General features: G+C 51.3%; 1 protein-coding gene across 1 annotated transcript; it reads left to right on the top strand.

Moving 5' to 3' along the window:
• Window positions 1–16,882: 16,882 nt before the first annotated feature.
• On the top strand, window positions 16,883–48,683 carry SLCO2B1 (solute carrier organic anion transporter family member 2B1; the record flags this gene model as incomplete). The annotated part of the gene is made up of 14 exons (XM_079549083.1): window positions 16,883–16,963; window positions 25,405–25,542; window positions 25,631–25,793; window positions 27,309–27,536; window positions 28,546–28,644; window positions 29,411–29,541; window positions 35,791–35,899; window positions 40,179–40,343; window positions 41,987–42,179; window positions 42,896–43,049; window positions 46,063–46,232; window positions 47,252–47,316; window positions 47,977–48,097; window positions 48,509–48,683. The coding sequence occupies 14 exons, from the start codon at window positions 16,883–16,885 to the stop codon at window positions 48,681–48,683; spliced, it is 1,992 nt and encodes a 663-aa protein (XP_079405209.1).
• Window positions 48,684–71,119: the final 22,436 nt, after the last annotated feature.

The raw sequence follows: 71,119 nt of genomic DNA, 5'->3' as shown, positions 1-71,119 counted from the left end.
ATCAATCAAAGATTCAATGATGCAATGAATCAATGATGAAATGATTCGTCGATTTTCTGATTCAGCGATTTGATGATTCAATGATTCTCTGATTCTCTGATTCAATGGTTTGGTGATTCCGTGATTCAATGATTCCGAGATTCCATAATTCTAGGATTCAGTGATTTAATGATTAATTCAATGATTCTATGATACAATGAGTTAACGATTCAGTGATTCCCTGATTCAGTGATTTGACGATTCAGTGATTTTCTGATTCTCAGATTCTGATTCTCTGATTTGGTGATTCAAAGATTCAATGATTCTAATATTCAATGAATCAATGATCAAATGATTTGGAGATTCTCTGATTCAATGACTCAATGAATCAATGATTCAAAGACTCAATGAGTCAATGATGCTAATATTCAATGGATCAATGATCAAATGATTTGGAGATTCTCTGATTCAAGGATTTGATGATTTGGTGGTTCAGTAACTCGATTCAATAATTCTATGATCCAGTGAATCAATGATTCTCTGATTCAAAGACTCAATGAATCAATGATTCAAGACTCAATGAATCAATGATTCTGATATTCAATGAATCAATGATTCCATGAGTCAATGATTCTCTGAATCTCAGAGTCTCAGAATCTCAGATTCTCTGATGAAGTGATTCTCTGATTCTCAGATTCTGTGACGCAGTGATTCAGTGGTTCTGTGATTCAATGATCCCACAATTGAGCGGCTCAACGACTCAACGACTCTCAAATTCTTTGCTTCTTTGATTCAGTGATTCAGTTATCCAATGATTCGTTGATTTGATGATTCACTGATCCAACAGCTCCTTGATTTAACGATGCAATGATTCTATAAATGGTTGTCCAAAACTGTTGGCTTGCCTGGGCCCCACCGATTGAAGAGGAATTGTCTCGGGCTGCATGTAAAATACATATATTCCCACACTGCACACCTCGTGCTTCATTTGTTATTAGCAGACAATACTTCATTTATCTCCACTGGTCATTTTTCCAGCAATTTTGTGTTTCACGGAATCATCGAATCGCCAAGGTTGGAAAAGACCTCCAAGATCATCCAGCCCAACCATCCGCCTATCACCAACACTTCTCACCAACCCTTGTCCCTCAACGCAACATCTGAACGTTCCTTGAACACCTCCGGGGTCGGTGACTCCACCGCCTCCCTGGGCAGCCCATTCCAGCACCCCTTTTGAGATGACAAAGCTGGGCTAACACGAGAACGCTCCCAGCCAACACCACACCTGGTTGGGGCAGCGAAACGTCGTGATTTCCAAGCTGCTTTCTCACCGAATCACAGAGCTGTTCAGCACTGTGGTCTCTCTCCGTAAACCTCAGCCTCTCCAACACGGAGCAGAGTGCAGCACAGGCTCTGCACACTCCAAGAAGTGCCTCTTGTGCAACGACAGATGCTCTCAGCTCAGTGTTAATCCCCAGCTGGGTGCTCCTTCTGCATTATTCACCATCTACTCCTTCTGCATTATTCCCATCTACAAGAAGGGACATAAGGAGGATCTGGGAAACTACAGGCCTGTCAGCCTGACCTCAGTGCCAGGGGAGGTCATGGAACAAATCCTCCTGGCAGAGATCACACGGCTCATGTGCGACGTCCACAGGATCCGGCCCAGCCAGCACGGGTTCATAAATGGCAGGTTGTGTTTGACCAACCTCATCTCCTTCTACAACTGAGTGACCAGACTGGTAGATGAGGGAAAGGCTGTTGATGTAGCTTACCTAGACTTCAGCAAAGCCTTTGACATGGTCAATCACAGTATCCTGCTGCGGAAACTGGCTGCCCATGGCTTGGGCAGTTTTACCCTCTGTTGGATGAGGAGCTGGCTGAGGGCCGTGCTCAATGATGGCGGTCAATGGAGTGAAGTCCAGCTGGAGACCTGTTTCCAGTGGTGTCTCCCAGGGGTCGGTGCTGGGCCCATCCTGTTTCATATCTTCATGGATGACTCAGATGAAGGCATCGAGGGCACCCTGAGTGAGTGTGCAGTGACACCGAGCTGGGAGGTGGGGTGGATCTGCGTGAGGGCAGGGAGGCCCTGCACAGGGATCTGGATCAGCTGATGACTGGGCCGAGGGGAACGGGATGAGGTTCAAAAAGGCCGAGTGCCGGAGGCTGCGTTGGGGCACAGCAACCCCATGCAGCACTGCAGGCTGGGGGATGAGTGGTTGGATGATTGTGAAGAGGAAAGGGAGCTGGGGGTGTTGGTTGGTGCTGGGCTGAACAGGAGCCAGCAGTGTGCCCAGGTGGCCAAGAGGGCCAGCGGCAGCCTGGCCTGCGTTAGGAATGGTGCAGCCAGCAGAGCAGGGAGCTGAGCATCCCCTGCACTCAGCTCTGCTGAGGCCGCACCTCGAGTGCTGGGTTCAGTTTTGGGCTCCTCACTGCAGCAAAGATGTTGAGGCCCTGCAGCGTGCAGAGAAGGGCAGCGAAATGGTGAGGGGTGTGGAGCACAGGGCTGCTGAGGAGCTGAGGGAGCTGGGATTGTGGAGGGTGAGAAGAGGAGCTCAGGGGAGACCTGACTGCACTCTATGACTACATGAAGGGAGGCTGTGGTGTCAAAGGGCCTGGCCTCTTCTCCCAGGCAAACAGTAGGACCCGAGGAAACAGCCAGGAGTTGTACCAGCGGAGGTTTAGGTTGGACATGAGGCAGAACTGTTTCTCTCAGTGCTCAGGCACTGCAATGGCTGCACAGGGAGGTGGTGGAGTTGCCGTCCCTGGCAGCGTTCAAGAGGCGCCTGGATGAGGAGCTGCAAGATGTGGTTTAGTAGCTTGTGGTACTGATAGCAATGGGAGGGGGGTTGGACTGGATGAGCTTGCAGGTCGTTTCCAACCTTGCGATTCTGTGATTCTATGGTTCTGTGAAGGCATTTCTCCTCTTTTGAAAGACTTCCCCAGACCGAAGGCATCGCTCGTGGCAACGCAGTCCCCAAACAGCCACAGACCGAAGTCACACCCAGGGGATGTTTCCCAAGAACAGAAATTGCACTTTTCCCCTTTCTTTGGCTCTCCTCCTCCTTTCCCTTTGCATTTCCCTCCGTGCCCTTTCCTTGCTATTGCTACGGGTGTCGAAACTGCTCCGTCACAATTTGTGCTCTGTGGCACCACTCATTCATAACGATTCCGATTTCAGTCCGACAGATGCTTGGAAATTTCCTTCTGCTGCAATAGAAGAATGTGAGGATGGATTTAATTGGCTGGTAATGGGGATTTTTCCACTGCATTGCACGGCCCTGAGATTCCTCTTTCTTGGGAAGGAAAAACCCTTGCTCAAGGGGCAGGAAAGGGACTCTTTGGGCTTTGCTTCCAATGAAAGGGGCTTGGGCCGACATCTGTGCTGCAGATGCTGACGCCTCCTTGCATCCTGTGCAGGCGTTGCAGTGGGGACAGAACACACGATGCGAGCAGCTGCAGTGAGCGATGGGGAATCGGAGCCAATAGATGGTGCTCTTCCTTCGTGCAAGCTGCCCGATGGGGCTGACCGATGGGCTCGAGGACTCCCTGCAGATTTGGATGCGTCTCGTTGCTATGCTGGGCCATTGCCTACCCTGTGGACCCCAAAGCCCCACATTGAACCCCCAAACCATCGCGTTGTATGGGCCCTGGGGGGCTTCAAGCCTGCGGGAGCAGATGGAGTTCATTTTCTCTGCTGTGTGTTATCTGCGTGGTGCAGCCCTGCCTGGAGGGTGGCTCAGGGTCGCTTGGGCAAAGATTTGCCCGTCCCTTGCTGAGCATTTAATTACTGCTTAATGGGCTTGTGCAGACACTGCCTGCTTTGAGGACATCCAGCGTCCATTGCTCCCCATTTTCCACGGCCAATCGGATCCCAGGAGGAAAGCTGCACTGCACATCTGCTGTGGGAAGCGTCCCCTTTGGGCTTTCCATCTCTTGGTTTTGGGGATGGGAAGAGAACAGGTTCCCTATTTTGGCTGAGCAGCAGCAGGAGAAGGGATGGCTGCATCCTGCAGAGCTCTGATGCTGCTGGGAGCCCGGGAAGGGGCTGGGAATTTGTTGGCTGGGATTTTCTTGGAGCGCACCAGTGCAGCAATCCCAGCTGCACGCAGATGACTTTTAGGAAGGCTGCGAGGTGCACACGCAAAAGTGCACACAGGATGATGGTGCACAACACCCACTGGTGGTGTTTTGTGGCATGCAGCACCAACAGGATCACCTCTCTGGGTCGTTCAAGCAAAGCAGTAAATCTTTTGATATCCACTGTTCAACTGGGCCGTCCTCCAGGTTTAAGCAAGGAGGAAAGATCTCCTGGGCCCACCTACCACCATCCCAACCCAGTGGGATCCAAAGGGAGAAACCCCCTTTGCAGCGTCAAACACAGAAAAATATTCCTAATAAATGTTAGGAGGGATGGAACCTTGTGCAAAGGGGAATGGAGAAAGGGGAAAAAGCAAAGCCCAGCGTGCACCAGGACCGTGCACACAGCTTGCACAGCCCCCCGTCAGCACAACACAGGGGCAGAACTCTGATGTTTGGGGTTTTTTTTTCTGGATTGCAGCTCCAAAATAAGGAAGGAAAATAAACTCCCATCAAAAGGGAGGATTGCAAAAGTTGGGGTTAACATTGCACTGAGCTGAAGCCCCACCTCTGGGCTGGGAAAGTAAAAGCACTGAATGGCTCTGGAGACTCTGCCAAAGGAAAAGTTTTGCTCCCGGGACGGGGACGTGGTGAATCCTACAACTGTGAGTGTCTGATGCTGCTTTGCTCACTGCCTTCTTTTGCACTGCTTGGTTCCATGGCTGGATATTTCCAGCAGCCAGAAAATACTAAAATCAAATAGAAGCAAAAGGCAGTGACTGCTGAGGGTCCTGTTCTGCAGGGGGGCTTTCTGCACATGCATTTCTTGCTTCCTCTCCATTCTGCTTGCTTATTTCAATCCGTTCTTTCCAACAAAGCAGCTCCACTTCTTGCAGCAAGGTTTCTTGCACCTCAAAGCCGCCGGGCTCCTTTCTATCCCAGTTTTGCTCCTTTGCTTATGGGAATGCCTCCCCTCCCCCCCCCACCATCTCAGTGGCTTTGGGGATGATGGCTCCCTGTGGGGTGGTGGCACTTGGGGATCCCAGTCCTTTGCTGCAGGGAGGAACCCCTCTGTGCACCAACACGCAATGGTTGCTGATGGTATTTGCGCTCAGGAGTGGGGAGGTGGGGGGCAAAGTGACGTGAGGGGGCAGCTCTGTGGGGATGCAGTGATGTGGTGGTTGCACAGAGCTGCATTGCTGCTGGTCGTGGGGAGCCTCCGGTGCTCTGCCTGCAGGCATAGGGTGGGTGGCGTTGGGTCCCTGCTGGATTTGGCTTTGTTGAACTGCTTTGGGGTGAAGCACGCATCTCCTTAGGTGTGCAAACGGTGGAAGTGTGGTATCCACTCCTGCAAAGCATTGGAGCAAGCCAGAACTGTCCTCCCTGCAAACTAGGGCAGATACTGCTGGTGGCAGGCTCTGTGTGGGCTCCTCTGCACTGCCACAGCTTCCTGGTGGTCATGGGGACACCCAGAGGAGCAAGGTCCCACCCCGGGGACAGAGCTGTTCTGGATGGCTCACACCCTTCTCTCTGCCCGTTTATAGGAGTTATACAACCTCTTATTTCTCTGTTTTATGGAGTTTCTCTTTGCTCAAGGGGCACATGGTGCTCTCTGCAAGGCGCACGGGTGCTGGAAGGGCACATCCCTCCTTGCTCCTTTCCCACCTGGGTATGGCCGGGGCAGCTTTCAGCTGCACAGATCCATTTGCAGCAGCTCTGTGGGCTTTCTCCAGCCATCAAATCCCAAACAAAACCTCACTGCTTCCCATTTCCTGCAGTGGAGCAGCGTGCCAGGGGTTTCCATGTTGGGTGACCCAGTGACACGACCCAAGGCATGGAGGTCCCCAGGCTGGAAGTTTGGTTGGGGGCATTGCTGGTTGGTTTGGTGGCCTTTCTGGGGGCACGTGGAGCTGGGAAATGGGTGAGATGTGTGGAGTGGGACTCCTGGGTGGGATCTGTAGACCAGGATGCTCTCAGGTCCCACAGCTTTGTGCCCAAGTCTGGCCATGCACTGCTGCTCTCAGTGCTCCAGATTCACAGTGCAATGGGAAATGGCAGCAAATCAGCCCCAGGAGAGCTGCTCAAGGCTGGGTGTGAGCAGCAGGCAGCAGGAAGGCGGCCCAGCGATGCAAACAGGGCAGAGCTGAGCTTCTCCAAGGGCCCGTCAGCATCCACATCTACGTGGCATCCCATAGCTGGGTGTGATAAGCCCCTGCAGCATCCCTTGGTGCAGCTCCAGCAGGTGATGGAGCCATCCTTTATCTGAGTTCCCATCAGGAGATGATTTCTCACCACCAGGACGAGCTGTATTGATCTGTTCCAACAGGCTTTTATTTTAATATTGTCAGATAGCTACAGAAATTTCATGACTACAGCCTTTTCACTCTCTGCTCTGCACCGACCTACAGTGCTCAGATGGGAGACGTCACAGAGGTGAAAAGCATCAGAAGGGATATTTTTTCCCCCTCTGTGCCCATGGGTTGAGCCTAATAGTGGCTCCCATCTGCTTTGCCATCCCCAAAAATGCATCTATCCTAAACCGGTGTGATTTGGTTGGGGTGCGACCTGCTCTCCTTGCTTTCCACTTCTCTGTTTTCTCTTGCCTTTCTGCCTTCATGCGCACCACGGTTGGAGCCTGATTGCTAAATGTCAACTGGAGATCATGGCTGGGGAGGATCATGACCCATCTCAGGACCTCAGAATGTTAGTTTTGAGAAAGAAAAGGAGACAACAGTGTTATGATGCTGCAGAGCAGTGAGCAGCAGAGGGAATTGCAGGCTGGAAACCTGATCTGAGTGCTGCAATCCTCCAGGAGAAATCAGGATGGGGTTGCTTTGGGATGCAGCTCCTGCTGGGGGCTTCCAGATAAAAAACATTTCCTCCTTCACTGGGCTTTGCTGAAGCATCTGAATTGTGCAGGAGATGCTCCCACACCTTCTTCCCAAGGGAGTTCAAAAACCCAGCAGCAAAAAGGAAAGAAGCAACACCTCTGAGGATGAAGGCTTTCTGCATCCATCCAACAGTGGAAGATGGGTGCTGAGTGGTGGCATGAACGACCTCCCCCTGCTGCAGTGGGTTGCCAGGAGCAGCACTGCCCCATATGTGGTGGTCCACAGTCACGAATGACCCAAAGGGAGATGGGCTTGGGTTGAAAAATTGCTGAGCACTGGAAGCAGCCAGACGGGGATGTGGTTCTAGGTTGGAAAAGGCCTTTGAGGTGGCCAAATCCAACCATCAGCCTGTCACCAAGCCTTGTCCCTCAGTGCCACATCCACACAGCTCTTAAATCCTCCAGGGATGGGTGCTCCATCACCTTCCCAGGCTGCTCATCCACTGCTTGGCTGCCTTCTCTGTGATGAAATTCTTCCTAAGATCCAATCCAAACCTCCCCTAGTGGGGTCGGTGGGCATGGTGGGGATGGGTTGGGGTTGGACTTGGGGATCTTCAATGCCTTTTCCAACCTTAATGAGTCTACGATTGTAGGAGTGGGCATGGTGGGGATGGGTTGGGGTTGGACTTGGGAATCTTCAAGGCCTTTTCCAACCTTAATTTTGTGATTCTAATCTCTGGGTCAAAGAACACAGACTGGACTCATTGCAAAGCCCGCCACTGACGTTGGCTGATCTAGCACTAGCAATACTGCCAGCCTGGGTAACAGGCCGTACCCAAAATACTTGTTTTTTTCCCCCAGTCTGGCTCCAGCACCCATTGCTGCACAGAGCTGTGGCTGCCCTTTGTTATCAGCCTCTCCGGCTCCTTGTCCCATCGTTGCCCCTTAGGGACACCATCTTTTCTATCCGCTGTGTTTCCTCCTGGTATTTATAACCACCTCCACTCAGCATCTCTTTTGCTGGCTGGGGACATTTTGCACTTCTCCTCAGCTCCTCTTTCAGTTCCCTGTTCTTTGTAGCAGCATTTCCTCACACCTTCCCTCTGATCCATCCCTTTGGCATTGCTTAACCCTGAGCAGCTCTTACTGCAGTCTCCCAGAGAGCTGCGACTGCATCCATGGAAAATGGGAACCATTTGGAGGGTCGATTTCTGAGGATGGATGCCACTCCGTCATGTCTGTTCAGCACAGGGACTGTCCTGATGTGACTTTGAGGTTGTGGTTACCACCACCACCATCCTCAGGAGCAGGAGAGGTGGAGCTACGTGGGCCAAGGTGGACTGGCCCACAAGAGGAGAAAGCACTGGAGAGCAAAGGGAAGGAAATGCAGAGGCTGCAGAAGGAGCAGGGTGAGATGGGATTTCCTATCTCAGAAAAGACATCAGCAATGAGGCTGGGAATTGGGCAATCACAGCCATCCCTCACAGGGGTCACTTCCAAAGGCACTGCAGCCGTCAGGTTGGGTCAGAAACCATCAGAGTTGGGTCAGAACCCATCAGATTGGGTCAGGACCCATCAGAGTTGGGTCAGAACCCATCAGAGTTGGGTCAGGACCCATCAGATTGGGTCAGGACCCATCAGAGTTGGGTCAGAACCCATCAGATTGCATCAGAACCCATCAGATTGGGTCAGGACCCATCAGGTTGGGTCAGAACCCATCAGATTGCGTCAGAACCCATCAGATTGCGTCAGAACCCATCAGATTGGGTCAGGACCCATCAAGTTGGGTCAGAAACCATCAGATTTGGGTCAGGACCCATCAGAGTTGGGTCAGAACCCATCAGATTGGGTCAGGACCCATCAGGTTGGGTCACGACACATCAGATTTGGGTCAGAACCCATCAGGTTGGGTCAGGACCCATCAGGTTGAGTCAGAACCCATCAGATTGCGTCAGGACCCATCAGGTTGGGTCACGACACATCAGATTTGGGTCAGGAATCCAACAGGGTTGGGTCAGGATCCATCATGTTGAGTTAGGACCCACGAGAGTTGGCTCAGAACTCACCAGGTTTGGGTTAGAACACACCAGGATTGGATCAGGACCTCTGCAGCCCCCATGCTCTTGCTGCTTCCCATCTCAGGACCTGCTCTGTGCAAAGCAATCCCTTGCTCAGTCTCCCTGCAGCTCGTGCCCTTGCAGCTGTGTGAATCCTGCAATCGTTGTGCTGGCAGTTTCCTGAGCAGGAGTGCAGTTCAGCTCAAGGACACACAAGGGATCAGCCACAGAATCACAGAATCACAGAATCACCCGGGTTGGAAGGGACCTCAAGGATCATGTAGTTCCAACCCCCCTGCCTAGCAGGGCCACCAAACATACACATTTAGATCAGGTTGCCCAGGACCCCGTCCAACCTGGCCTTGAACACGTCCAAGGACGGGGCATCCACAACCTCCCTGGGCAGCCCGTTCCAGGGCCTAACCACTCTCCTCGTAAAGAACTTCCCCCTAACATCCAACCTAAATCTTCCCTCCTTCAACTTGGATCCATTTCCCCTAGTCCTGCTATTGTCAGCCCTTATGAAGAGTTTACTCCCCTCCTGGGTGTAGGTTCCCTTCAGGTATTGATAGGCTGCAATGAGGTCGCCCCGCAGCCTTCTCTTCTCCAGGCTGAACAAGCCCAACTCCCTCAGCCTGTCCTCATAGGGGAGGTGCTCTAGCCCCCTGATCATCTTAGTCGCCCTCCTCTGGACCCTTTCCAAAATCTCCATGTCTTTCTTGTACTGAGGGCTCCACACCTGGACACAGTACTCCAGATGGGGCCTCACAAGAGCCGAGTAGAGAGGGACAATCACTTCCCTGTCCCTGCTGACCACCCCTCTCCTGATGGAGCCCAGGATCCCATTTGCCTTTCGAGCTGCCAGAGCGCACTGCTGGCTCATGTTGAGTCTCTCGTCCATCAGGACCCCCAGGTCCTTCTCTGCCGAGCTGCTCTCAAGGACCACTCCTCCCAGCTTGTACGGGTGCCTGGGGTTCTTCCGGCCCAAATGCAAAACCTTGCACTTTGCCGTGTTGAACCTCATTAGGTTCACCCGAGCCCAGCTTTCCAGCCTGTCGAGGTCCCTCTGAATGGCATCCCTTCCTTCCACCGTATCAACCGCACCACTCAGCTTGGTGTCGTCAGCAAACTTGCTGAGGGTGCACTCAATTCCCTCATCGATGTCATTGATAAAGATGTTAAAGAGCACCGGTCCCAAGACAGACCCTTGGGGGACACCACTTGTTACCGGCCTCCACCTGGACATAGAGCCATTGACCATCACCCTCTGTCTGCGGCCTTTCAACCAATTGCTTATCCATCGGGTCGTCCACCCATCAAATCCACTTCCCTCCAATTTGGAGATGAGGATGTGGTGGGGGACCATGTCAAAGGCCTTGCTCAGGTCCAGGAAAATGACATCGGTCGCCTTCCCTTCGTCCACCAATGCCGTCACTCCATCATAGAAGGCCACAAGATTAGTTAGGCATGACCTTCCTTTGGTGAAGCCGTGCTGGCTGTCTCGGATCACATGCTCATTCTTTATGTGATCGAGCATGTTGTCCAGGAGGATCTGTTCCATGATTTTCCCAGGCACGGAGGTGAGACTCACCGGCCTGTAGTTCCCCGGGTCCTCCCTGCTCCCCTTCTTGTATATGGGAGTGACGTGACCCTTCCTCCAGTCGTCCGGGACCTCACCTGACAGCCACGACTTCTCAAATATGATGGAGAGCGGCTCGGCAACCACCTCAGCCAGCTCCTTCAGGACCCTGGGATGCACGCCATCCGGCCCCATAGACTTATATTCATTCAGTCTAAGGAGGCACTGTCGGACTTGCTCTGCCCTTACAGTGGGGAGGGATTTACCTCCTTGGTCCCCACATAGAGGTTTGGGGATGCAGGGCTCAGGGACGTGAAAAAGACTAGAATCCTGGCCACCAGTGAAGACCGAGGTGAAGAATTCATTCAGCACCTCAGCTTTTTCTTCATCTGTTGAAGCCAGTTCTCCTTTTAAATTTACCAAAGTAGGTACACCCGTTTTGGCCTGTCTCTTCTGGCCAATGTACCTGTAGAAGGTTTTCTTATTGTTTTTCACATCCCTTGCCAAGTTCAGTTCTGCCTGCGCCTTGGCTTCCCTGATCCCACGTCTGCAAGTCCGGACAGCATCCCTGTACTCTTCCCAGGTGACACAGCCTTGTTTCCAGAGCTTGTACACCCCTTTCTTCGCCCTCAGTTCTCTCAGCAGGTCCTTGCTGAGCCATGCCGGTTTCCTACCTCGCCTGCCCACTTTCTTATTCAGAGGAATGAAGACCTCTTGTGCTTCCAGGAGGGCATCCTTGAAGAGCAGCCAGCTCTCCTCAACATCTTTGTCTTTGAGGGCGGCGCGCCAGGGGATCTTGGCCAGCAATCCATTGAGTAGCTTGAAGTCTGCTCTTCTAAAGTTCAGCGTCCTGATCCTGCTCTTTGCCAGGCCCACATCGCTTGAGATCACAAACTCAACCAAGGCGTGGTCGCTGGAGCCCAGGCAGCCTCCAACTTTGACACCTTTGATGATCTCCTCAGCGTTTGTGAGCAGCAGGTCCAGCAACGCTTCACCTCTGGTCGGTCTGTCCAATACCTGAACCAGAAAGCTATCGTCAATGGATTCCAAGAGCTTTCTGGAGCTCTTGCAGCTCGCCGTGTGGTTTTCCCAGCAGATGTCCGGATGGTTGAAGTCCCCCACCAGGACAAGAGCCCGTGAGCCAGACATCTCACGCATCTGGAGCAAGAAAGCCTCGTCAACAGCCTCCCCCTGATCAGGTGGCCTGTAGTATACCCCTAACACCAGCTGACCTGTATTAGTCCCATCTCTAATCCTAACCCACAGGCTCTCAACCTGTTCCTGACTGTTTCTCGTAGGGAGCTCCTCACAGTTTATCCAATCTCTGACATAGAGAGCAACTCCCCCACCCCTCCTACCTCGCCTATCTCTCCTAAAGAGTCTATAGCCATCGATCGCAGTATCCCAATTGTGGGAGTCATCCCACCATGTTTCTGTGATAGCAACAAGGTCATAACTTTCCGAGTGCATCACAGTTTCCAGTTCCTCCTGCTTGTTACTCAGGCTGCGTGCATTGGTATAAAGGCACTTCAGCCGGGCTATCCGTCTCACCACCTTTATAAGGGATCTAGGATCCCCTAGAACAGCAGCATCCCCAGCATCCCCCTGCCCTACTCCTTCCCTGTGCACTCTGCCGTCATTGCTCATGGAGTTTGGTACAAGCCCTCGAATGACCCGTTCACCCCCAGTAGCCCCTATTTTGTCCCCTTCCCCCTTCGTTCCTAGTTTAAAGACCTGTCAATGAGTCCCGCTAATTCTTCAGCTAATATCCTCTTACCCCTCAGGGACAGGCTGCATGCATCAGCAGCCATCATGCCAGGTGCAGTGTAAATTGCCCCATGGTCAAAAAAGCCGAAATTCTTGTGTCTGCACCAGCTTTTTAGCCATCTATTTAAGAGTTGGGTGTTTTGGATCCTCCCTGTACCTTTCCCTGACACCACGGGCATAGAAGAAAAGACCACCTGCACCCCAGCACCTTCAAGCATTCGCCCCATTCCCCTGAAGTCTTTCTTGATAGACCTCAGGCTTTCCTTATCAACTTCCTCGCCGCCAGCCTGAATTATTAAAATACACATGGGCTGCATCTCTGCACGTTGAGTTGTGTCCCATAAGGTTTTAGGCAGCACGTTGAATAATCTTGTTTTCTGATTTGCTGCTGCAAATCATCATCTTTGCTGACTGCAAACATGGTTCAACGTCCACGGTGGAGGTGAATGGGTGGACAGATCTGCCATATTTTGAGGTGGCATTGCTGCAGTGAGGACTTCAGGGCTGCTGTGGGATAAAGCTTTCCAGTGGGACATCTCTACCATTGCTCTGGTTGCCTCTGTGCTCCGTCTCTGTTTTCCCTCCTGTGCAATAAGCCCAAACCCGGGGCAGAGGAGCTGGGGTTGGTGGGGTTCCCTCACCACCCATTGTCCCATCTCATAGGTTTCAACACCATTTTTCTCTTTCTTCTTCTGAATTTTGCACTTCTCAGCCGCAAATTTCCTTTTACTTTGCTTCTGGGTACCCTGCCATGTGTCATCCCAGTTTGAAGTGTTGCTGAGCTGGGCTGATCCCATTTTCACTTTCTTTTTTGCCTTCCGCTGTGCCATTTTCCTGACACCTCCCATTCCAAAGTCACTGAGCTGGGCTGGTCCCATTCTTTTTGCTCAATGGTGCAAGATGGAATCAGCTTTGGGGTGCTACCATCTATTGGCACTGGCACAAGCTGCCCAGGGATTGATGGAGTCGCATCCCTGAGGAGATCCAGAATCATGGAGATGTGGCACTGAGTGGTCAGGGGGCATGGTGGGGAGGGTTGGGGTCAGGTTTGGGACTCTTGGAGGTCAATGATTCCATGATCCCGTGATTCTATGACTGGGGCACGATGGAAATGGGTAGACCATTGGACCTGGTGATATCGGAGGCCTTTTGCAACTATGATGACTCTATGAGCCTAGGATTCTGTTCCTTCTGCTGTACTACAGATCATCTTCTCAGCCAGTTTCCCAATTAACACAGGGGCTCATCATCACACACAGACACTGTTCCCACTTTACCACTGCAGAGTGCAAATTACTGAGAAATCCCACAGAAAGGAGATGAATAACAGATGAATCCCCCGTGGGGATTTGCTTTGCAGTATCACATTCACTGTTATTTTCCAAAGCTGAGCCCAGTGTGTGCTTTCCCTTGTTCAGCTAGCAGGAGCCATGCTGTTTAGTAAAGACTTTGCAATGGGGTTATGTCCACAGCAGTGGTGTTAGGGAGCAGGGAGGTCAGGAATGGCAATATCTTATGGCATCTGTTGGTGTGGAAGTGTCAGATCCAGGCTCAGCATCGCAATCCCCCACCCCCAGCATCCCCAGGCTCTGCCCTACCAAAGGATGCAGTGACCCAGGCCATCAGTTTGGAGAAAATAAGACTCTGAGGACAAATCCTTTGCTTGCAGCTGGAGCAGTGTCATCTGGAGGATGCGCAGCCTCAGACCTGCCCTTTCCCTCCCTAAGTAAATGCACTGCGTGCTCCTGTCATCTGGGGGGAGGAAAGGTGAAACACTGAGCTCCAACGGAGCAGCACTGGGTGCAGGAAACACCTCTCTGGGATGCAGCAGCTCTGGGGTGCATTGGGGTTGGGATGCACGTGGCAGCACAGGAGCAGCTGCAGCACTGCTCTCTCTGGCAGCACCGCTGGCAGCACTCGTTCAGCTCACTGCATCAACGTGTTGGGTTGCGCAAACAGAACCTAATTGCTCCCGGGTTATTAATTGAGGTCACGTGTTTGTAAACAGCTCTGCATGCACAGCATCTGCCAGTGCCACCAGGAGCTGTTTGCTTTGGTGGCAGTGCTTGCAACACGCCTTGCAAAGTGCTGGTGCTGTCTCATTCCCTGCAGCTGCAAGAGCCCCCACAGGGGCAAGAGGCAGCCAAACCCCTCTGCATTTGGCCCTCTTTGCTTTCCTCTCTCCTCACCCCGATGATGGTTTGTCTCCTGGGTTTGCCATCCCCGCTGCAAGGCGGGATGGTTAATGAGGTCTTATCCCCTGAACTGCTCATTGCCCTCAGTGCTGGATCAAAGTGCTGCTTCTCTAATTGTTTTATTCTCGAATGTTACCTGTGGGTGAGCAGCACCTAAACGCAGTCGATTTCTCTCTGTAACCCTGCAGCATTTGGGGTCTCGGGAGGAGTCACACCAAGGGAATGCAGCACAGCCCACAGGACACCTGGCAGGAGGTGTGCGTGGTGGGATGGAGCCAGGCTTGGCCGTGCATCCACCCAATCGCTCCTCCAGAGCTCAGGCTTTGCTTTTTGCAGGTCCATCAGAAAGCCCCTTTGGTGGTGCGGCTCCAGCAGCCAAGTGCTTTATGGCTGTCAATAATTCATCAGGCAGGCAATACGGGATGCTGTGCTCTGCAGCCGGGCGGGTGCTTCTGCTCCTGTGCTGCCTGTGCTCTCCAGAGGTTCAGGGGGAGCTTTTGGTGGAAGCTTTAATTTATGATCAAATTTACTCTATTGATCCCGTTGTAGCAATATCTTGTCTCTGCAAATGGGGCTGAGGGCAGCGATTGCTTTTTGCAGAGGAAGCCAAGGAGCCGGTAAGTGAGCAGTCTGGGATTTACTTCTCCCATGCAATTCACTTAAGGGCTTATGAACACCACAATTAAGCCAACTCCTTCCTGAATTTACTTCAACCCATGTGTTTGTTAATCTGTTGGTGGTTACCCTACCCGCTCCTTCGCTTCTCGTCTTGGAGGAAATAGAACTGCACAAAATAATGACGCAAAGCCCTTCGCCCCATTTGCTGTGGAGCCTGAGGGCACCAAGATGGAAACGTCTATGAGGGTGTGCTGAACAATTAGCTGCAGCCTAATGGGTTTAGCAGGCCTGCAAACAATGCAGGAGCTTCCTGCTCAGGAAGTCTGGGCACTGAATAGCCAACCCTGCTAAAAACTAAACCCATCACTCACTGCAGAGAGAGGGAAGAGATGGATGAGCAGGGAAGGAGGTCAGAGGTGTAGGGAGGGGTTCCCATGGATTTCTGTTTCTTTTTGCAGTTCAGTTGAGATGGCTGTGAAGCCAGGAAGCAGGCGATGCTTCCAGGCGAAGTGCAGCCCCATCACCAAACCTTGTCCCCCAGTGCCACATCCGTATGTCCTTTAAGCCCTCCAGGGATGGGGCCTCCACCACTGCCTTGGGCATCCCCTGACCACCCTCTCCATGAGGAAATTCTTCCTGAGATCCAATCCAGACCTCCCTGGTGTGACCTGAGGCTGGAAAAATTCTACGTCGTGGAGTTTGGCCCAGGCACAGCGTGTAGATGTGGCACTGAAGGACATGGGTAGTGGGCATGGTGGGATGAGTTGGGGTTGGACTTGGGGATCTTCAAGGTGTTTTCTGGCCTCAGTGCATCTATGATTGTAGGAGTGGGCATGGTGGCGGTGGGTTGATGGTGGGATCGGATGGTCTTGGTGAACTTTTCCAACCCAACCCATTCCGTGTCTCTATGGTCTTCATAGTCCCTTCCAACCCAACCTAAACCAACATTACCCAACTCATTTTATGGTTCTTTGATATTTAAGGTCCCTTTCAACCCAACTATTCCATGCTTTTATGGTCTTTGACTTCCCTTCCAACACAACAGATTCTGTGGCTCTGTGGTGCTTAAGAACCCTTCCAACCCACACCTTTCAACCCAACCCAACCCAACCCAACCCAACCCAACCCAACCCAACCCAACCCAACCAACAAATACATTTTATGGTTCTATGATTCTTAAGGACACTTCCAACCCAATCCTTCCAACCCAACCCAACTCAACCCAACACACTCTATGGTTCTATGATTCTTAAGGGACCCTCCAACCCAATCCTTCCAACCTGACACAACCCAACACACTCTATGGTTCTATGATTCTTAAGGGACCCTCCAACCCAACCCAGCCCAACCCAACATGACTCATCCCATGACTCTATGATCCTTAAGGTCCCTTCCAACCCAACCATTCTGTGCTCCTATAATTCTACATTTTGGTACAACTGGGATTCAGGAATAACAGGATCCAGGCCCCAGCTCTCCTTCCTCAAGCAGTTCGTACTTTGTTGCATTGGAGTGAAATAACTGATAATTCTGAACCTCTCATGCAGCCCTGGGGATGAGTGTGCTTGTGTTTTGCATGCTGCTTGTTGCAGAAATGAAAAGCTAAAAGAAATTAAAACTGAGAACAATTAATATGATGATGACCGTGCGCCAGTTCCGTGGGCGTTTGCAAAGCATGACAGGATTTTGCTGTGCTGAGCAAGGCAGATTCCTACGGAGCACTTAGCTTTGTGCCACATGATTTATTTTGGCAGGAGGACAAAGCAGACCTGACAGAATGACAAGCACTGCTACAAAGAGCAGCTGCCCGGATCGGTCCCGGAAAGCACTCTGCAGGAACCCATTTCTCAGCATCAAGGTAAATGCATCCTGCTTTCCGTAACCCCTTTGGTTTTGCTGGCCTGGAGAAGCTTAGCTTCCTGCAGAAGGCACTGATAGGATTGCTGCTTATTCCTACAGAAATGTAGGCATCTAGCTGGTGTAAACCCTGCTGCTGTGTGCATTTGTTCCCAAGCAATGACTCAGGCCACCCGCCCTGCATTGGCCCCATGTGGATTCAGGTATCTCTGTGTTGGATATTTGGGCTGTCCCATGTTCCGGGGCACACAAGGAGGTTCCTCCACATCACCCCAGAAGTTCTGCTGGGCCCAGTGCAGGCAGCCAGCCCACACGGGCCATGTCAAACCCCTCTGAGGATCTCCAGAAGTCGGTGTCTGTGAGTGGTTTGCTCCGTCCTGGAGCTGAGCCATGGGAAAGCCAGGTGGAAGGTTCCCTTTCAAAGCTAGGAAGAAATGTGGGGGCCACAAGGGACCACTGGTGAAGATTCTATTGGAGAAGGCGATGCACAGCGCAGCAACGTTCAGAAGGGAAAAAGGCATAAACACCGAGATAAAGAACGTCTGCAAATTGGGCAGAAAACATTGCAAATCAGCACCAACTGCTGCCTTGCAGGAAGAAATCGAGTGCTCGGCAGGCGTCGGCTCATATTTCCATCTTTCGTTCTACAAAGCTTGGAAGTCTCGTGCTCTTTTCTCACGTGCCCACAGAGGCAGACAACCAAAGCCAAGCAGCAGCTGGGCGGCAATTTCTCCGCTCAATGGAGCGTGTCATCGAGCTTGTGAGGATCAGCCTTCAAGATGCTCTTTGAACAAAGAGAAGTTGGATGTTCTCTATCCTGACATCATCTGTCCCAATGTTATCTTTTAAAGAAAGGGAGAGGACCAATGCTGAGGCTCTCGGGTGAATAAATGGAGCACAGGATGCGAGATGCTTCCATTGGCTTAGCAGGGTTGGTGGTGACTTGGTGAGGGCAGTCATATAAAGCTTGCTCCTTCAAAGTCCTGCAGAAATGCAATGTCCTGTGAGACTCAGGGCCACCATGTGTCCTCAGTTAAAGATAATTTAATGCTACCAACAGTGTAGCTGGGAGTCAATATCAGAGTCTCACCAGGCTTTAGGGAAAAAGACCCCAGTGTTCAAGGTATAAGACTTCTCTGTTATTTTAGCAAGGAACATTTGCTTAGGCTTGTGGGGTGTTTTTTTTTTTAATAAATGTGGGTGAATTTAACCTTGTCATCCCCTGCAGGTCACTAAGTGATCTCAGAGTCACATAGGCAGTGGGTCACCAGAAATGCATGCGCTGGATGCACAGGACTGGTGCCATGCAGTCCTGGGCTTTTTTCCCCACCCTCTTTCCAGTCCCTGCAGTTCTATTTTTTCACACTCCATCATGAACATCTTTAAATATAAAACCCCATCGATTTTTCCTTGCAAAGATATTTTAAAGCGGTTCGAAACTCCAGTGATGAAAGCCACTGGTGTGCAAAGTCAGCACGGGTCTATGTGGAGAACCAACATCCGTTTTGCTGAGTGAGACGTCCACGAGGGCAGGTGCTCAGGAGGAGCTGGGGGAGCTTCAGGTTGGAGATAGGCAGCTCTCAAACTGGTGGTGTGTGCTGGAATGATACTGGGAGGTGTCTGGAGCCCACCCCAAGAAGGGCTAAAAGGGAGGGATTTGGGTGGAAACGGGGTGAGCAGGTACCCATGCTCCTCATAGAGTATTCCTCATGGTATCATAGAGCCGGATTTCTGCTCATGGAAAGATGAGAAGGGAAGAATCACAGAATGATAGAATGGCCTGGGTTGCAAAGGAGCACAGTGCTCATCCAGCTCCAACCCCCTGCTGTGTGCAGGTCGCCAACCAGCAGCCCAGGCTGCCCAGAGCCACATCCAGCCTGGCTTCGAATGCCTGCAGGGCTGGGGCATCCACAGCCTCCTTGGGCAACCTGTTCCAGGGCATAAGAAGCTCTGACTGATCCTTCATGTTTGCTGGACCAACCTCACCAAAGCCACGGCCAGGCATGACAAAGGAGAGCAACACCTCTTCCAGCTCTGTGTTCCACACTGAACGGTCAAAGGGCTTCTTTTCACCCCTATGGCACAGCTGGGCTTGCCTGTCTCCAGCTACACAACTCAGCACATGATGCTTCCCCCAAACCTTGTTCTATATTTATTTTTGGGTTTTCAAGAAGTTCTGTCACCCTGACCAGTTTCTAAATGAGCAGATGACTTCCTTACAGAAGATAACTTCAAGACCAGTGCTTGAACAGTTCTCCCAGGAACACCAAACAATTGCACAGTGCAATTTGTGCATTCGAAGTGACTGAGGAGTGCAGTTTTTATCAGCATGAATATATGGGGGGTGTGAAAGTTAATTGCTGTGTGTCCAAAGGGAACAGAGAGGCATAACTCAAGCTGTTCCCTCCTAGGGAACGTTCCGTGGGCTGATGGGCCATGAACTCATAAAGATATCTGACAGTAATTCCCACAGTGCATCAGGATGGATCACTTCTGGACAGCTAACACTGGAATAGATAATGTCAAGATAGATGATGTCAATATAGATAGCATCAGGATAGATAAAGTCAGGCCTGCTGATGCTTCCACTGAAGCCCATTGTGGCTCCAACACCCTGGCAAAGACCTGAATGCATGGACTGCCATTTTTCCATGGTGCACCTGACCCTGGATTAAGCTCTTGATGTCTTCTGCTCTGTGCCTTGCTTGAAAAGCAGAACAGAGCTGTCCTTGCCCCACACCTCTGTTGCCAGTCACTGCCAGATCAGTGCTGGAGCTTTACACCCAGTTCCATGCAACGGGCTGCAATTAAACTGGCAAACATAACAGAAGCTTTGTAAGAGTCTTCTTTCTATTCCCAAACCATTGAAAGGGAAGTTATTGGCGGTCAGCTCCCAGTCCTACATTTTGCTGCCTATCTAGACTTGGCTGCAGTTCTGTATTCCCCTGTGAGTGCACTCAGGAACACTCATACTGTGCCAACACGATGCAAGGCTTCGTAGAGAAGAAACTGCAAAGTTCCTGTGGTGTCTTTCAGAAATATAAAGAAAAAATACTGAGTTTCTCCAAGAGCCCATGATTGCAGGGAGAAGCACTGCTGAGAATTTTGCTCCCTGCTCCTCCTGTGGTAGGGAGGACAATCTGGTGCTTAATCATCTGGTGGTCTTCTATGATGGAGGGATGGCACTGGTGGACAAAGGAAGGGCAACTGGTGTCTGCCTGGACTTGTGCAAGGCCTTTGGCATAGTCCTGCACCACATCATTGTCACTAAATTGGAGAGGTACGGGTTTGAAGAGTGGACTATTGGGTGGAGAAGGAATTGGTTGCATGGTCACAGTGGTTGGAGAGGGTGGTGGTCAGTGGCTCCGTGTCCGAGTGGAGGCGGTGACAAGTGATGTCCCCCAGGGGTCTGTTTTGGGAATGGTGCACTTCGACATCTTTATCAATGATGATGATGGTGGGATCAAACCCTCAGCAGTTTGAAGATGACACCGAGCTGAGTTGTGAAGTTGACACAAAGAAGGAAGAGATGCCATCCGGAGAGGCATGGACGTGCTCAAAAAATGGGCAATCAAGAACCCAGAGGGTTCAACAAATGCTGTTGGGTAGGGGCAATCCCAGATATGAGTACAGACCAGGAGAAGAACTCCTTGAGAGGCAGAAATCCAAGAGATTCAAGAATCCAAGAGAAATCCAAGAAATCCAATCTTAGATCGGAAGGAAGCATAGAGATCATCCAGCCCCAACCCATCGTCCAGTTCCAGCCCTCTAGCAGAGATGTTCCTTACGAGATACGCTTTAGTAGCTTGTGGTAGCAATGGTGACGGGAGGATGGTTGGACTGGATGATCTTATAGATCCTTTCCAACCTTGTGATTCTATGATTCTGCGATTCCCCTTTGCTCTGGACAGATGTCCTAGCTGCAATCTGACCCCCACTGCAGACACAGTGCTGGACTTGGTGGTGGCCCAGCTCTGCGCTCAGGTCCCTGATGGGAACCCATCTTGCTCTGCCTCTCTCTCAGCTTCCAGGAGAGTGTTTGCCTTCAAGTCCTGCCTCCTTCGAGGTGTTTCCTGCAGAGGAGTCATTTGGGAGGCATCAAATGTTTACGTAAATTGCATTAAAAAGCCTCTCCCTTCCTTCCTCAGCCTACGCAACCTCCACTCGGTTGGAGTTTTCGAGTCGTTAGCACACTGCCAATTTATAAGGGGGGGGGGATGTCAGTGTGGCTTGGCCCTTAATGAGGAGGAGATGCTGAGCAGCTGCCTTTGGGGTTGCTTCTGGGAGGTCTGTGCAGCTGACAGGCATGAGGAACTCATGCTTGCAGACCCACCTCATATCCCAGTGATCTTCCTTTCCCCAACTGATGGGTTAAAAGTTGGACTTGATGATCTTAGTAATCTTCCCTGATCTTAATGACTCTATAAGTGAGCACGGTGGGGATGAGTTGGGGTTGGACTTGATGACCTCGGAGGTCTTTTCCAACCTTACTGATTCTTAATGATTCTGTGGCTCCGTGAGCCTAACGATTCTATGATTCTGCGATTCCAACTCCATCGTAGATGGTGGAGATGCTCAGCGCAGGAGGAGCTGTGGTTCCACAGGCTGATGGGGTCACTTTTGAGGATGGCCTTCGGCTGCAGGAAGGTTGCCTCTCAGCCAAATTTCATATATATTAAAATAATGGGGCTTCCTGAGCTCTTGGAACAATAAATCTGGAGGAGTCAACCTTCATTGTCACGATGCCCATCTGACCCAGGCCAGTTTATCCCACTGGTCCCAAGTCACAGTCTGAAACAACTAAATGGCACAGAAGGATGACACAGAGGCCCTGTTTCATATCCTATCTCCCTGCCCCAGCTGAGACGACTCTAAGGTATCATCTGCATCCTCACGTGTCCAGCCCTGGTGGTCTTCTGCCCCAAAGGGAAGAAGAAGACTGATAGGACCTCATTGGAGGAACCCTTGGGACCACATGGCAGACATCGTGCTGGGGCACAACTGCAATGGTGCAAACTGGGAATTGGACACCAGTAATTACCCCACTCTCTGTTTATTTGTTCACTAAGATATTCCCCAGCCTAAGGATGCCCTGCGGTCAGGGCAGTGACTCCCGGAGGAGCACAAAGAGGAGATGTGGCCTCACAGAGCTTTATTTGCAAGATTTGGCTGCCCAAGAAAAGCAAATCACCACCGTGGAGGAATGGGAAGTGAAGAAGTTCTTCCAGATTTTGCAAACAACTGAGTTTTGCTGAGATGCTTTTTTTTTTTTCCCCAAAACTTGTTGGCTTCAAATCACTGCAGAACTTGGGAAAAAAATTGGGCAGTGCTCTTCGTGTTCACTTGCTCCTTGCTTTTCAACCTTTGGTCGCTAACAGTCATTTCATAAAAGTCACGTGCTGGAGAAAAAAGGTCAAAACGTTCAATGAAAGAGCAAAGCAGTCCTTCTGCTATCAACGTCCATCTCAGGAAGCTGTGCTGAGTTTCCTTCCCTTTGCTTCTCCCAAAGGATCCCGCAGTGGTTACACCATTGCAGATCTCCTGTGGCTCCTGCTCCCTCCCTGGGTCCTTCTTCCAGTTCTGAGTTTTGTTCTCCCATGAGATTCCTTTCCATCACTGGGAAGCCCCAGGGAGATGTTTTCATCCCCAGATTCCCAGCAGATCAGGGATCTCCGGGGCTCTGGGTTGCAGTGTGCTGCCTATGTGGCATCACCCAGGGCCGGCTGCCTCTTTCCCCCTAGAATAGGAAGCTGAGGCCTGGGGACCGTTCCCATTCTGGGTGAAACCCCCTCATTTTGGTGGAAACCTTCTTGGTTTTTTTGAACCCTTAGGGTTTTTTTTGGTGAAAAAACTCTTATTTTCAGTAAAGCCCCCCTTCTTTGGTTGAAACCCTATTGTTTTGATTGAACCCCCCTTTTTTGACTGAACCCCCCTTGCTTTCGTTAAACTCCCTTGTTTTTGGGGAAGCTCTCTCGTTTGGGTTGAAATCCCCCCTTTTATTGACTGACACCTCTTGTTTTGGTCGAACCCCCTTTATTTTTGGTGAAACCCCCTTGTTCTGGTTGAAACCCCCATGTTTGGGTTTAAACTCCCTTTGTTTTGTGAAATCCCCTTCTGTTGTTTTTTGAACCACTTCCCTCCCCCCCCCCCCCCCCCCTTTCTGTTGAAATTCCTTTCACTTTGGTTGAAATCCCATTGTTTCTTTGGTGAAACTGCCTTGCTGGTTTTTTTGTTTTTTGTTTTTTGAAACCCCTTTGTTTGGGTTGAAATCTTCCCTTTTTTTTTTTTTTTGGCTGAAATCCCCACGTTTTTGTGAAACCTCGTTGCTTTTGTTGAACTCCCCTTTCTTTCTTTGTTGAATTTGGTTCTTTTCCGTTTGATTTACTTTGATTTGTTCTTTTTTTTTTTGGTGAAACCTCCGTCGTTTTGGTTTTGGTTTTGAACCCTCCTTGCTTTGCCTGAAAGCCCCTTGTTTGGGTTGAAACCCCCTCGTTTTTGTCATAACCCCACTGTTTCTGGCTAAACCCCAATGTTTTTCCTGAACCCCTCCCTTGTCTTTGGTGAAGCCCCCTTGTTGTGTGTGCTTGGGGCACTTGGTAGGATGACTGCTGGCTATTTTTGCCATGACGTTAGCACCAGAGAATGCCCCCAGCCTGCTTCCATTGCTTCCATTGCAATCACAGACCTCACCGCTGGGACAGAACCAAACCCCAAATCCAGCGAGCTGGATTGAAGGAGATGGGAATGCGTGGTGTCACATCCCAGGCATCGAGGGCCAGGGATCACAACCTGTGCTCCAAGAAGTGGGAAGGGATGGGGAAGGGGCGAGGGGTTTGTGAACACCTGGATATCCCTGCAGAACGAGACGCAGGGCAGCAGGGATGCCTGTCTCTCCAGCAGATCCAATGGCCACCAGCCTGCTCCTCTTTTCCTGCTGGATAAATAACCAGCAGGTGGTTGAGCCAGAAGCACTGGGGTCTTTGTCCAGAGCTGCAACCCAGCCACGTGGAGTACTGTGCAGGCATCTCCCTTTTCTGTGCTTTATTCTGCCCATCCTATCTGGCTGGCATTCTGCTGTGCAGGATGACGACACGTGGCTGAAGGTTGTGGCACCCACACCCTGGTGCTCCTTAGGGTGCTGAGGTGGTCTGAACTCCTTTGGAGACTGGGAAAGGACGTGGTGAGCCATGTGGCAGCAGGGTAAAAGATTGGCCATCACCTCCCTCCCTTTACTGAGTGCCAGAGATGTGGTGAAGGGAGACTCCATCCCTCCTGGGATGGTTTGATGAAGGAGAAATGCTTCTGTGCGAGGAGCAGGAGGATGGAGGCTGCCCTCAGGCATGAGTTTATTGGGGCAGCTGTGCACACACCACAGATCCATCCCAAACTTGGGAGGAGATGGGCTCAGGGCTTTGTTCTGGGATGCTGGCAGTCTTTGACAAGTTTTCCTTCTGGAAATGAAGAAGAGCCATCCCGCTTTGCAACAGAAGGTAACACCCTTTGCATCCAAATCTTAGCAAGAGCTAAAAATGAACAAAAAAACGAGAACTGAATTCCCCTCCCTGACCTCCTCCTGACTTTCTCGAGAGGAGCTGCTCATTGCCATGTTTGGAAGGGCTCATTCCCATCCTGGATCTCCTGCCAGCACCGGGGCGGCTGCTGGGGTCAGGCTGGCTGGGCTGGGTATAGGAGGACTGCACAACTCCTGCTGTAGACCTCAGGTCAAGGCCAACACAAGTGAGCAGCAGCCCAGGTGAAAGGATTTGTTGATCCAAAGCCATTTATCTGCTGAAGAAATGCACCCTCCTTACGAGCATTCACCCTCTGGTAATTTTGAGCAGAGATCTACTTGATGGTGGCGACTGAACTTCAGAAAACCACTGCTGGCAGGAGCAGAGAGAATATTCCATTGAGCCATTAGGGCTGGAGAAACCTCTCAGATCCCCACACCCAAACCCAAAGCACCCCCACCGTGCCCAATGACCACATCCCTCATTGCCACAGCCCCATGGTTCCTGAACACCCCACCACCTCCCTGGGCAGCTGTGCCAATGCTCAACCACTCTTTGGGGAACCAATTTCTCCTAATATCCACCCTGAACCTCCCCTGGTGCAACTGAAGGCCATGTCCTCTTGTCCTGTCGCTGTTACCTGAGAAGAGGCTGACTCCCACCTCACCACAACCTCCTTTCAAGAGCACAGTGAGGTCTCCCCTGAGCCTCCTCCTCTCCAAACTAAACCATCCCAGTTCCCTCATCTGCTCTCCATAAGATTTGCAAGGTTGGAGACGAGGTTGGTCGAGCAGGACTTGCCTTTTATGATCCCACATTGGCTAGTTTGTGTTCCACGACCGTGCCTTAGTGCAGGAGTTGCACAAACGCTTTTGTTGCAGTGTTGCAGCTCACAGTGACGGTGCTTGATGCTCTCGTTTTGTGTCGGCAGTTCTTTGTGTTCTGCCACGGGCTGCTGCAGCTCTCCCAGCTCCTGGTCTCCAGCTACTTGAAGAGCTCCATCTCAACCATCGAGAAACGCTACGGCCTCTCCAGCAAGACATCAGGGCTGCTCGCGTCCTTCAACGAGGTGAGCCCTGCTCACTTCTCCCATCCACGCTCCTCCCACGCTCCTCTGCTAGCATTTCTGAGGCTTCTTGCTTTGTGTCCTGCTGCAGGTGGGGAACACGCTGCTGATTGTCTTCATGAGCTACTTTGGGAGCCGCGTGCACCGGCCCCGCTTCATCGGCTGCGGTGCCATCCTGGTTTCCTTGGCTGGGTTCCTCATGTCCCTCCCTCACTTCATCACAGGACCCTATGAGTACGACCAGTCCGTTGCCAGTAGGTACTCTAGGAACTTATTTTATGCCTTTTGGGATAGAGGAAGGAAATGATCTTCTCTTGAGGCATCAGCAGCTGCAAGATGAGTTTTAATGAGCGAATTAAACCATCTCGGTGCCCAATGGCAACAGCTGCCTGGGGGGAGGCAGAGCCAGGAGACAGCTTGTATGCTGGAGCCAGAGGGAAGGGCATGAGGTGGGCATGAAGTTTGGTTCCCCTTGTCCCATGCTGCAGCCAGGCAGCAGGAAGGCCTTCTCCAGACATCAGGACTCTCATCTTCCATGAATTGCACCAAGCTGACCTCACCCATAGCACAGAAGCCATCTCTTCCATCAGCTGCTCCAAGCTGACCCACATCAGCTGTTCCTTTACTTTCATTTTCCTGAGATAAGGCACGCTGTGTACATTGACCCCTGAAGGTTTTTACGGGAAGGAAATTGGAGCTGTGGGAAGGAGCGAGGGTGGCAGAGGAGGTGAAATGTCATCTGCAGTGGGTGAGCAGCAGCTTCACGCCCATCTCCTGCTTGCGGGGCATCTCCCTTACTGCCCATGTGCAGCTGAGACATCTGAGAGGGATTCCTTGGGGTTTGGACCCTGTCTAAAAGTCAACATCTTGTGAGAAACGGGCATGTATATATCTGTCACTCATGGAGAACAGGGTCAGGGTGGAATCGGGAGCTTCTTCCTGAAAGAAGGCGAAGGGGTGAGAAGAAAAGAAGGGAGAATACTTCTCTCTTGTGACACCGTTCCCAGAGAGGTGGTGGATGCCCCAACCCTGCAGACACGCAGGGTCAGGGGACAGGGCTCTGGGCACTGATGGAGCTGTGGGTGTCCCCATGCATTGCAGAGGAGTGGGACCAGGTGACCTTCATGGGTCCCTTCCAAATCAAACCATTCTATGACTCTATGAAGTTCTGCCACAAAGCTCCAGCAAATCCTATAGGAGCCTCCAGTGAGTGCTTTTTCTCTGGATCATCAGAGAGCAGCTGGTTTGCTCAGCTATGGGCACTGAAGGAAGATGGAATAGGTGAATCATTCACGGCTGCACACAGGGATTGGGTGTAAATGGTGGTTGGATAACAATTAACCACTCATTCTGGAGTGGGTAGTACAGGTGGCTCTGTGTTGAGCACTTGGATTTGCAGGTGATTTGGGGTGTAATGATAAACATCCTGTTATGAACGCCTCCCCTACAGTCTTATTCAGGCTGCCCAAGGAGGCTGTGGATGCCCCATCCCTGCAGGCATTCAAGGCCAGGCTGGATGTGGCTCTGGGCAGCCTGGGCTGCTGGTTGGTGACCTGCACACAGCAGGGGGTTGGAGCTGGATGAGCGCTGTGCTCCTTTGCAACCCAGGCCATTCTATCATTCTATGATATGATTATATTTCTGTTTTTCCTGCTCACTGCAGGGAGATTGGAAGTAGATGATCGTTAAGGTCCCTTCCAACCCAAATCACTCTTGCCGCTCTCTTCTTTTCTCCTGACCAACCCTCAGACCCTCTCTTTTCCCCACAGGCGTGTTCAGCAACACCACTGACCTGTGCCAACCCGAAGGCATGGGCTCCTCGGGGAACCTCAGTGACTCCATCTGTGCCCCCCACACCGCCAGGGAGAACCACGAGGTTCTCCTCGTCATGTTCATCGCCCAGGTGCTGCTGGGCATCGGCGGTGTCCCCATCCAACCCTTTGGGATCTCCTACATCGACGACTTTGCCAGCGAGAGGAACTCCCCTCTCTACTTAGGTAAGGCTGGGGCGGTGGTGGAAAGAGGGGAAAACGGAATTAATCCTCTGTAGCAAGAACAGACGGACCAGGTGTGCTGGAAAATGTGATTTAGGGGAGCAATCGGGATTGCTTTTAGGTGTGGGGAAAATGATAAGAGGCTGAAACAGCAGGAACAACCATCTAGAGGGTGGGCAATAATCCTTCAGTGCAACGAGTGGGGGCAGATGCATGAGAGAGATGTCTCACGGTGGTGGGATGGATGTGATGGTCCACGCAGGTCCTCCAAGCCCTTTGGCATCTATTGTCTGTATTTTGAGCTGGATGGGCCTGCAAGGATGGCTCAAAAACAGGTCACTGCTGTCTGGAAGTGCCCTACAAAATGGATAAGCCATTTCTAGAGACAGCCAAGGTCAGGATGGATGGGGATCTGAGCAGTGCTGGAGCTGTGGGTATCCCTGTGCGCTGTGGGGAGTGGGACCAGATGGCCTTTAAGGTTCCCTTCCAACTCAAACCATTCCGTGGTTCTAAATTTTGCTCCAGACCTTTGGAGCTCATTTAAAAGAATGGGAGCGGGACTTTCAGCATGTTTATAGTTTGCATCAGCAATTCACATCGAAGGGTTTGCTGATAACTGTTATCACCTTCACCCTGCAAAGGGCGGGCAGTAAACTGGCAATGGAAATTAACACACATGGCATAATGACATCAAAAATCCCTTGAACAACTTGGCTTTATCTAAATTTATGATGTCAAAGGGCACATCTGGCTCCCTGGGGAATTTCAACTTGCTGAGGAGGCTGGAGAAAAGTAGCAAGGAAACATCTGAGTTTTGCAAAACCTTTCCTGCACAAGGAGCCTGGAAAGCACGGGGTTGTTATCCCCATAGATAGGATAGATCTCAGTAGGAGAGAGGTGAGAAAGCTGCTGGGAAACAGCCCACAGTGGGGGCAGGTGTGGTGGGAGCCACCTGCAGCCCCCACAGCCCCTTTGCACGGGGCTGAGCCCCTCTCTGCTCTCTTCCCTGCAGGCATCCTGTTCTCCTTGACCGTGGTTGGGCCTGGGGTGGGCTTCATGCTGGGCTCTGGCATGCTGCGTTTCTACGTCGACATCGACAAAGTGGCTGGAGGTGGGTGAGGGCAGCAGCTCTGCTCAGCCATCCGTCCCCATCGTGCTGTGTTGCTGAGGAGCGAGCTGAGATGGGACCCTGGGCAAAATGTTTGGGTGGGTGACAGTCCAACCCACAGCACAGAGTTGGAACTGGGTGAGCTCCTTAAGTGTCCCTTCCAACCCAAACTGTTCTGTGATTGGTAGCACGGCACGAGCCAGGTTGGATGTTGTACCGTGGGACGCGGTTTAGTAGGGAAATGTCAGTGGTAGGTGGACTAGGTGACCTTGGAGGTCTCTTCCAAACTTGGTGATTCCATGCTTCTACAGAACCGTGGAATATCCCGAGTTGGAGAGGACCCACAAAGACCAGTGAGCTCAGCTCCTGATCCTGCACCTCACCACCCAACCTTATGGCTGAGAGCTGTGTCCCAGAGCTCCCTGAGCTCCAGCAGCTCAGCCCCATGCCCACTGCCCAGTGCAGCAGAACCTTTCCCTAACACTCAGCCTGACCCTTCCTGACACCTTCCCCAGCCCTCCAATTTACTGAGGTCTCTCTGAAAGGCCTCCCTACCCAGGAGGGAGTCAACAACTTCTAATTTATTATCAGCTACACCCTTACTTAGTACACCTTCAGGCTGCTCGGACCTCAGAACTGATGGTCCCCAGGGTGGGAACCTCCTCCATGGAGCACACCGTTGTCTTGGGTGCCTGGGGCCACTCAGCATCACGCCTTCGTTGCACTGTGGGACTTGGACTAAACACCATTCCACCTGTTTGTGCTGCAGATGAGGTCCTGCTGACCAACAAAGACCCACGGTGGGTTGGTGCTTGGTGGCTCGGCTTCCTGGTGGCAGCCAGCCTCGTGGCCGTGTCCGCAGTGCCTTATTTCTTCTTCCCACGGGAAATGCCAAAAGAGGTAGGAGAGGGGCTGAGGGTGGTCCCTGTGGCATTGCACACAAACATCCTTCCTCAAGGAAGGACATGGTGTACGGGCAAGGTGGGGGTGGGTCAACGATTGGACTTTTAATGGTCTTGGAGGTCTTTCCCAACCTTCACGATTCTGTGAGTGGAGACGGTGGGGGTGGGTTGAGGTTGGACTCGATGGATTTGGAGGTCTCTTCCAACCTTAATGATCCCGTGGTTCTGTGAGTGGACGTGGTGGGGATGGGTTGATGGTTGGATTCGATGGTCTTAGTGGTCTTTTCCAACCTTAATTATTCTGTGATTCCATGTGAGCTGTGGTTTGGCCTCACATCCAGCATCAGTTGTTCTCACTTAGGCTCTATGCTAAGCACAGCCCAGTTGAGTGAAACCCAGCCACGTGCAAGCAGCTCAACGGATGCAATGACTTCATGGGGGGACACCAAAGCAGCACTTCTGTGCAGGAGAATATAGAACCAGGAAAGCCCTATGTGATGGAGGTCCTGCTTTCTCACCCAGCTGCACTCCCCACATCCCAGGGGAAGGAATGGTCCTTCTCCTTCTGCCTTGTCCATCTCAGGAGCTGCTGGCAGCTGTGACGCTGCTGGCCCGTTTCCTATGTATCTGATGAGGAAGTCAATCCTGTTTCATAGGAAATACAGACAATGGAACAATGCATCCCCAGCTTTCTCGAGAAGTGCCCTGGCTGTGTTTGAAATACTGAGCTGGTGGGTAGTTTGTCTCATTTCCACCGCTAAACCCCATTTTTTCAGCACTCACTTGCACACAGGGTTGCAGCACCCAGCTTTGCTCACACCTCAGTGCTTCCAGTGGGGTCTCAACCTCTCAGGATCCCTGGTGAGCAAATGCATACTTGTGCCAGCACACAAAACAGCTGCAGGGCTTCCCAATTGCTGTGCTGGGCTGTGGTTCTGGCTTTCTGGCAAACAGAGCATGGCAGAGAACGACTCAAAGCATGTTGTTCTTATAAAGGAGGTGTGACACAGGAAGGCTGGGGATTCTTTTCGCTGTCGGAGTCCCATGGAGGTGCTTGGTTGGTGAAATTGCATTCTTTTCAATGTCATGGTCATGCTGCAGCCTGTCTGGCTGTCTCTCACATAGATTTCATCTCAGAATGCTAACACTTGTCTAAACAAGCACGTGCACCTCCTGGTGCAGAACAGCTCTTCGTTTCTCTGGAAATACCACATCAGCAAGTGATTCTTCAAGGGATTTGGGCTCCTCCTGCTTGTGAAGTGTCACCAGTTGGACCAGCTGGGCTTTTTTGGGGGGGATGTCGTGTTCTACCCCTGTTGGGTTCCCAGAAACGCTGCAGCCCTGTGAGGCAAAGGGGAGTCCTCATGCCTTCATTTTCTTTCTCCCAGCTCACTCTGCACACCTCACCTGAGCTCATGGTCATCCCTCCAGACCACAGCACACCCTCCCCAATGGACATCATCCCACAGACATCTCTGGCTCGTTGGCCAAGAGAGATGGAGGATTTTCATTCTACAGCCACGTTTCATCTTCACGGCTTCTTTCCTTTGAAGTTCCTGGAAGGACATTTGCACTTCGTGTTAACACTAATGAGAGTTCGCTCCTTTGATCTTTTTTTTTTTGTTCATGAATCAATCTCTCCATCAGTGCTTCTTTTGGTTCCCCTGCTTTGAAACCCATCAGTGCATTTCTAGCATCCTGAATAACACTGCTGGAGGGACAACCACAGCGAAGCCGTGAAGTTGTCATCGTCTCAAGTTGAAGATAAGAAGAAAGGGCCTTCAGTGGACAAACTGCCTCCAGTCAAGACCAATTTTATTCCAGTCATTCCAGTTTAATGCTGCCTGCATTTCTCACAGTTTTGTCCCAGACCTTGAGCATCTTCCAGTTCCCCGGTAGGCAGTTGGGTCAGTGCTGTACCATCCATCCCAGGTCTGAAAGGGGAAAAAGTGCCCTCTCAGCACCTGAAACAAAAGAGGAAGCACTAACCTTGCTCAGCACTGTGCCGAGGACCTCTCCAACCCGAGGAGCCCTCTTTTCCAACCATCCTGACTTCTGCTGGTTCTCCCAACGCAGCTCACTGCAGCAGGGCCGGTGCTTCCCCACCTCTCCTGGAAAAACCGTCTTCAGTTCATTCTTACTCCTTCCGTGGCTGCACCACGTGGAGATGGACCTGGAGCATTTGTTGTTCTCCTTCTGACATACTGGATTTCCATTGTTTATTTAAACTCTGGCATTGTTGAAGAGGGAGAACAGGATGCTGTGATCCATCCTTTGTCAGCCCCAAGCCCAGCGTAGCCCATCCATGTGGAGCACACCAGAAGAGATGACTGAGACAAAGCTTCTTTTGTGCTGGGTCCTTCTTCATCCCAATGCCCCACGTGTGTTGGATCAGCTTGGAGAAGTGAAACATCAGGGCTGTAAGGAAGCATGAATATGAAAGGAACCATGCCACCAAAGATAGCAGGGAGAGAACAGGGTTGGCCAGAGGATTCGTGCCTTTGCAGTGGATTTTGGGGGGCATTGCATGGCAGGGCTGGATGGGTGGGCAGTGTAGGAGCTCTCAGGATATGCAGCAGTGCAATGGCTCTGTGTTGGCCCCCAAAGAGCATCTGCTGGGATTTCTGCTTTGTCCCTGGGTGAGATGAATCCCCTGCTGCCCATCCCTTCAGCTCTCACTTGTAATTCACCCCTGAATTGTTTGAGGAGATGCCTGAAGGCAAAGGGAAACACCAAGGTAGGAGACCTATGTGGCAGAGCAGAGGTTTGGGATGTCACCTCCCTTCTTCCATGCTTAAACCCATCCATCTCATGACTGGGTGATTCAGCATTGGGTTGTCAGGGTTAGGGTCGTATGGTTAGGTCGAGGTTGGACTTGATGGTCTTGAAGGTCTTTTCCACCTGAGCAATTTTATGATTCTATTCTATTTTATGATTCTACGATCTCAGCAGTGCCTCACACTATGGGGCAGGAATTGGCAAACCAAGGACAACATCCTGCAGACAGATCAGCAGGGAACTTCCCAGGTCCCATGCTGTGGAATGGCAGTGACTTGCCTTTTTCTGTCCCAGGGACCTCGTGCAATGGAGAGGAAGTGAAAAATAACTTCTCCCATTTCTCTCTTGGGACAAATAGTCCACATTTATCCGAATCCTCCCACGTTGATCCAGCAGTGACATGGTTTGCTTCCAGGGCACGGAGAAAGGAAAAGAACCCACAGGGAACTTTCAATGATCCGCTCCTTTTGTGTTGTCAGCTGCTGGCCAGAGGTTAAAGAGCTGGGCAGGGGAATCCAAGCATTTGTTGAGATTCTTTCTCCCCAGAGCCCCCTTCTCCATTAAAACCTCTAAGCACCAGCCTGGAAATAGAGGACATTTGGGGAGCACTCGGAGGGCAGGTGGCAGAGTGCAGTGGTGCAGAAGCGGCTGCATTACAGGAAAGTGTTGATCTCAGTGGTTGGATTTTCCCAATGGAATGTCAAATACAGGAAGAGTTAAAAATAATCACCTGGCTCCACCTGAGCAAGGCTGCAGGATGGCTATTTCAGCACTCAAGGAAATGGGACCCTGGGGGACCCACGTCTGCTGGAAGAGACACAGAGGAGCGTTTGTAAGGAACACGACCTTGTCAGGAGGGAGGTGGGTGCTTTTCCAGGCGATGAGGTTTCACGTTTTGTTTGTGCAACACCTAAATAGGTTCGCTGACTTTGCTTTGCACTGTGCCTGGAGCGGCAGGTTCAGCTCAGCCAGAGGGGAAATCTGCCGGAAACCCCAAATTAAGCACAGAAAATCTGTATGTCACAAAGAGGGTCATTTATCCCCTTCTTCCCATGGTGTATCCGTGTGAAACCAGGCTGCAGTAGCCACCTCCATCTGCAAAGCAGGTCCTGCTCTTCCCCTGGCTCCCAGCCCTGCTCCTCTGTGTCTGATTTACTCGTGTCTGTGCATGGAAATGGGACAAGAAGAGATGGGCTCACATTGCACCATGCTCACATTTTCTTCTCCAAAGGAGAGATCAGGCACTGGCACAGCTGCCCAGAGAGATGGGGGGGAGGGGTTACCATCCTTTGGGGATGTTCCAGAGCAGTGGGGATGTGGCACTGAGGGATGTGGGATGGTGGGGTGGGTTGGGGACCTTGGAGGTCTTTTCCAGCCTCAGTGAGTGCATGAACCAATGGTTTTGCTGGTGCTTCCTTGGGAAACCCAACCAAGACCCCTCAAAAGCCAGCTGCCTCCTTCACCATCCCAAGAAGCCTGACGGTGTTAGACAAAACCCCATTGCAGAAGCAAAGGATGCAACGGCAGCCTGTCCATCGAACCCTTTAAGGAACAACCCTAAAAAAAAACCAGAGCACGGGGCCATTCTGCACGACATTTCCTACTTTTGGTTGTTTTCCTTTGGCAAGACACCTCAGCAGACGGCTGGGAAGCGCCGAGCCACCAACCTGCGTTGTTTTACCCAGTGATGTCAGCATGCCAATGAGTGATGCAACACTGAAATCCCCACAGCAGGCAGGACCCGCTCCCTCCCTGCTTGCTTTCCCAGTTTTCCTGCTTCACCCCTCAGGAATGCATTTCCTCCTGCAGGAATATATTGTGAATCTGAGCCAGTGCATCCTGCGTTCTCCTCCAGGGCTTTGCTCCTTGTATGGAGATGCATGTTTACACAGAGGCTGGGGGGATGTCGAGGACTGGGGATGTGGATTTGGCTCTGGGTGTGCAGCCCTGCATGCTGTTCCCACTCTGAAACAACAGCAGCTGTCAGCTGGGAAAGCTGCAGGGAGCAACAGCTTGAATTCGTTTTTGACAAATGCTTGTGGTTTTTGCTCCTGCCTGTCTGGTCCTGATGGAAAAGCGGGAGGAACTGGATTTGTATCTGTGCATTTGAAATGATGATATCAATCTCTGTGCTCTACCGATGGCACATGGAGAAGGAGCTGCACAGATCCCACTGCTGCTGTGCAGAGACTCTTCAGAAGAGACAGTGGCATTCTCAGCACGGGACATCGTGACCTTTCCAGTGTTTAATGTCATGCTTTCAGAGAAAAAGAGCTCATTTCAGCCAACAAACCATCCAGATCTTGTAGGGAATGTAGAACATCTAATTTCCATCAGATGAACTCATTTGTCTGACTCACGTTAGCTGATGTGGGATGTCAGATGTGGCTCCCAGGGCCGCTGGCTGAAAATAAGCTGTGGTTTTCCATCAAACCACACTCCCCCTGAGCTCCCTCTCCATGCAATGCTTCTGTAGTAGCACTTCTCACCTACTTCATGCCCTCATCCCACCAGTAAAAACCTGCAGAACGAGTGCATCCAAAAAACTCCCCTCTCCCTTGGCCTTCCTCTTGCTGGTGCAGGATGATGTGCAGGGACGTAGGGTGCTGCTCTTGGATGGCTCCTAAGGGGGTCGGGATGGAGCTGGAGTGATCCAAGGGCCCCACGTCCCACCTCTCTTTCTCTCTGCTTTGGAGTGGTGGCAGCGGGACAGGCAGGGTGTGGATCCCATCCTTACAAAGCTCCAACCACCAACTGACACTAAATTAGGGCTGTAAGCACCGAGACCTGGACACATCTGCCCTGCAGCTGCGTTGATCCCCAGAATGGAGGTCCCTTCCACGGAGGGAATGGATATCCCTTCCACGCTGATGTTCTTAGGGGCAAAACCTATAAAGGCACCAGAAGAGAGCAGAGTTGCTAGAATTCAGCTGGGATTCTCATAATCCAGAACAGTGGAAAGAGGCTGAGAGAGGTGAGGGGTCTGCAGCTGCACAGCACAACCCAGAGCCTTTGGCACATCCCCATCGTTGCCTCTGCGTCCCCATCTCCATCTCCACTGAGGAGAGATGCTCATCCTCCATCCAAAACTGGAGAAATCCACATCCTCCATCCCAAATGAGAGCTCCCTTTGCCTCATTTAGGTACACCTTGCCCAGGTTTACATGGTTTCTTGGGCTTGTGTGCCCATAGATATTTATGAAATACAATTCAGTCCTGTGGGGAAAAGGGGAAAAAAAGGCTCTGAGCCCTGTCATGCAGACTTCTGCATGGATGCTCTCATCCTGATGACAGGATTTGCTGGCAGGACGCAGAGCATCACAAGCTCCATCTGTGGAGGGTGGGCTGTCCTCTGCTTTCCCCAGGCTGTGATTCCAAAGGGAGATTTCTCCTTCTTCCTTCAGCACAGCTGTGGGAGGGGTGAGCTGGGTGGGAATGTTGGTAGTGATCAACTCTTACCTGTCCACAGGTGACAAGTGGGAAGGAGATCAGCAGCAAGAAGAGCAAGGATGTGCTCCGCCAGCTCAGGTCGAGGTCCGAGCACGTGCAAAACCTCTCCCTACTCCAGTTCATCAAATGTAAGTCTGTGGCAACCTCCTGCTTGGCAGGGAGTTTGTTTCTATCAGTGGTCTGAGTGAGGGAGTTGAGTGCATGGGAAAGAAAGCATGCATTGGACCTCATCCTCTTGCTGGTCCATCATGGCTTCAAGCACTGGAGCAGGTGTTCAGTGCAGCAGTGCTGTCCCCATCCCTGGAGGTATCAAAAAGACACACGGACATGGCACTAAGGGACGTGATTTGGTGATGGCACTCAGTAGGCCAGACTGATGGTTGGACTGGGTGACCTGGGAGGTCTTCTCCAACCTAAATTGTTTTGTGATTCTGTGTCTTCCCTGCTTGCACATCCACCCATCCTGGCAATGGGCAGTGTCCCGTTCATCCATCCTGTCAATGCTAATAGGAAAGAGGGGTATTCCTCCCTGTGCTCAGCCCTCAGGATGCAGGTAGGCATCCTGCTGGCTCAAATGCAATTCACAGATTTCCTCCTTGTCTGCACACAACCCACAGCCCAGCCTGTGCTGATTCAAGCATCATATGAGAGGGGCTCAGCACCATCTCATTGTCTGGGAGTGAGGGCACTGCCTGGCTTCATGGCTCGTCTGGTCAATGGAAGTGGAAGCCAAATGGAACCCAAACCCTGCACCAGAACCAAATCTAGCAAGGAAGAGGAGGCAAACCCACAGCAGAGCCACGAGAAGGTAGAGGGGTGCCCAGTTAGAGCAGGGTTTGCTGCTTGAGTACCACCATCTGCTACTGTTCAGCTTCCAAGTGATCACAGTCCTGCCCCCAAAACCTGCTCAGCTCCTGTCTGTCAAGCCTGGTGACAACGTGACAGCCACGCTGCCCTGCTTGTCCTGCAGGGGATGGCTGCAGCCAGGGTCTGAGCGTCTAAAACCAGCTGCATGTCTGTGCAAGCTGGAATTAATCCAGGGCAATGAGCTTGTTTGGAAGTCGGGGGGCTTAGAGATGCACTTAGAACTGAAGGGAATCAGCTGGGTTTGGGTCTATTGAGGCTACGGGTCAGGTTTGTTTGACATAAATATTTGGTTCTTGGGCAATTACTTAAGAAAAGTGACCCTCTGCAGTCCATCCACATCTATTTCCCAAGTATTATCCCTTTCATTTATTGCAAGCTCTCTTGTTTTACGAAGGTCAGCACAGGGCAGGCACAGCCAGCGTGGGCAGGTTTTCATTCTGCTCTTTGCTCCACTCACTTGCAGCCCAATGCTGAGCTGTAAGAGCCAGCCTGGGGGCTGTTCCCCCACTGACTTCACTGCACCATCATTTAGCAAACCGTTCACCCAGCACACCGCTGCTGGGAGCTGTCGTGTGGGAGCAGATTTATGGCGTTCAGTTGGGATTTTTCACACTGATGCTCTGCTCTCTGCCCCCCAGAAATGAGTAAAAATGAGCTCCCTGTACCTGGGTGGGGAGAGGAGGAAGTGCCTGGCCTCTGTGTGGGGTTTGCATCAGGGCTGTGATAATAAATCCATTATTGCCAAGAGTTTATCCCCAAGTCTGAGCCTTAAGAATCTGTAATTTTGGCCAGGAAAGCAATCTTGCAGAGGTGACCAAGGTTTTGTAAAACCAGCAGTGGCAAAGCTCAGGGCTGGACCTCACTCAGACATCTGGAGGTTGGGCTTGGTGATCTTAGAGGCCTTTTCCAAGCTTGGTGATGCTGTGATTCTCTGATCTCAGCCCCAGCAGCTCAATATATACCTCCTGCTTACAGAAATGGGGCTGCAGTGATGCCCAGTGCCAGCCCACAGTGCCATCCTTGCACCCACAAAACCCTCACCAGATCCAGAATACGGATGGTAGGTGGTGTGTGATGAAGTAACAGGGGCAGATTAGATGAAGCCGAAAGAAGTTAGAAGTTAATTAGTTAGAAGCTGACTCATCTGCATGCTGCTGGATGGAGATGGCCATTGGCAAGAAGATGTGGGTTGGGCCTCGTCTTCTTGGTGTTCCACCAGCATCCCAAGGGGTGCCAGGGGGGTACAGGGACAGGAAGCCCTGTGCATTTCTGCAGGTTGTGTTCCTGCACGTGGCCACACTGACGGCTATGGGTTTCCTATTCGGGGTGGGATGAAGGAAAGCATCAAGATCCCGTCAGGAATCGCATCAAACTGAGATCACAGCAGACTGCTTCTACCTCCATCCCAGGACTTCCCTATGAAAGCTTCAAAGTGAGGACAAGCTCGGGCCCATGGATGAGGTTCTCTGTGTTCTCATTTTCTCTGGCAGGTCTCTGGGCTTTGGGTCTGTGTGGGATGAGGCGTGAGGAGCAGCTTGCAGAGCCCCGGGGGCTGCACTTCAAGGACAGGAAGAGCTTTCCCATCCACAGGCTCAATAACAGGATGGGGCTGTGTGTGGGGCAAAGCACTGGGGACCTTTCCAAACAGTGAGGTCAACTCCTGAGAAACAAGCAGGCTCCAATAACCAGAGCTATTCAAAACGAGGAAAGTCAGAGCACTGTGGGGAGCAATCCTGGCTCCTGCACAGATGTGCTGGGTGACTTTGGGCTGCTCCCTGCTCCTTTTGCTGTGCTCCATTCGCAGCCTTTGGATCTGCTCGCAGCAATGAGATCAGTGAGCTAGAAGTCATTTCCATCGCTAATTTCCATTGCTAATTTCCAGCCTTCTGCTGAAAGCACCTGAGAGGACGCTCAGCCGCTGCTGCACAATTTGGGAATTAATCCATGAAAGGTGATCTTCAAAGCAATTAAAATCTGGGGTTCGTGACCTGTTGGTTTCTCGGTGATGCCTAAAGATGGTTTCAAGTTTTGTGTTTTTTTTGTTAAAAAAAAAAAAATATATATATATATATGTATATATATTTTATATATATATATTATATTTTATATATATATATATATATATTTTTTTTTTTTTAAGGGTTTTTTAGGACTTTATTCCACATGCTTTTAGTACCAGGCTACCTGGAGCTATAAGGCTATCCAACTACCAACCCATCTCACAGAATCACAAAGGCTGGAAGAGATCTTCAAACTCATCCAGTCCAACCCCAACCCATCCCCACCGTTGCCCTCTCATAGAATCGTGAGGGTTGGAAAAGACCTCCAAGATCACAAAATCCCACTGTTGACTCATCCCCACGTGCCCATGCCCTTGTCTCGTGGACCTTGCACTCTTTGGACTCTCTCTGGAGCCCTCCTTTGGCCCCAGCATCTCCAGCTGTTTGCACAACCCTGGGAGCAGAATGTTGAGCTCAGAGGGAATGCTCCCATGAAGGCGAGCTTTCCCTTTGCATTTGGTCACCCTCTGGCAGCCATGGAGAGGTCTTTGCTCTTCATGTGACTTTTTAGGACGAAAACAATAGAAGTGAATGCACAGCTTGGGGCAGCTCCTGGCAGATGGTTCTCCCTGCTGGAGCAGATAGAGAGATTGTCCCCATGTTTGTGAGCTGCTGGGAATTAACACCATTAATTTACAGCAAGGCCCTCGCATTAATCCTCCCCGTTAATTCCTTATCTCTGCTCCAACATATTGGCTTTCAGAGCCCTCATCTGGGAAGCTCATCTGCTGTTTGTCTGGAAGTTGCCTTTTATGTATGCCCTCTGCTTACGTGCTGCAAAGCAAAGGCATGAGCAGAACGAGGGCTCAGCATGGGGGAGAAGGAGCTCCGGGCTGGAGGTCTGCAGCTGGTGGGTGTCAGTGTCCCTTCAGCAAGTCTTTGCTCAAGTACCAAGAGTTTGGCCTCGGGGGAATCTGCTGGCGTCGTTTCTTGCCTGTAATTCAGAAAAATGCATCCTATTACACTGAAAGTAATAACAATAATAGAGAAGCATCTTTACTACCGAAACAGAAAGGACACTGCAGTTTCAACCACAGCAAACAAATTAACACTTAGTGACCTCCCAGATGTTTTTCATGCCATGGCAGAAAGTTTCGGGGAAAGGAACCGAGGCTGTTTCCTTGGGACATGTATGCAACCACTGATGCTTCGACCCGACTTCTTCGCGTCCAATCCACCACATAATGTAACTGAAATGATAAACCCTGAAAGCACTCATTCTGCCTTTTTATAAGGGAAATCTTTGGTAGACCTCACCAATCCCGAATTGTTAATCCTGCACAGGGTTTTCCATGGGATCACACGACGGCTTGGGTTGGAAGGGACCTCAAAGATCGTCCAGTTCCAACACCACTGCTGCAGGCAGGGTTGCCAAAATCCTGCCCAAAACTTTGGGGAAATTTCAAAGCTATGCCATTTTCTATGGGTGGTATTTTGCTGTTCCCCTCTGTACGCAGCAGGCTGCCCTTTCTCCTTCCAGATTTTCCTGTGGTCCTGCTGAGGAACCTTCGCCACCCCGTCTACCTGCTGGTGGTGTTGGCTCAGGTCAACCTCTCGGCCATGGTTGCTGGCTTAGCCACCTTCATGGGGAAGTTTCTGGAGAGACAGTTCTCCCTCACAGCCTCCTTTGCCAACATGATCATTGGTAAGTGTCGCTGTCGTGCGTGGGGACTTGCCAGGTTCTGAGCTCCTTCTTGAAAACCAAGGAGAGGAGAACAACTCATGGCAAGAACAGAGCAAGGAACCATCTGGGTTGATTTGTGCACGTTTCTCTGGTAGGGATTGCTTTACACAGACCATTAGTGAAAGCTCTCTCAACAAGCATGCATGAAATAAAATGAAAAATGGCAAAAATACTCATGTGCATTGTAAAGACACTGCAGCAAGAGAGCAGCCCAGCCGGAGTCTTCATCTTCTCTTAATCTTACTGTAGTTAGACTAATTGCTCATAAAAATTGGGCTAATTTCTTGCTGTTGGTATTGTTTTGAAGGAAACAAAGATATTACAAGCAGGATATGTTCTCACGAGACAAAACTGCTTTTACTTTTAATACCCAGAACGTCCGGTCTCAAGCTGGGACCTGTGTCATGGTAACCAAGATATGAGGAATAAGGCTTGAAATCAGCCAGAGCACCCAGGGATCCAGATAACAGGCAGGGGGATCTTTTGAAATGTAATTCTAAGCAGCGTGCATCCTCAGAGTAAGGATCTTTGAAAAATAAATCGGAAGAAAATAAGCAGAAAAGAGGAAGGTTAAGTGCTGAAATGATGGTGTTCTCCACTGATGTGCCCTACTGGGTTGTGCCCAGCCTTGATTTACCCTTGGCATTAAAGATGTGTGGTGTATTTCTCATATGGATTTATCCATCTTTCACTTCTGGCTGCTAAATCTTGCTTCTCCTTTTTCTGTTAGAACTGAAAGCTCTCATGTAGCCGGAAATCCTTTCCTTCCTTGGGTATTTATAGGTTATTTATGGGCTGAAGGTAACTTCCTTGTTGATCCTTTGATGCATTAAACACACTGCACTTCTTCAGTATCCCTTTACATGCTGGGATTTTCAAAACCCCAAGTCTGTCATGGAAACCTTTACAGTTTTGTAATGATGACAGCAGAAACGGACACACTGTTACATCAGTGGTTCATTGTGCAGAAAATAGCTATCCTGGAATCCTGGAATCACAGAATTGTAAAGGTTGGAAAAGATCTCCAAGGTCACCAAGTCCATTCCCAGCCCATCCCCACCATGACCACTTATAGAATCATGGAATCATGAAGGTTGGAAAAGACCTCCAAGGTCACCAAGTCCAACCCCAGCCCATCCCCACCATGACCACTTGTGGAATCATGGAATCATGAAGGTTGGAAAAGACCCCCAAGGTCTCCAAGTTCATCCCCAGCCTATCCCCACCATGACCACTTACAGAATCGTGGAATCATGAAGGTTGGAAAAGACCCCAAGGTCTCCAAGTCCAACCCCAACCATCCCAACCACAACCACTTATGGAATCATGGAATCATGAAGGTTGGAAAAGACCTCCAAGGTCTCCAAGTCCAACCCCAACCCATTCCCACCATAAGCGCTTTCAGAATCATGAAGGTTGGAAAAGATCTCCAAGGTCACCAAGTCCATTCCCAGCCCATCCCCACCATGACCGCTTATAGAATCATGGAATCATGAAGGTTGGAAAAAGATCCCCAAGGTCTCCAAGTCTGACCCCAACCCATGACCACGAAACCCATTGGTTTGGAGGTCAGACACCAAGCTGTGGGATCTGCCTTTCCCCAGGTTCTGTGAACATCCCGGGGGCAATGGTTGGCATCGTGGTCGGCGGTGCCATCCTGAAGAGGTTCCAGATGTCCCTGAAGCAGTGCAGTGCCATGTGTGTCCTCGGCATGCTGCTCTGCCTGATCCTTGCCTTCCCCCTCATCTTCCTTGGCTGCCCCACACAGAAGGTTGCCGGCGTCACCTACAGAGAGAGGTGTGCAGCTGAGTGGGTTGGGGGGGCTCACTGGGATCACGCTTTGGGGCTGGGCTGGGACTTGAGCAGAACACTCAAAATTGTGTTTATTTCCTTAAAACAAGGCAAGGGATTCATGCTTTTGTGAATAAACTCTGAGTCTACAGCGTCCTTACTCACGCCAGCTTCATTGACTGGTTGTGAAACTTGAGAGAATGCGTTGTTGGTTTTTTTTTTGGCACAAAGAGCACAAGATTAAAATTTCATCTTGGAAAGCACAGGGCGTTGCTCACCAGGCTAATAACACGGCCAGAGACCAGACCTGGGAGCACTGTGACTCCTTGCCCATGCAGTCTTCCCCAGATCCCTCCACCCCAAATTCTGCATGCTGACCCATTCACATTCTTGTGGTCAAAGCGGGCCCCAAAGTGGTTTCTGTGGGTCACAAAGGTCCAAGACCCCACATTTAGGGCTTGGGAACACAAAATGAAGGAATTGGGCAACATGCTGGACTATGGGTGAATGCTACTCCCAGGCTCTAGGGGTTTATCATGGAATTTCTATGGGATCTTCCTCGTGGGAGAGGCTCAGCATTAAGCAACTAGTGTTTCATTCCTAACCCTATATAAACAGGTATATCTATACATATTAAATACATTGTGTATATTATATTTTCTGTATAAGATGCATATTAATTATGCTCAATGCCATCCATCAGTATTTCCTTTCTATTGTAGCTCTGAATTTGGACACTTCGCCTCGGAGTGCAGCCTCCAATGTAACTGCCCCAGGAAAGCCTACAACCCCATCTGTGGCTCCGATGGCATCGAATACATCTCTCCCTGTTACGCCGGCTGCAGTACCGTCAGCATCGCCAACAACTCGGTCCTGGTGAGTCATTCCCACCACAACCACATCCTGGTTTGGGACAGCTCATGAGAGATGGCCAACGCAGTGCTCAGGTTGGGTCAACAGGTTCTCCAATGTTCATTGGCCCCGTGCATGGCACGCGGTCATAGAGTGGCCAACACAACCCATGCTGGTACAGGTTCTTGGCCGAGGCAGTAGGCAGAATCCTTTTTGATACCCATCCTTTTAGGATATGTCCTCACCTATCTGCTGCTCCTCCCCAGAGACCACTGCTTCTGCAGCACAGACACCACCTACAACATCTCCCTCACCATCAGGAGCTTCCATGGACGACACAAAACCCTTCTATTTTCCCTTCACCCCAAGCCAGTGAGGTCACCTCTCTTAGCTGTGTTCCCTGGGGTGGCATAGGAGGACGTGCAGTGAGGGCAGGGCTAAATAAACATCTTTGTCACCCCCCTGTGTGACACCTCTCGTACTTAAGGGATGCTTTCACCATGGGGTGAACCAGCCCACCCTCACTGGACTCCTCCAGTGAATAAATAACCAGGAAATATTTGCCTGTTCAAAGACCTCTCTGGAAAAAGTTAGCAATCCACAGAGGGTAAGTGGTTTTCCTTCGTGTTCTTGGCGCAGGATGTATTTGCAGCATGCAACTGGCTGGGGACTTTTTTAGCAGCACTTGGTTAATTAACAGCACTCCATTTTAATAACAATTACATTTCCTGCCAGAGCTTGGTCCCAGATGTGTTCTTCTGCACGCCTGTGCCTGCCTTTTGTGCAGCAGATCCTTGTCAGCTGCTTTTTCCTCCTCAAAGACACCTCCAGCCCTTCGGCATGCTCTGTTCCTGAGCATCACCTGGTCCTGTAGTCACTAAACATGTTATTATCTGTGTATTGTCTATATATTATTATATATAGCTACACACTACAGTAAAATAGGGACTCCCTTTACAGTGCCATGCCAGCACTCCTTATCAAAGCCAGCAGTACTCCTTCCTCTTGTGCTAGCATCCTTTGCCAAATCTTTTATTCTAACCATCAGTGCAACCTGAACACCTCCTGGTTGGACTCCAGGGGCTCCTGCAGCCCATTCCTCAGCCTCTGGGGCGCCCACCTCTTCAACCAGCTGTGTGTGATCTGCTGGCTCGCTGAGGTCTGGCTCTGCCCCATCGTCCAGATCATTAATGCTTGAGACCCGGGGCTATGGCTGTCTCCATGGCATTGGGTCGTGGTACACGGCCATGTGTGACAGTGGGAATGTTCCACTGCTCTCAGCTGCACTGTATCCGAGCTGGTCAACGGGCACCCCAAAATTTGGGTGACTGGAGGGTCTGATAAGGGTGAACTAAGAGAGAAACGTGCACCACTGATGGGAGCCTCTCAAGAAACCAGTTGCCAGATGCTTCTGTTGGGCACGGCTGAGATACCACTCTGACAGCCCCTTCCTGCCCCCACATCACATCCTGCTGTGGGGATGCTCGTGGATTTCCTCCTCATCCCATTTCTCTGGTGGTTCTCACAGCAGACAGAGCAGCTCTGCACTGCAGTCCCCGTGGCACCACATCACATACAGTGTGTCTCATAGGGACGGCCCACCCGCAGCTTTGTGGCTTGCCCCCACTGCTCAGAGGGTTTGGCAGATGGAGTCACACTGCTGTGTTGTCCTCTGAGGTTTTGGATGAGAGGGGCACATCGTGGCTCCGGGGCACCACCACAGGCGTCTCCAACCCTCCATTTCCTCTTGGCTTTACGCAAGTGCCCTGAATATTGTGACTCTGGAAGAAGTGTTATATAGCTCATGAGAGCTGTAATGTATCCGACTGCACTTTTTTTTATTTTAATCAGCCTTGACCCAAATAAATCTCAACTATCACAGGCATTTATCTATGGAGGGGCTGAGCTGTCCTTTGGAGACTCACATCTCCTTTGTTGAGTGCAGAAGGAGCCTGCTTTGGTTCGGTTCATTTCAGATGGCTGAAGAAGATCAGCCTTAATTTGAGCTATTAAGGCCCCTTTCCTGGGGGTGGGAGGAGGGGATGTGAACCCCTTCATCCCCAGTCTCCTCCTCCTCTCCCTGGAGGTCAGCGCCAAAATGCACAGCACAAGCCAGAAAACTCACATCGGGTCTGAATGTTTTATCAGCTGTGAGACATTTCCACGCCAAGAATTCAGATTTATGCACGATGCCAAGGCGTTCAGCTGACAAATGACGACATTCAAACAATGATGACATCCAGAACCTGTGCAAAAGCATCTTTGGTGCACAGCAGGCATGAAACAGGAGGCAGGGGGGCAATTGCTGGAGCCCGTGTGAACAAGACAAGGAAGTGCCTGGGTTGGGAGCACAAACAAGTGCTTCTGGAAGCACAGATAAGGACCAGAGGTACTGCTGTGGTTCTTCCCCATCAGCTGTACATGCTCGTGAATGTGACATCCCAGTGATGCCCGTGGGGCCTAGTGAGATGGGAACCTTCTTCCAGGCTGTGTGCTGGAAGCTGGATGTGGAGATGGAGAGCTGATGGGAAGATGGAGAGCTGGTGTGGAGATGGAGAGCTGGTGTGGGGATGGAGAGCTGAAGATGGGGATGGAGAGCTGATGTGGGGATGGAGAGCTAGTGTGGAGATGGAGAGCTGATGTGGGGATGGAGAGCTGGTGTGGAGATGGAGAGCTGATGGGAAGATGGAGAGCTGATGTGGGGATGGAGAGCTGGTGTGGAGATGGAGAGCTGATGGGAAGATGGAGAGCTGATGTGGGGATGGAGAGCTGAAGATGGGGATGGACAGGTGAAGATGGGGAAGGAGAGCTGATGTGGGAATGAAGAGCACGTATCCTCACACACTCCTGCTGCCCTCTGTTGAATTCTTTGTACTTCTTTATTTTTTCCTCCTGCTCCCTCAAGTGTTGAGTGCTAATTACTGCTAATTATTTACAGTCAAAATCCAAACACCCTCCCCTGCCACATCAGCTGGCAGCTATCCCTGGCATCCCCACTGCCTTCCTCAACCCAGCAGCTTCTCTCTCCTTTTTACAGAACTACACCAACTGCATCTGCATCTCAGAAAATGGGCTCGTGGGCTCCGCCAAGCCCGGTACCTGTGGCACCAGCTGCTCCCACCTGCTCCTGCCTTTCGTGGTGCTCTCCTGCCTGGCAGGGATCCTTGCCAGCACATCCCACACGCCGTCCTTCATGCTCATCCTCCGGTGAGCAGGGCAGGGGGGTCCTGGGTTGGCTGCAAGCACTCCTCTAAGTTGCATGGAGAAGCTGCATTTGGAAAAGCAAAGGGTTCTTGAAGCGGGGAGGAAAGCTGAGGGGTTGGTTCACAGAACTGTAGAACCATTCAGGTTGGAAAAGACCTCTCAGATCCCCAAGTCCAACCCCAATCCATCCCACCGTGCCCGCTCAGCACGTCCTTCAGTGCCACATCTCTCAGCATCCCCATGTTTGCCCCCAGCACCCCTTTCCTATGCTCAGATCTTCCCTCTCTGGCCCACCAGCCTTCTTGCTCCTTCTCCTCACCCACCACTCATATCTCAGTGACGAGCTACACCATTGATTTATCGCTTTTTAATGCAGCCCCCTATTAAGCTAGGAGGTTTAATTGGATATCATCTATAACGGATACCTTCCAGCCCATTTCCGTGGTTAATACGCTGAGAACAGCTGCTTTTTATGGAAGAGCTGTGGTTAAAACTTATTTTTACCTCGACCCCCCAGGCAATATTAAATCACTGCTCAGGCCAGCAGTGAGCCCAGCCTGTTCCAAACAGAGAGGAGAAGGTGTGCTGACCCCGGGTCCTCCCAGCTGTGACCCCGGCCATAACCACAAGGTTTATTTCGGAAATCTGGGGTGCCACCAAAATACACCCTGGCACAGCACGTTGCAAAGAGAGCTACTTCCCCAGTGGTGAAATCACTTCTTCAGCTGCAGAAAGCAGCCTTTGTGCTCCTCGTGTTTGGCAGAGCTATATTGGCTTCTGTTGGTGTTCTACTCATACCAACTCTGTTTCCTGGACACGAAAAAGCTGTGGTGAGCTCAGAGCCCCAGTGAATGAAACAGCATCCTTTCTGCTGACCTACAGGGGAACTGTGTGGGTCCTTGGTGGTTCGGTGGAAGGATGAGTTTTTGGGTGCGGGCACTGCAAGGTTTTGTGATGCTGGGGAGGGAAAAACCCATCTTTGCACAACTGCAGGAGGTCACACTTTCCATCTCGTGTTGCAGGAGCATCCAACCTGAAGACAAATCGTTTGCAGTCGGGATACAGTTCATGCTGCTGAGAGTTTTAGGTAAGTTGAAATTTGGTGAGATGCTGTCCTGGAAAATTGTATCAGCTGGTAGGAATGTGCACGGATTCCTGAGCTGCCCCAGAGCTGTGGAAATGCTCTTTGTTCAGTTTCACTCCATTCTAAAGGGAGGTGAAGAAGCTGCTTTGTAGGCTGTGAGTGGTGGGAGGGGAAGAGTCATCCCCGTGGGGTGCAACTAAATGGTTAAACGAAAGAGGGAATGGGCTCGGATCCAGGAGGACAGATGTTGGCTGTGTTTGTCTCTGGGGTATCAGAGTGGCTGTGCATCTCATGCCCCGGTCCCAGCAGTTATTTTTCTCATGGTGAGAATTGATTTTCACCTGGTGGCCATGAGCACGGGCACACAAAGGGATTCAGCCATGGGAAGAAGAGTTGCTGAGCAGTTCAGGAAGGAGTGAGCAACACTGCTGGGATGAGCAATGGCCCTTGTCAAAGAGCAATGAGAAAGAGGGATCTTCTTGCATCTCTGAGTATGCAAACCCAGCCAGCCTTGGGTTTGCTCCTCAGACCAATCCTTCATGGGCCACAGGGAGGAAAACCAGACCCAGCTGCTTTCCATCCTCTTAGCACAGTAGAGAGCACCCAGGGCTCGGTGTGTCCCAGAGGTGCTCCCATGACATAATGATACCCCTCTGCATGCAGCCTGGATGCCAGGACCTGTTCTGTACGGCAGTGCCATCGACACCACCTGCATCCTCTGGGAGAATAAGTGTGACAGGAAAGCATCCTGCAGATACTACGACAACAACCTCTTCAGGCAGAGGTAGGGATGGTGGTAAGGATGGGGATGGGGGGAACTTGGCCATGTCCACCATGGGAATGCTCTTAATAATATGCTCTGTTGGCCAGCCCTGGAGTGACCAACCAGTTGGAATTGATGCTCAGTTGGACCATTCCATCTGAACTCATCTTCTCCTCTCCTCTCCTCTCCTCTCCTCTCCTCTCCTCTCCTCTCCTCTCCTCTCCTCTCCTCTCCTCTCCTCTCCTCTCCTCTCCTCTCCTCTCCTCTCCTCTCCTCTCCTCTCCTCTCCTCTCCTCTCCTCTCCTCTCCTCTCCTCTCCTCTCCTCTCCTCTCCTCTCCTCTCCTCTCCTCTCCTCTCCTCTCCTCTCCTCTCCTCTCCTCTCCTCTCCTCTCCCGTTCCCTCCCTTCATTTATTGTATTCCCACACCACAGGTATCTCGGCCTCCAGTTTTTCTTTGAGGTGGGTGCTTCCCTGTGCTTTGTGATGGTGTATGTGATCCTCAGACGGCAGGAGAAGGATGCTAGCAATGTAGCAGAGACCACAACAGACCCAGAGAAGAAGAAGTTGGCAGAAAACTCCAGAAAGAGTCCAGAATCCAAAGTCTGATGCCAAAAAAATGTGAATTGCAGTTCCACATCCAGGGAGGTGAAGCCACGTGAATCACCCTGAGTCGAACTGTGAAGGATGGATGCTTGGAGCCACGGACGATGGGGCTGCTTCCCAATTCCTCCTGCACTGCCTCAGGAGCCTTCCCATGCATCGTCTTACACCTGTCTCCACCTGAATGGTGCACAAACATTACCCTTGGACACTGCAGTCCTCCACATTTCTATCCTCCAAAGCATTTGTTCCTGCTGACAGCCTCCACGATGCCAGCACTGACCACCAGCCATATACCTGACGGGTGTTTTTTTTTTTAAAATGTTTTGTAATAAATGGTTTTTAAGAAGTGGTTTTGTACTGGACCCATATATCCTCGTGAGTGACAGCCTCTCCTTGCCTCTCAGTTGCCAACTGCTCTTGTTCCCTTTGCTCTCATGGTGTAAGAGGGGCAGGGATTGGGGTGCTTGGAGGGAGGGCACTAGGGGTGGGCTCCAAAAAGAACCTCTGTCCATCCCAGGAGAGAAAACCCAATAGCTGCAGGCTTGTAGCTCTTCAGCAGCATGGCCACATTTTGCAGATATAGCCATAATTATTTTTGTCCTTACTTAGAATCATGGAATTGCTCAGGTTTGGAGAAGACCATAAAGATCACCCAGTCCAAACCAACCACTTGAAATGAGACCTCACTGAGACGAGTCAGCATTAAGGCTTACTCCATTTTCCAGCTGGAAAAAGGCAGAAACCTTTCCCAGCGTTGCAAAACTGCAAAGGGAGCTCAGACCTTCTGCAGATCGGGCAGAGCTTGTGGCTAATGCATTTGAGCACAGAGGCAGGCAGACTCAAAGGGGCTGCTGTCAAGCATAGCCGTAGTTATGGGGTGAAGGTCGAGTCTGGCATTATTTTGGCACCAACGGCCTCAATTTACTGCATTCTTTCCATCTCAGGTCTCCTTCCCGCCCAAGTGCAAATTGAGCTGCTGCTTCAGACCATGGAGTAACTTGTAATTTTTGGCTCCAGCATGAAATTCAGTAGTGAAACCATAACTTCAAAGTTCAGCCTCAAAACCTCTGCAGCTCAGCCAAAGAATGCAGAAGAGAAAAAATAAATACACAGTGGAGAAAAGGAGAAGGAGCGGATGTTAGCTGTGCTAGAGGGGAGGCTTAGGTTAGGTTTCCTGCCCTGCACACAACCTCAAGCCACTCCAGGGTACTTTCCAACCCATAACAACACCCTTGTTTCATGCAGCTGGTGGTTGCAATGTGCTTTGCCAGGAATAGCCCAGCATGGGTTGGGAGAACCACCTGGGACTTGGGTGGCACCTCCCGTCCCTCTGACCTCTGAACCAGATCACTCTATGGATGTTTTGATCGCATAGAGACTCGTCTCAGGCAACACACAACCTGGAACAACCCAAATCTTTGTTTCTTTCTCAACCACCCGTCAGAGGAGGGTGTACGTAATCATCCAAGGCAATTGCAAACAGCACATCTTGGCTTTGCAGTCAACTGTTGACCCATCATTATTCCTGTTTTTCTGCAATAATTTCCATTAATCGGGGGTGGAGATTCTATAAGAATAAATAAAACCTTTTTTTTTTTTTTTTTTTTAATTAAATTTTTTAATCTCTTCTGTGCTCTTAATGGAATGTGTAGAGAGGGGCTGAGTTGCAAAGGGAGATAAAGGAAAAGCAGTTTGGAAAGGTTTGATCCTACTCCCAGCAGGAAACAGGGTCAGCTGGGGGGCAGCTTCCCCCATCCCCCATTGATCAGGGGACCAATGGCACCGGATGGGACCAAAACTCACCTGCAAGGGAAGGCTGAGGGGAGCTGAGGGGATCTGCACAATGCTCAGCAGAGATGCACATCTGAAGGAAAGAGGAAGGTATTTCAAGTTTTCTGAGGTCTTTTGGTTTGCTCAAAGCAAGGTGAGGGCCCTGAGAAATAACCCAGCCCATCCCACCACATCCAGGCTAGGACCACGTGTGTCTGGGATAACATTTTCCCCAGAGATGGAGACCAGCACCTCAAACTGGGCCCACAAAGGTCCATACTGGGAGCTACTTGACACAGTAGAGTTAGCATCATGGAGGTGTGAGGCAGATCTCTTCCTAGACAACCGTAGCATCCCTCCTTTATGATCCAGTTCAATCCAGTTCACCAGTGAATGAAGTCCTTGCTTGTGGGAGAAAAACTCAGTCTCCACCTCCACCTCTACGTCCACCTCCACCTCCATGTCCAACTCCATGTCCACCTCCACCTCCACCTCCATCTCCATCTCTATCTCCATCTCCATCTCCACCTCCACCTCCACCTCCACCTCATCTCCATCTCCATCTCCATCTCCATCTCCACCTCCACCTCCACCTCCACCTCCACCTCCACCTACATCTCCATCTCCATCTCCATCTCCATCTCCATCTCCATCTCCATCTCCATCTCCACCTCCACCTCCACCTCCACCTCCATCTCCATCTCCATCTCCATCTCCACCTCCACCTCCACCTCCACCTACATCTCCATCTCCATCTCCATCTCCATCTCCATCTCCATCTCCATCTCCATCTCCATCTCCACCTCCACCTCCACCTCCATCTCTACCTCCATCTTCACCTCCACCTCCATCTCTACCTCCATCTCCATGCCACCTCCACCTCCACCTCCATCTCCATCTCCATCTCCATCTCCATCTCCATCTCCATCTCCATCTCCATCTCCATCTCCATCTCCATCATCTCCACCTCCATCTCCATCTTCACCTCCATCTCCACCTCCACCTCCATCTCCACCTCCACCTCCACCTCCATCTCCACCTCCACCTCCACCTCCACCTCCACCTCCACCTCCACCTCCACCTCCACCTCCACCTCCACCTCCACCTCCACCTCCATCTCCATGAGGGTTTTCTATGAGTTGTCCATAGTGGACAGCAGCCCCTTCCCAGTCAATAGCCCATCTGCCAGGTTGTAGTTTTCAGCCCATGGATGCTCACTGCTGGTTCTTACCTTTGCAGGCTGGAGGAGAAAAGCATCACCAGAGGTTGATAAAGATGCATTGAACCTGGTTCACCAAAATCTGTCAGAGAACGGAAGGATCCACGGCATTTAAGGAGCTGAGAGCTACTTAATAGCTAGGGGTGATGCTCGTCCTTCTGGAAAAGAGCAAAGCTGAAGCTTTTAGATAACTAAGCACTGCTTCGGTCTATTTATCTCTGCCGTGCTTTTGGCTGCCTTTCTGCAGCAATTAAAGCCCAAGGGCTTTCTTCTGCCTGTCTGCTGCTGCTAGAGGAGCAGGTTTTCCATCCCAAGGGATATGGATGGTCCCATGTGAGTATGGTGACTGCTTGTGGTGAGCTGACAGAGAAGACCCAGTCCCAGAGCTGGGGAAGAGGAAAGCAAAGGAGATACACACATATGTGAAAGTTAGGAATGCTCAGTGAAGGACATCCTGCTACATTTCCTATAGGGTACTGAGGCTGACCAAACAGATGCTGAATCTCCATCAATTAACCCCACAGTTCAAAGAGGTTGGGTTCCTGGAGGACCTTAGAAAGGGAAAAATGAGAAATCGGAGAGTTGCAAACCCAGTATCTCAGCCCTGGCCACCAGAAAGATGGTGAAGGAGTTATTAATCCATCTATAAGCACCGGGAGGAAAATGTTGTGGATGGAATTTCTCCCAGGCCCAACTGGGGAGGCTGCACCACAGCTTGGCTGCAGGAAGGATGGGAAGGATGCGGGTTATGCACTCAAAATATTCTCATTAACTAATTATCAGCCATAAGAAATTACTGTGTAGAGTGAAAAGAAGGGGAAAGGGCAGGCATAATTGGAAAGGTTCACTTCCAGGGGATATGGGCAGTTTACTGCCTGTCCATAAAGATTTATACAGCAGAATCTCACAAGGGTCTGCCTCGTCTCAGGCACTAATCAGCGTTTTAATTAATGACTCGGGTGATGAGACAAAGCGGAGCTAATAAAACTGCTGCCTGAGGTCAGCGGGGCTGCAGCTGGCAGGATTAGCATTCAAATCATTCACAGCAAATGGGAGAAACGGCACCAAATCGATGCGCCGGGATTCGACACGGAGAGCAAACAGAGCGAGGAGGGCTGGGCTGCAAGAATCACCAGCTGGGGAATAGGAATGTTCGTGGCTATGAGTGCTGGAGCAGATTGGTGAGCCCTGGGGCACATGAGTGGCATGCTCTAGGAACAGGAGATGCTGTCCCAGAATCACCACATCACCAAATGGAGGATGCTGGATGGGACGTCTGGGGGTCCAAACCCATCAGACCCATCTAATCCAAAGCCAAGCCAAGCTGACTGCAGAGGCAATATTTTTTCCTTAGGCTGTGGCATTCATGAGCCTGTGGAGCTCCTTCCATCCCATTGTTTTCAGGCTCTGCACCAGGCATGGGCTGGAAGTAGAGAGGAGCAGCAGAACAGAGTGGACATTTGGAAACCAGACATTATTTAGAGGTGTTAATCATAGAATCATAGAATGGCCTGGGTTGCAAAGGAGCACAGTGCTCATCCAGCTCCAACCCCTGCTGTGTGCAGGTCACCAACCAGCAGCCCAGGCTGCCCAGAGCCACATCCAGCCTGGCCTTGAATGCCTGCAGGGATGGGGCATCCACAGCCTCCTTGGGCAACCTGTGCCAGTGCCTCACCACCCTTGGAACAGGTTGCCCAAGGAGGTTAAACAGAGGTAAGATTTATATGTCTATAGGGAGCATCCAGAATTGAAGCCATCTGTCAGATGGAGAGCAGGAGATCTTGCTTGGGGGTTTTCTGTTGCGGCCCAGCATCCCAGCCTGGTTACGAAGCTGTGCTGTGATTCGATCTGGCAGCACCTGTGTCCCAACAGCGTGTGTCTCGTGGCTTGTTCCCCAACTGGAAGCATGAAAGCAAGCCAGCCCTGACATGGAAATCTGTTAGAGAAATTCACACTGGTGCTGGAGATCACTGTGCTGTGCAGCAAAGCGTGAAAGCCAAGCCTCACTATATGGGATTTCATCACACATCTGGGAACAGAGCCTGGGGGTCTGCAGGCAGATGGAGCCCAGGCTTCCATCCAGGCTTCCAACTTCAGCACCTCCAGATGTGTGAGAGCAGATTGCAATAGCACAGGCCTTGCGGTGTTTCACTGAACAGAAAGCATCCGTGCACAACATGAGCACTTACAGGTAGATGCTCTGCCCATAGCAGGTGGAGAATCACTGAGTCACACCTCTGTGGTCTGATCTGACGTTGCTTTCTGGGTCTTGTGCTGAGGTCTAATGCAGAAATATTGCAAAGAAAGGCTTATCTGCCTTTTCCATCCTGCCAGACGAGACGAGGAGCGAGAGCCAAGGGATTCGTGGCTTCAGGAAGGATCCGAGCTGCTTCTGTTGCATCCAGCTGATGCAGAGTGACATCTTCCCAAGCAAACTGCAGTGGTACAAAGACTCTGGGTAAGCTCAAGGGATGAGCAGAGCAGGGCCAGCACCACTCTGGACAAGAGATCATCAGGAAATGGCTGTGTCCTGCAGGAAATACTGCTGACTGCTGATCTTGGCTTTGATCTATGACTCACCAACCACTGGGGTGATGACCCATCTTAGGGTGGCAGGCAGAGGTGAAGTGGCAGCTGCGCCTTCGAAAATGATGTTGAAGAAGACAGCAGAAATTAAGAAAAAAGTATCTCCCATTCCATGAAACGCTGCCACTTGCTGGGGTGTGCTTTATACTCTACGCAGTAATTGCACCGTCAGACCAAGAAAATCCTTCCTATCAGTTACTGATGAGTCCTTGCTTTGCTCCTGCTCTGCGTGGCATTTGGATGCCCTTTAAAGAGGAACTTGTGCTGCTCCCCCGTTGACTTGGGTCAGCAGCTCCTCGCAGAGCAGCACGGAGGGCCTGCCATTTACAGACCTGCATTCATGCTGCGGAATCAGAAAATACTTGCAGAAAAAGAGAATTAATGAGCTGTGCAATGAGGAACAACCTTCCCACCCGTGCTGCGCCCTCCCTCTCCCTTGGCTGAGTGCATTGCAGGATATGAGGGTGAGCACATATTGTGTAAGAAAACCATATGTAGGGATGAGTGCTGGGAGCAGAGTTACTTTGTAGGTGATGCACACAGCTTCATCCACAAGGAGAAAAATCACAGGTGTAAGGAATGAGAAAGTTTATTCTGAAGGTTTTTACATTAGTCTTTAATTCTGTGTTATCTTCTCGGTGGTCGCCTGGGGTGGAGGCAGGAAGGCTGACAGTCTTGGTGGCTCCTAAACTTCCATGCCGGCCTCAGCAGCGCTCGGTTACGGTGCTTCCTTCTCTTCTGGACGTGGTGTCTGTGGGATTTCGGAGCTGGGCCCATCCATCCCTTTCAGCCTCTTGTTCCGTCCTCATCTTCAGAGTTCTGTTGCACACAATCCATGTGGTTCCTGGAGGCACCAATGTGTGCAGCACTGCAGGTCCTGATTGGGCTGTCGATCTGCAAGTGAGAAGGGGAGGAAGGCAGAAAGGAGCAGCCTCCTGCCCTGCTGCCCTGTGCTGCCGCCCCCTGCACAGCCCTGCTCACCGGGGCCTGCATCCCGCTTTGAGGCTGGTGATGGGAATGGATGCTGTGGGCCTGAGCTGGCTGCCAGGGCAGTAAGAGAGCAGCAAAGGTGCAGGATAAGAGAAGTGCAGTAGGGAAATGTGCCTCAATGGATAGGTTTAGAGTAGCGATTGGGAGGAAATTCTTAGCCGTGAGGGTGGTGAGAGAGTGGTCCAGGTTGCCCAGCCAGGCTGTGGATGCCCCGTCCCTGGAAGCACTGAAGGCCAGGCTGGATGGGGCTGTGAGCAACCTGGGCTATGGGAGGTGTCCCTGCCTGCAGCAGGGGGTTGGGAGTGGGTGAGCTTCAAGGTCCCTTCCAACCCAAACCGTTCTGTGATACCAGGACATGCAGGTGCATAAGTAGAAAGAGATGGTGACAATAAGGAAACCCCGAGAGCTCACAGAGTGGATGTGACGAGATGGAAGAAGCACTGTGGGTGTAATGAATGAGAAAGATTATTCTGAAGGTTTTTACATGAGTCTTTAATTCAGAGTTATCTTCTCGGTGGTCGTCTGGTGGTCGAGGCAGGAAGGCTGTCAGTCTCATTGCTCCTAAACTTCCATCCTTGGTCCAGTAATTCCAGTGCCAGCACCTGCAGTGGGGCCAGGGCTCAGCAAAGCGGTATGAAATGTTGGGGTGTGGGCAGGGGGATCTTGGGGAGCTGCCAGGGTCCTTTAGAACTGAGAAAGGGTGACATTTGTGGCTGGCTTGTCTGTCCTGTAAGCGTGGAGACCGGTCAGAGAGCTGAGGAGAGGCGTGTGTCCTGCTCTGGTTCCATCTTGGCCTGGATGGCCTTCTGCAAGGCAGAGGGGGAGGAAGAAAGGAGCAGCCTCGTGCCCTGCCTCCTTGTTGAACTGCATCCCATTGGCCGCAGCCCAGCCATCAGCCTGTCCAGGACCCTCCGTAGGCCCTTCCTGATGGATGCTTCTACCCATCGTGGTGCCATCTGGAAACGTCCTGAGCTGCACTCAGTGCCCTCATGCAGCTCCTCAGGGAAGACATTGAACAGGAGAGGCCCCAGCACCGAGCCCTGGGGAGCAGCACTGGTGACCGCCTGCCAGCTGGATGTGCCTCCATGCAGCTCCGCTCTCTGGGCCCAGCCCTCAGCCAGTTCTTTAGCCCAAGATGCACGTGTCCCAGCCACGGGCTGCTGCTTGCCTGGGAGAATTCTGTGGGAAGCGGTGCCAAAGGCTGTGCAGAAGCCGACCAGACTCCGTCAGCAGCCTTTGCCTCATCCTCCAAGTGGGTCAGAGGCTCACGGAAGGAGATGAGGTTGCTCAAGGAGGAGCTGCCTGTCACGACCCCACGCTGGCTGGGCCCGATCCCCCGCTTGTCCTGCCCGTGCCCCGTGACCTTTCCAAGATGATCTGCTCCATAAGTGTACCTGGCACAGAGCTGACAGGCCTGCAGCTCCCTGGATCCTCCTTCTGACTCTTCTTGGAGATGGGGTCACGCTGGCAAGCTCCCAATCCTCCGGGCGCCCTCCAGCTGACCAGGAATGCCGAGAGATGATGGAAAGCGCCTTGGCCACCAGCTCCAGCAGCTCCCTCAGCAGCCGCAGGTGGATCCCACTGCACTCCTCTCCACACACCAGGGCACTGTGTCGCCCCTTGCCACAAGGAACTGCTGTGTGTGTTCCTTGTTTCTCTGCGTGTCACTGCTGGTTGCAGTGCCTTTGGAGAGCTGTGCAAAGGAAATGGTTGTGGTGATGCCAGAGCAGCCACCTTCTCCCATCTTGCAGCCTGCAAAGTTCCTTTCTTGCTGAGGCTTTCAGGTGATGTGTAAATTTGGAGGGTAGAAATCTAGAAGTCGGCCACAAAGGAGAGGAGAAGTTGTTCAGAACTCTTTGTCTTCGTGGAAAGCTGTGGCATTAAAGCACAGGGAATTAAACTGTGAGCTGTGGAAGCAGGGGACTTGGGGTGGGCTGGGGCCCCGGGTGCATGAAGGTGCAACCCTGGCTGAGAGCTGAAGGAGCTCTGTGAGATGGGGAAGCCCTGCAGCGACAGGAGTGCTGCGTTTCAGTGCCTGTTTGGAGACGCTCTGCTCCGTGAAGTCCATCAGGAGCGCCTTGAAAGTGAAACTTGGTGCCATGAGCAGCTGTGTTAGCAGTGAGGTGTGCTGGGGATGTCTTGTGACAGCGGGGCAGGCAGGGAAGGGTATTGCTGTGCTGTGCTGAGTGTTCCAGCATCCAGGTGCTAGAGATGCATTAATATGTAGAGACGACGACTGCAAGGAACCCCTCCCACCCCCCAGAAGTGTTCACTGTGGGTGCCACGAGATGGAAGAAGCACTGTGGGTGTAAGGAATGAGAAAGTTTATTCTGAAGGTTGTTCAATTAGTCTTTAATTGTGTGCCAGCTTCTCGGTGGTCGCCTGGGGTGGAGGCAGGAAGGCTGACAGTCTTGGTGGCTCCTAAACTTCCATGCTGGCCTCAGCAGCGCTCGGTTACGGTGCTTCCTTCTCTTCTGGACGTGGTGTCTGTGGGATTTTGGAGTTGGGCCCATCCATCCCTTTCAGCCTCTTGTTCCGTCCTCATCTTCAGAGTTCTGTTGCACACAATCCATGTGGTTCCTGGAGGCACCAATGTGTGCAGCACTGCAGGTCCTGACTGGGCTGTCGATCTGCAAGTGAGAAGGGGAGGAAGGCAGAAAGGAGCAGCCTCCTGCCTGCTGCCCTGTGCTGCCCTCCCCTGCACAGCCCTGCTCACCGGGTTGCTGCTCTGAAAATGGTTTCCTTGGCCATTTGGGTCACCAATGCCACGTTGACACGGCCACTGCAATCAGATGGTGTGGTGCCAGCACCTGCAGTGGCGTCAGGACTCAGCACAGCAGCACCAAAAGTTGGGGTGAGGGCAGGGGGATTTTAGGGAGCTCCCATGCTGCTGCTGGAGCACGACAAGCTCCAGTTTGGAAGTGACTTATCTTTTCTGAAGGACACCAGTTTGGAGGGCTGAGCTGCAGCACCTTGGGTCACCTGGTGCCATTTTTTGGGGGGGCTCTCCATCTGCAAGATGGGAAGGAAGGAAGAAGCCAGCAGCCTCCTGCCCTGCTGCCCTGTGCTGCCCTCCCCTGCACAGCCCTGCTCACCGGGTTGCTGTCCCCAGGGCTGTGAGGAAAGGCCACTGCAGTCAGCAGGTCCGGTGCCAGCACCTGGAGTGGGGTCAGGACTCAGCACAGCAGCACCAAAAGTTGGGGTGAGGGTAGGGGGATTTTGGGGAGCTTCCCTGATCCTGTGGGAGCACGACAGGCTCCAGTTTGGGGCAGACTTATCTTTTCTGTAGGACAGCAGCACTTTGGGTCACCTGGTGCCAGTTGTGCTGGGCTGTCCATCTGCAAGTGTGAAGGGGAGGAAGGATGAAAGGAGCAGCCTCCTGCCCTCTTTCTTGTGCTGCCCTCGCCTGCACAGCCCTGCTCACCGAGTTGCTGCTTTGAGAATGGTTTCCTTGGCCATTTTGGGCTCAGTGTGTCAGCAACGCCACATTGACATGGCCACTGCAGTCAGATGGTCCGGTGCCAGCACCTGGAGTGGGGCCAGGACTCAGCAAAGCAGCACCAAAAGTTGGGGTGAGGGCAGGGGGATTTTGGGGAGCTCCCATGCTGCTGCTGGAGCACAACAGGCTCCAGTTTGGAGCTGACTTATCTTTTCTGAAGGACACCAGTTTGGAGGGCTGAGCTGCAGCACCTTGGGTCACCTGGTGCCATTTTTTGGGGGGGCTCTCCATCTGCAAGATGGGAAGGAAGGAAGAAGCCAGCAGCCTCCTGCCCTGCTGCCCTGTGCTGCCCTCCCCTGCACAGCCCTGCTCACCGGGTTGCTGCTCTGAAAATGGTTTCCTTGGCAATTTGGGGCTCAGTGTGTCAGCAACGCCACATTGACATGGCCACTGCAGTCAGATGGTCCGGTGCCAGCACCTGCAGTGGGGTCAGGACTCAGCACAGCAGCACCAAATGTTGGGGTGAGGGCAGGGGGATTTTTGGGAGCTTCCTTGGAGCTACAGGAGCACAGCGGGCTCCAGTTTGGAGCTGACTTATCTTTTCTGAAGGACACCCATTTGGAGGGCTGAGCTGAGACTCTTTTCATCATCTGGTGCCATTTTTGGGGGGCTGTCCATCTGCAAGGCAGAGGGAAAGGAATGAAAGGAGCAGCCTCCTGCCCTGCTGGCCTGTGCTGCCCTCCCCTGCACAGCCCTGCTCACCGGGTTGCTGTCCCCAGGGCTGTGAGGAAAGGCCACTGCAGTCAGCAGGTCCGGTGGCAGCACCTGGAGTGGGGTCAGGACTCAGCACAGCAGCCCCCAACCTTGGGGCAGGGCAAGGGAAAGCACGGGGAGCTGGCAGGGTCCCGCCGGAGCGAGGCGGGCTGCAGTTTGGGAGCGACTTATCTGTGGTGTGGGTGAGCACAGGAGCGTCTCGCCGTCCTGCTGTGTCCCTGTCCCCGCGTGTGGCTGTGAGGCAGAGGAGGAGCGGCGCCATCCATCGCCATGGGCTGCTCCTGCCCGCCACAGCCCTGGCTCCCTCGGTCCTCGGCGGCGCTCTGGGGCTGGCACTGCCCTTGTGCTCAGCATTCCGGGCTGCTGTGACAGCAAGCTGGCTCTGGAACACAGCCCCCCCAGCGTTGTGCTCTTGTGACATGGCTGTGCCGGCTGCAGGGGGCTTCCTGGAGCTGCTGGCTGCCCCTGGCAACGTGGCCGTGCCATAGCAGGGCTGGTGCTGCCTGGCGTGGGGCTGCTGCCTTGCGCCGTCCGTCCAATCAATGATGCGTTGTTCATCCCGGAGTGTCTGATGGTGCTTTGGCCATGGCAGCATGAGCGTCACTGCGCGGTGTGTGAGAAGAGGAAGGCCATCTTTGGCATCCAGCTTTGCCATGTAATCGGGGGGCTTGGATTGCAAGCAGCCAGGGAGGGGATCCTCAGTGCATCCTCAGTGCTTTGAGGCTGGTGATGGGAATGGATGCTGTGGGCCTGAGCTGGCTGCCAGGGCAGTAAGAGAGCAGCAAAGGTGCAGGATAAGAGAAGCGCAGTAGGGAAATGTGCCTGCGTGGGAGCCCAACTCAAATGCCTGCACACGAATGCACAGAGCATGGGGAAGGAGCCACAAGTGTGTCAGGTGTGTGTGTGCCTACAGGGCTGTGATGTCACTGGCATCACTGAGCTGTGGTGGGATGGCTGTCATGAGTGGAGTGCAGGAATGGAGCAGGCTGCTGGCGGACCTGATAGCGGCCTTCCAGGACCTGAAGGCGACCTACAGAAAAGCTGGGGAGTGATTTTTTGTGAGGGCTTGTATCTACAGGTCTAGGGGAAATGGCTTTAGGCTGGATGGGCTGTGAACTACCTGGGCTTTGGGTGGTGTCCCTGCCTAAGGCAGAGGGTTTGGACTGGATGATCTCCAAGGTCTCTGCCAACCCAAACTCTTCCTTTGTTCCATTATTTTATGCTTTCTCCAAGACTTTGGGTCTTTATTATTAGATTGTAGGCTCCCATCACATCTGTAAATGGAATTGACATTCACCATAATGCACTTGCTGTGCTATGCAGAGAACAAACGACTCACTGCACCCTGAGCCATCGATCAGCATCCCTGTATTGCTGAATTGAACCATTCCCCTCCTTATTTCTGAGCGCTCTGTTCTTCCCATTGTGCTTTTTGAAGGTCCTGGGCAAACAGAGCAGAACAAATCAAGAAGTCTCTTCCTTGTTTAACGACAGCTTGAGTAATGATTACTCACGAAATATGAAATTCATCTTTTGGGCTTAATGTACTTATCACGAACTCGTGCAGGATTTGTTAGTGAAGGCTCTGAAATTACTGCAGCCCAAACAACGTCCTTTATCTCCCAGATCTGATAAGAACTGACACTGCGTCATTGAGAATATATCCCAGCTTCGCCCTAATCTGTTGCTTTCAGGGCACTGAAGGACAGAAGTGCTTTCAGACAGCGCTGATAAAAGCTGTCATAACATTTTAATCCCTCTCACCTCGCTTTTCTAGTTAAAATGTCATTTGCTAAGGAGACCTGAAGCGGAGATGGTTCCAAGCTCTGCACACCATTATAACTTTTTCTGAGCAAACTTTGGGGGGAAAAAAATAAATCTGTTCCCCAGTTCAACTCGCTGTTGAAACCTTCTGGATGTTAGTGTGCTGTTAAGCAAAGCTTTTCCGCAATGGGAGGCTGGATGTATCCAAATGGCACTCATATAGATAGATGCTCGCAAATATTTGCGGATAGATTTTCCATCAGGCAGCCCTGGAGAAAGCACAGGGACGTGGACAAAGAGGAGGAGGGCACATGTGAAGGGCATTGGTAGCACCAAGACAGCATCTGTACCTCCAGGGGTGGAGCAGAGAGAGAAGAGAAGCGCAGCAGAAATCCCACAGAGACCGAGGGGAGGAGGGCGAGGTGGAGAGGAACAGGCCATGGCACACAAGGACAGCACTCCTTATCTGCTGTTGTGTCTTGTTGCTTTCAGAGGGCCTCCAGAGAAGCAGGTGAAGGAAAAAGGTCTTCCCTGTTTGCCCCCAGCTGGATGAGTCCCCTCCTGTGCCTCCATATGGGTCTGGGATGGGGATGCTGGCGTTGGTCTGAGTGGAGGTGATGAGAAACGCCTGGATCACCAAGCCCAGCTTCTGAATCCACACAGGAGCTGTGCCAAGCTCCAGAGCAAGGGGATGCAGAAGCTCCACCTTAGATTCATAGAAGCCCAAATAAGCCAGAATTTGAGGCAAAATAGACCCCCCTTTCCAAAAAACTTCTCATTTTTGCCTGTCAAGAGGAAACCAAGGGAGACTCTGCAGTCATGGCACTGAAGAACATGGTTGGTGGCCATGGTGGGTATGGGTTGGGGTGGGACTTGGTGAGCTTAGAGTTTTTTTCTGACCTTTATGTTTCTGTGATTCTATGATGCTATGACTGAAGTATGATGGGGGTGGGTTGACTATTGAACTTGATGATTTTGGGGGTCTCCTCCAACCTTAATGATTCTATAAATGGGCATGGTGGGGATGGGTTGATCATCATTGGACTTGGTGATCTTAGAGGTTTTTTTCCAACCTTAATGATTCTACATAGAGGTGGGAAGAGCTTGATATTCCTGATCCTTTGCATTGCACGTAAATGATCCTGAACAGACCTTTGTCCTTCAGTGATGCTGAAGGCATCTTGGCACATGAGACGATGTGTTGCCCTGGGACCACGACTGCAAGGACAGGCAGGGCCAGAGGAAATGAAAACTTTATTGTTTCCAGGAGAAAAGTTGCAGTTAACAGCTTAGCATGCCAACACCATTCCCTGAAAACCCATCTGCAAAGTCACCAGGATTCCCCATACCCAAGGGAGGGGTTGTAGAAGACATTCTGGGAAGAAAGGAGGAGCAGCTGAAAAAAAAGACCGGGGTCTACGGCAACTCAAGCACGGTGTCAGCTGCAGAGAGCAGCTCCCAACAAAACCTGTTTCCCTCAGTGGTCTGCACCATTCCATCCCACTCCCTGGACCTGTCTGCAGGAGGCAGTGACTGGTGAGGCCCACAGTCATTTCCAAGCTACAAGCATCTCCATTTGAGAAACGTGCAGTTGTGGCACTGAGGGTCGTGGTTGGTGGTCATGGTGGGGATGGGTTGGGGTTGGACTTGGTGAGCTTAGAGATCTTTTCCAACCTTAATGATTCTGTGATTCCATGATTCTAAAACTGGGACATGATGGGGATGGGCCGACCATTGGACTTGATGATTTTGGAGGTCTCTTTTCAACCTTAATGACTCTTTTGGGTGGGCATGGTAGGGATGGGTTGATCGTTGGACTTGGTGAGCTTAGAGGTCTTTTACACCCTTCATGTTTCTGTGATTCTATGATTCTGAGCAGAGATGGGAAGAACAGGATATGATGACTCTCTGAGTGGGCATAGTGGTTATAGAGTTGGCATACAGAGCATAGAATTGGCAGCTGGACTCAATGATGTTCTTGGAGGTCTTTTCCTTCACGATTCTATGATTCTGTAATCTTTTCTCACTCCCTCATACCGATGCTGATGTCATTCAGCTTACCCATTAAATCTCCCACATGCAGGTGTGCCAATTCCAATCTCTTTAGAGTCTAGATTTCTGCTGTACAAACACAGAGGTGTAATGTCCCTTGAGTCACAGAGGTTCTAAATGTTTAAAAAATGCTCCCATGGGCTGGCACGTACCTGTGGGCACACAACAGCAGGGCCACCAAAACTGCTCCACAAGGGACGTAGAAGAAGTTGTGATGTACCAGAATGACCACACAGCCCCTGTGGGGAAAGGGAAAGGGATGCACAATACGGAGCTGCCCTGCCTCCTTCTACCAAGAAATTATATTTATTTTTCTCCAGAAATGTGTAATAATCGAGATCATCAGGAAAACAGTTCCTTCTGCTTGTTTACGGACTGGGGAGTGCAAGCAATGGGAAACGCAGGGGAAGGGGATGTTCTCCCTCACATCCCCTTCCGTCCAGGGCCACGTCCCTCTGCAGGGTGCCCAGCCTCTGTCAATGGGAAAATTTTCGCTATTCTTCTGCTTTTCTCTTCCAGGAAGAGCAGCCAGCACGCGGTCCCCACGGCCTTTCCACCGGATCATGCAGCCTGTAAATATTCCAAGGAGCACAATAGCTCTGCAGGCAGTGGGATTAAACCCTTCCAGAGATAATGGCAGAGCTGTAATTAAGCACTGCTTGCAAACGGAGTGGTCAAGTCTTAAAGGACACAGGTCTGTACAGCACAGCAGATCCTGTGCACTTTCAGGCCCCACGGTGCTGGGGGCTGGGGAGCACACACTGGGGATGGTGTGTGCGTGCCCTGGAGGGTGATGGGGGGTTCTAACCCATCTCTGATCCCTCCTGACTCGTGCTTAGCTGCAATCTTAATTTAATAGCAAGAAGTCCCTATCCACTGCCTGAGTGTACTTAAATAATAGAAAAGGAGGGGCAAACTAAGAACATCCATGTATCAATAATAAATAGGGGAGGAAAAAGAATTGAATAAAAGCAAAGTCAAGAGTGAGCAGGCCAGGGGGGACGTGAAGGAGAAAAGGAAGCAGTCAGCTGTGGAGGAGGAGGCTCCAGCTCCTTGCTTTCATCTTCATCTTCATCTTCATCTTTCCATCTCCTGCAGCACCTGCAGAATGCCCTCACATTGTCAAGAGGAATTTTTTTGCTTGGTACAAGTGGTTTTAATTCCATCCATTAATAACCTGCATATGCTGCTGGCCAGCCAAGCATGCCCATTCTGTCAAGCAGAGATCTCTGACTTGCAGGGAAGAAATTTAAGTGCTAGCATCATGCGGGCTTGCGGCTGCATCCCAGTGAGACTGCAGCCACTCCATCCCCAGCTTCCACCTGCACCAGCATCAAAGGATCAGGAAGAGATGAGAACTGCTAGGACACGGAGGAACGTGTGGTCAGGAGCTGGCACAGCTGCCCAGGGAGGTGGCAAGAGTCACTGTCCTTGCAGGGGTTCAGTGACCATGGAGATGTGGCACTGAGGTCATGGTGGGGATGAGTGGACTTGGAGACCTCAGAGGTGTTTTCCAATTGGAATGATTCTATCATTCTATGCACTGCAAACACGAGGCCCTTCCAATTCCATGTATTGAAGAAAAATAATAACTGCAGTGCTATAGTGATGTATCAGAGTTACTGATAACATGACAACATTCTGGTGAGCCCAGGAGCTCTCAGAGGAGGAGATGCAATCAGTCTGGAGCTCCTGGGAGGGTCGGGAGACTGATGAATATCCACAACTCCCAGTGAAGTTCAGTGGTCAACAGCAGGATCCCTGCTCCACCAGGACCATACAAGCACCATTTCTGCCACAAATGAGCTCCCCAGGCTCATCTGCTAGGAATAAAACTAAGGTTCCAGCCTCCTTGGTCTGCAGCCTCTTGGTGCCATGGGTCTGAGCACACTGAGCTGCAGACATCCATCCTCAGCATGGCTGGGGGAACCTCCTGCCCAACCAGCTGTTGTTCTGCCGTGAGATGATTCCCTCTCCTCTGCTGGCATTTTCTGATGGTTATTTTTATGCTTTCTTGCACAGAACGCAAATCAAAATGCCAAAGTGCTGAGTCCAGTCCCTGAGATTACTGAGGGAGAGTATAAAAGTGCACATGTGTCCTGGGAAGGGGAACTAACCTTTCCCTTTGCATAACTCAGCAGTCCAGAGGCCTTCAGTTTCCTTCCTCAAACTTCCACTGCAGCCAGCCCTAACTCTAAGTACAGGGAATCCCTGAGCTGCTGCAGCTGCATTGTCCTCAGAGCTATGATTTATGCACATGTATGTGCAGGAAAATGTTTATCCTGCCGTCCTCTTCGGAAGTAAGAGCTGTGCTGGGACAGAGGCACATGCACTGTGAGCTCACAGCCATGAGCGTGATGGAGAGAGGACCTGAGATTTCCTTTGCGTGGCTATGTGGCTGTGCAAGCTTTCCTGCTGGAAAAGACCCAAAACAAACTGTACCTTCACATCAGCAAAATCCGCGGTAGACTTTCTGCATGGTTTTCCTGCCCTCTTTTAGGCATCTCTTTCCCTTCCCTCTCCTCCTGGCACAGCAGCTGAGCGCTTTGTAGCTCATGCAGGGATGTTCACAGCCACCCTTATGTGTCTCCTATCAGAGCCCAGCTCTGCTGCCTGAACCAGAGCTGGGAAATGGTGCCTCAAACCCAAACCATCTGCACAGGGCACACAGCTGGGATATGGGACCCGGAGGAGCTGGTGGCTGGCAGCTGGAGCCAGGCAGGATGCCCAGGGGCTTCTCAAACTGCACTGGCAACCTCTGTTAGGTGATCGGATCGGTGTCATTTGTGCTCTGAGGTCCCAGTGGGATGGATGCAACCCTAAAGCAGCGTCAGACACTTCTCTGCAGCCTCTCAGCCCAGAGATTTACAATCTCTCTGCAGCACACTTTGACGCTCAGTCATCCAAACTAAACTGCACAGCAAACTGTTTAATCTGCAGTAAACCCCAGTGCCACGGCTCTCAGTGCTCAAGGCTGGGTCTCTGCTAGTAAATAACAGGGGTGAGAGGCAGAGCCCGAACTGTGTCAGCAGGGATGAACTCACTCCCTTCTCTGACCAGCGGGCTGCATCCAAGCTGCTCAGCTGGCTGAGCTCTGGCCCGTGCTGTTCTCCAAGCTGCACAGTCCGGAAAAAACATAGAAGCGTGCCAGAAGGCAACTAGCAATGAAGAAATACAGACAGCAATGGGCTCAGCCCCAGCTAGTGGCTGGGGCAGGGAGAGTTTAGCTTTGAGATGGCATATTTCACTTCCACATTTGCTTTCCTTTAAGGGGGAAGAAGCTTAGATCAAGAAAAAATATGCTGCTTTCGTATCATGGAACCACAAAGTGTCTTCTGGTTTTCTAGGATGCAGTATCAGTTCCTTTGTGAATTGCCTTCTTCCCAAAAGTAAGCTGAAGTCTCCCTCTGAATCGAGCAAATCTGGTTTTTTGGTCAAAATAAGCTCTTCAGCTGCACAGTGTGACCTCAGTTCTGGGAGATACTGGCTGCAGTGAGATCCATCTGAAACACAGCGTGGAAATATCTCTGTCAGAGCAACTACCCAGGGGCCAGCCTATAGTTGGGAGCCCCAAATGATGGCTCACACCCCAGCAGCCCTCATCCTTCTTGACAAGAACCCAGCTGAAATCTTACCTGCTTTCCTAAAGGAGTTTCCCAACCTGTAGGATACATGCATGGCCTCCTCTCCTTTTGGGCACCTTTCCCATATCTGCCCCTGTTGGGTATCCAAGAATTCAGGGAAGGGAGTGTTTCTTGGCACATCCATTCACAGCCCATCAGTGAAAGCTGGGGAGGAGGAGGAGGAGGGTTGGACAGAGCGATGCTAAAGGCAGCCTGACTCTGCCAAGATGATTTGGCATGGCTGCCTGAGCCTGTTCCCAGCCCTGTACGAAACAGCATCCTCTCTTTATGGTTCCTATAATCATCCTTTCCTCCCTGTATGAAAGGGGGACGTGAAAACCCCCAGGAAAATCATCCTTTTTGTACTTAAAATCTCCTCATTTATCCTGGGGAAGGTTTCCCAGCAAGATGCTGAGGATCAGTGCCTGTCAGCTTGCAAAATCCTTGCTTAAAGCTCTCAGCTGGTGAACCCATAGAGATAACAATTTGGGGCTGCTGGAGGAGGGGATCACAGAATCACAGAATCACCAAGGTTGGAAAAGACCTAAAAGCTCATCCAGTCCAACCGTTCACCTATACCAATAGCTCCCACTAAACCATGTCCCTCAACACAGCATCCAGTCTTTTGCAGGATGCCACTCTTTGCACTTCTCCTCTGTGATCCGATCTTCTGTGCTTAATTCCTCTCAGATTTCTTCAGAGGCTGGAATAATAGGTGAATTAAAAATCCCAAAGCACGGAGTAAATCATGACACAGATGACATCGGTAATTGAGAGTTCTTTAATTGGTGTGCTTGGTTAAAGCAAGCTGCTGGTTTTATGCATGGAAGGTAGGAACTCCAGGAACCCCAAAAAGAGGATAAGAAGGTGGTGGAACCAGGTGGGAAAAAAAAAAAAGAAACAACACAAGATGAAGAAGGAGAATGACAGGAGGAAATCCGTCCATAGATAAAGGGGAAACAGAAAAAGAATGAGAGGTTTTGTTTGTGAGTACATCTGCTCCTTTGGGGCCCAAAGAGAGGGATTTGTGCTCTCCCAGTGTGGGAACGTGGCAGCTATTTCACACCACAAAGTACTGAAGATGAAGGCAGCAAATTAAGAAGAATTAAAACCGAGTGGGAAATTGCTTCTCTGTCAGAATAAAGACCCTCAGAAAATCCTTCTGTTAGAACTTGCACAGCTGTGTGAGCACCCCAGGGTGGGGACAAGGGTCGAGAAGAAGAAAGAGCCAGAGCCGTGGGGAGAAGAATCCCTTTTTGCAAGAAGTAGAAAAATAATCTGTATCCTTCCCTCCCTGGGAGTGCACTTTATTTGCCCGTATGTATGCTGTTCACTCATCTAGAGGGCAAGATCTGTGAGGAACAGCTGAGGTCTATGGGCTTGTTCAGCCCAGAGAAGATGAGGAGGATGAGGGGAGGCCTCATAGCAACCTGCAGCTCCTCTTGGCCCTACAGCCCCTCATGCCCCTACAGCTTCTCGTGGTGGCCCTACAACTCCTCATGATGGCCTGCAGCTCTTAATGGTCCTACTGCTTCTTACGGTCCTACTGCTATGGTCCTACTGTTCCTCATGGCAAACCATAACCCTTCATGGCAGCCTACATCTCCTCATGGCAGCCCTACAGCTCTTTGTGGCAGCCTATGTCTCCTCATGATAACCCTACAGCCCTTCATGGCAGCCTACATCTCCTCATGGCAGCTCTACAGCCCTTCATGGCAGCCTACATCTCCTCATGGCAGCCCTACAAGCCCTTCATGGCAGCCTACATCTCCTCATGGCAGCCCTGCAGCTCTTCATGGTGGCCTACAATGGCCTTGCAGATCCTCATGGTGGTCTGCAGCTTCACATGACCCTACAGCTCTTCATAGCAGCCCTACAGTTCTTCATGCTGGCCTCCAGCTCATCACGGCAGCCCTACAGCTCCTTCATGGTGGCTCACAGCTCCTCGTGGCCCTACAGTTCCTAATCGCCCTATAGCTCCTTCTTGGCCCTACAACTCCTCCTGGCTGTACAGTTCCTCGTGTCCTGCAGCTCTTGTGGCCCTACAGCTTGTCATGGCCCTATAAGTCCTCATGGCGGCCCTCCAGCTCTTCATGGTGACCTACAGCTCCTCATGATGGTCAGCAGATCCTCATGACCCTCCAGCTCCACATTACCCTCCAGCTCTTCATGGTGGCACACAGCTCCACACAGGCATACAGTTCTTCATGGCCCTATAGCTCCCTCTTGGCCCTACAGCTCTCTCACAGCCCTGCAGCTCTTCCTGGCCCTACAGCCCCTCATGGTGGCCCTACATCTCCCTCAGTGCTCTACAGCTTTTCATAGCCCTACAGTTCCCTTTTGTCAGAGGAATTGGACTCAGTGATCCCCAGAGGTCCCTTCCAACCCCTCAATTCTGTGATTCCACGAAAGGGAACAGCAATGACAGTGGAAGCCGTAAGCCCAAGGCTACTGTTGAGAGATTTTTCCGACTCAAGTGACCCTTTTGTCTTTGCATGTGATCTTTAAGACTAACCTGTCTGCCTCCAGGTGGGACTTTCAGACTTTGTGACACGTGAAGAATAAAGATGCTCCCTCTGGTTCTTCAGCCAGCATTTCCACCTCCTCTCATTACGTTCCTGGCTTCTCTCCTGCACTATGTCTCCAGCAGCTTCGAGCAAGTCTGTTCTCAGAATGCAAACCCGATCTCTGTTATGGATTAATGAACAGAAAGAAGACAGGAATCACTGCAAAATAGTTTCATGGGGGTTTTTGTGCCTGGACACTGGCCCAGTCTGGGGACAACATGTCAGCTATGACACTGGGGATTTCCAGAAATAAATGCATCTTGACCTAGAAACAAACCCAGTGCATAAGTGAAGAACATTACGGAGGAAATCAGTGCCTCAGAGAGCCCTGAGATGGCCGCTTTCTGCCAGATGATGCTGTGGCTGATTGGGAAATAGGGCACCAAAAATAGTTAAGTTTGAGTGTAAATTCTGACCCTTAGAAATATTTATCTTGAGCAAAACCAGGCTGAAGGGTTTAAAGTACAGTGCTGTTTGCAAATAGCTTTTTTTTTTTTCTGCTTCCTTCAGAATACTTCCAATACAAGTGGGGTTATCATGACAAATAGCACAGCCTACCCCATGATCACTGCTCCAGCAGGCCAAGCAGTTGCTCATAAACCTCCAGGAATCATTTATTCCTCCCATCATCGCCAACAAAACTTTGGTTCAGTGACTTCTAATGGTTTCCTTTGCAAGCAGAGAATTGAATCTGACCCACATCATTTGTACAACTATCAATTGCTTCTCTCTGATGTTTTTCTCTTCCAGGTCAGTTATGTCTGATTCCCTTTAAGCTTTGATAAATGCGAGGGCTTCTGGCACAGATGAATGACACATCACACTTTCAGATAACTCAGGAGCAACTTAATTGCCTTCCTGTTGTCAGACATCCTCAGTCTTCCCTTTGGTGACAGCGATGTCCTCGGTAATGTCACTACAGCTCCCAGAGCGAAGCAGGCTCTGGAGAACCTCAGCCCATTTATCACTGTGATCTCACAGCACCGAGCCTGTTTGGTGCAACCCCCACAAGCAACATCTCTTGCCAGCCATGCCCTGGAGTGCAGGAGCAGCTTCACCCCATGAATCCATTGGGTTGACTTACCCTATTCAGGCCAACAAGGTGAGGAAGTGGCACGTTGCCTCTTCTCCACTTACAGATCGTGGCTGAGCAGCAGGGTCTGGTTTCAGCATCTCCCTTCAAGGATAACCTGAGGAGAGTCCGTGTGACAGCAGCGTGAATGATCAGAGGCTGGGAAAGCACGAGCTATTGGGAAGCAATGGGTGTCATTTAATCTGGAGGAAGGACAGCTTCGAGGAGACACAATAGCAGCCTTCAATTATGTAAAAGGTCACTGCAGAGGGGGAGAAAAACATCTCTTGCAAGGATGAGAAGTCAGGGACTGAAATTACAACGAGAACCAGGCTAAGGGAGTTTTTCTGCTTAGAAACAGAGCGTGGGTGCCTCCATGCCAGCAGCCCATCCATTGAGTGCCAGATTTTGGGGTGAAGCAGCTCTAGGATGTACTAAGAAGAGAAAGCTGTGCAGGGTCTGGGAGCCCTTTGGAAGTGATGGATCTCTCTGTGTGCTCTGAGAAGGCCTGGGCATGGAGAGATTATTCTGGCAGAGGTTAAGAGGCTGTTAAATTGCTTGGCTACAAAGGTCTGTATCTGAT

The sequence above is a fragment of the Tetrao urogallus genome (genome assembly GCF_951394365.1).
Source record: "Tetrao urogallus genome assembly, chromosome: 1".
Taxonomy (NCBI): Eukaryota; Metazoa; Chordata; class Aves; order Galliformes; family Phasianidae; genus Tetrao; species Tetrao urogallus.
Note: the sequence above shows the minus strand (reverse complement) of the source record. Positions and strands in the feature narration are given on the sequence as shown.